This window comes from Hevea brasiliensis, chromosome 14 (assembly GCF_030052815.1).
Source record: "Hevea brasiliensis isolate MT/VB/25A 57/8 chromosome 14, ASM3005281v1, whole genome shotgun sequence".
Classification (NCBI taxonomy): Eukaryota; Viridiplantae; Streptophyta; class Magnoliopsida; order Malpighiales; family Euphorbiaceae; genus Hevea; species Hevea brasiliensis.
The window spans coordinates 19,932,015-20,004,103 of record NC_079506.1 but is presented as its reverse complement, the minus strand read 5'-3'; the positions used below and the strand labels follow the sequence as shown (position 1 = coordinate 20,004,103).

Here is a 72,089-nt window from a genome sequence, read left to right as displayed (position 1 = left end):
AGGAGCCTGGAGAGTGGAGACAAATTTAGGTTGTGTTTGTTGTTATGGGTTAACATGGTGCATTAAATTTGTAAGGCTCAATACCAATTTAGGTGTTTAATCAGCAGGTGTTATTATATTTTTGCATATTATAAAATATTATTTAAAGATTTTTTTTTTTATTTCACTTAATTGAGTTAGAATTGAAAAGCTTATTTCATTTTTAACTTATTAAATTAATGAGTTAGAGAGATTTTAATGCTTAATTGTCTATTAACTTGCTTTACTTAGTTTTTAAAAATGTTTATATACTCCATTTAAATATACTAGTTTTTTTATTGGGATGAAAAATAAGAATGGGCTATCATTAAATTTTAGTTGAATAATATTAGAATGAGGTCTTACTATAATGCCATTGAAGATAGCTCAACAATTATAGCCAACCTTACTATAATGCGACGAGTGAAAGTAGACACTCATCATCGCACTAGGATGGCAATGATACTCTGATAGGATGAGTCTGAATGTATCAAGATTGAAGAATAATATCCATTATGATTTGGGTTGTTTAAATTTTATATATTAAGTATTTATTATATGAATTTATTTTTATATAATTAATTAAATTTCAAATATATTTTTTATAATAATATTTATAAATTTTTATATATTATATTTTAAATAAAAAAATTTAAATATTTTATAAAATTATTAAATTTTTAAATATAAAATATTAATAAAAATATTTTTTATATAAATTATTAATTAAAAATATAAATTTAAATAGAGTCGAATATTTTTCTATAATGACAATAAATTTAAAATAAATTTAAATAATTAAAGTAAATTTTAATTAAATTTGAAACGAATTTAAATATTAAAAAAATTTTAAGTTGGCTTGATTTTGAATGGAGTATTTTCGTGGATACTCTCCGCACGGGCGGTGAATCCCAGGGAGGCAAACACTTCTAAAAATTGGCAGTGAGGCTTGAAGATAGCACAACCATTATAGCCAAGCATACGATAATGCTGCGAGGGAAAGTAGGCATGAGCAAGCCACGTAAAAGCATTCGTAGAAAGAACGAATTGCTACCAATTTGATAAATCGTTGATCATCGAATTTTATAAGAATTTATTTAATTAATTTTTTTTATTCATTTCATATTTAAAATAAAAAATTTAACTTTTTTAGTTTAAAAAATTATTTTAAATAAATTAAAAATTAAATATAATTATATGAATATTTAATCGAATTCTTTTCTTTTAAAATCCGTGTTGAGTAACCAAAGGTATAACGGAATTTTCGCTTATATTGCGAAGCCACTGAGTGACCACAAATTTCCATTTGTCACCTTTAATGTGTGCATTTGATAAAGATAACTTCTTTTTCACTTTTTGTGTAAAAAGAAATTTTTAAATCACTATGACATTCGCTTAATGCCGCCAAGTTGTCGTTTTTATACTTTTCCCCTCCTTTTATGTCTCACCCCAGCAAGTGAAGACGGCGGTTGCTGGAGGATGAAGATGATGTTGTTGACCCCACAAGCTCAAAGGAGCATAGATTTTGATGATACCAAAACTCAACTAGAATCAAACTAACATTGTTTTAAGTGTTGTGTATCTCAAAGAAAAAGACACAAGGATTTCATGATGGATTCGTGCTTCTGAAGAAAGGATGACATTCTAAGGATGACACAGGACGAATCAAAGGAGATAAAAGAAGAAAAGGTTACATTCTAAGGCTGCATTGAAAATCAGAATTGAAGGTACATATAGTATAGAAGTTAAGTTTTAACTTTTAGGATTGCTTGTGAAAAGAATTGAGGAGTAGAAGTCAATGATACTTATTTTCAATCCCTCAAAAGATTTTTCTTTTAAATATCTTTATTGGCCTAAAAAGTGTTTGACTATGATTCGGTGTGAAGTTTTATAGCTTTGAAAGTTATGCAGAAAAGTTTTCCTGGTATGCTAACTGGTTTGATACTTGTTTAGTATGCTAACTGGTATGCTAACTGGTTTGCTACTTGTTTAGTATGCTAACTGGTTTGCTATTTTCTCAAGTATGCTAACTGTCTCAACTCTGCACAACATTGCAGAAAACGACAAAATAACAGCTATTTTCTTGAAATTCGTATCTGTAACGTTCAAATGAGTTCTCCAACGGTAAAAAACGTTCCAAAGCTATAAATACACTCACCTTTGGCCATTTTGCACTTAATGAAAGTCTCTCCACTGTTCAAAATCATAAAAGCTTTCATTCAAAGTGCTCAAAGTGTTTTTATTGCTCATCATTGGCTTATCTACTCAACTCTTCTTTATAGATTATGTTGTATTGAGTGAGAGTGAGTTTTAAACACATTATTATCATTTATGAGAGGTCATTCAAGCACCTATTGAAGCTTGGTTGTGAAAAGTGTTTGGGATAACACTTGGTAGAAGTGTGAAGCTACTTGTAAAAGCTTTGGTGAGAAGATTTGTAAACGGCTTTTTGTCTCTTGCCTTTAAAAGAGAAGAATAGTGAAGTGAAGACTCAAAGTGGGATCTTTGAGAGAGTGGATGTAGGCTAGTTGAGCCGAACCACTATAAAAATTTCAGTGTTCATTTTTCCAACCCTTGCTCTTTACATTTATGCAATTTAACTTTATGATTAATATGCCTTTGCTGATATGAAAGTTGATATTGTTTGCTGATAACCTTGCTGCAAACTGAGAAAATTAGTTTACTGCTAAATCTGTTGATATCTGATATAATCTGCTTGTTATCTGATTTGCTATCAGTAAGGATATCTAGTATTCTGCTCTGATTGCTCTGTTAAAAATTTATCCAGATTACTGATATCTTTACTGAATGCTGATATAATTTGTTAGATCAGTATACTGATTGCATATAGCTTAACTTTGAATCAACTTGTCAATAGAGCTGTATTGTTCATATTTCACATTAGTCAATTGAGTTGAACCTAGCGGCAATTTTCAAAGGTTTTGAGCAAGAATCGAAAATTGTTTTTAAAGTCCAATTCACCCCCCTCTTGGACATATTTTGAGACATCAGATGTGGTAAGACAAAGGCTTGCCTTGAATGTGCAGAAATGCTATTCTTCAAAAAGAACTAAAAGCAGCTCTAGTGCTGGAGAGGTCCCAACCCAAGTGGAGAAAATGATTGAATTGAGTTTTGGGTATCTGTCTTCTATCTTTGGTCACTGGATCGATTACTTTGATTATCTTTCAAAATGGGCACTTGATGCAGCAAATTATGTGGTAACAAAAGGAGATCTTGTAAACGAGGAAATTGATAATCATCACTCTCATTCAGCAAATTTTGTGGTATCAAAAGGAGATATTGTAAACAAGGAAATTGATAATCATCATTCTCATGCAGCAAATTATGTGGCATCAAAAGGAGATCTTGTAAACAAGGAAATTGATCATCATCATTCTCTCAAACATTTTTAATGCTAAGAACACATCATTTGATTGAGTCATTTCATCGAACGCGTAGATAATATTGTCAATTAGTGCATTCATATGAATTAAGTCTTCAGCAATGGCAGTACTTCAATCTCAGTTGGACTAGCTTGAGATGCCTCAACAGGCTCAAATGAATGCACAGCATATGCAATTTCGATCTCACCAAAATAAGTTGATGCAACTAGATTTGCACTTTTTCAGATCGGGCCATAAATTCGAGAAGCTGGAATGTTGAGATCTCTTTCTCACCTTGGTTTATCAGATAACAATCTTACTGGTACTATCCCAACTTCTGTTGGAAACTTGACAAGCCTGTTTCATCTTTTCCTTGATGTCAACAAACTTTCTCTAACTCGACCTTCAGAGATGAACGATATTACAGTTTGAGAGATTTTATAGTATTAAGTGGCCATTTGCCCCAAGACATATGTGTTGGTTGATTACTATTTTATTTTGCATTTTTCAACCTTGATTTCTCAGGTACCTTGGTGAGATTTAGGCTTGAGAGAAACCAACTTGTATTATATGGATTTGAGTGACACAATTTCTATGGTGAGCTTTCATGGAAATGGGGCCTTTTCAATTGATCTTTCTTCCAATCATCAAGTTGGAAGAATTCCTAAGGAGTTGTTAAAGTTGATTTTATCTGATCTTGAATGTCTTAACTTGGCAGCAAAAAATTCAAGTGGAGCAATTCCTAAACAGCTTGGAGAATGCTCAAACATATTGATCCTGAATTTTAGCAGGAACAAATATACAGAGAGTATTCCTTCGGAGATGGGCAATCTACACTCTCTAGAAAGTCTTGATTTCAGTGAAAATCTGTTGATAGAGAAGATACCCCAAGAGTTCGGAGAGCTGCAAAGACCGGAGATTGAACCTCTAGCATATAATAAGCGGGGAGGTTCCATTCCTACTACTTCTGATAATTAATTTGTTAAGCTTGACAATGATGGATGTTTCTTACAATGAATTGGAGGGTCATGTCCTCAACATTAAAGCCTTTCATGAGGCTCCATTGAACTTCTGTGACAATTCTACTGGGCTGAACCCTGAAGGCTTGTGCTTCTTATGAGGAAAAATGCACGGAACCTTCCTTCTTTAGGAAAGTCAATTATGCGTGGCTGACCTCGTTTTATATAATATATAAAATTATTTTTATTTTTTTATTTGACCAAAATAACTGTCAAAGGTAGACAAATTGAAAGCTAGATTTATATTGAATCAATTGAGCTGAATTGCTTTAAATATGATTTTTTTAATTATATTTTTTAAATTAAGAAAGCCCATTTCTTTAGTTATAAAATTTAACTTGTATTTTTAGATATTTTAAAAGAAATAAAATAAAATATAATTATATAAGAATTTAATTAAATTTTTTTACAAATGATTTATTTTAAATAAAATAATTATATATATTTTATTATTTTAGCTCACTGTTCAAATGACAACCATGTACCAATATTGAACTAAATATATAGATGAAATAGAGGCAGATAAGAGATGAAGAAGATGCGAATCGAAGATGAAGAGGATGAAAATGATGAAAATTGCAGCCATTGAATATGAAATCCTAACCATTGAATATGAAAATCAATTAAGGGATAATAATATAAAAGCAAATAAATTTTCATAATGAAATTATAAAATTATTTTCATTAATTCACAATAACGCTGACAAACTTTATCTTTATATATGCATCCAACTAATTTACACGTCACATTGTATTTTATCCACTATTATGGTATGACTTACTTGAAATAATTGTTTATTCACTTTCTATTAATTGAATATATATACACCCTTAACCACATAAGAATTTTTCAAAAAATAATAATATTTTTAATAAGTAAGTTTCAACCACAATGACAAATTTCAGGCAACGTAACCTTGAGCATGTAGAGACACAATAAGGCTAAACAACTTCCGATGACACAAATGGCAGCCCTAAGACCTGATGAGGAATGCGGCATCACTGCATACACAGCTGCCATGAATGCCACCATCATTAATATCATGGCAACAATAGTGAAAACAAATGCCCAAAAGAACAGATAAAATAACTTTTTCTTGTTTCGTGTCAGTGTCAACAAGAAGTGGATAAGCACAACGGAAATGGAGAGGGCCAATGAAAGGGTGTCGGTTATAAGGAAAGCTTTGAAGGCTGATCTTCTAGTTAAAATTGTTGTTCCTTTGCCGGGGCCATCTTGATTGTAACCGCCGGGTAAGGTGAAACCTGCCGTAAAAGTTACTGTTGCTATGAGGGTGGCTACTATCTGATGGGATTTACTCACTTTCCTGAGTGCAGAGATTGACTTATCGGTGATTTTATTTCGTTCTCTTGCTTTCAGCTGGATTAAAGGCCGACCTTGTTCATATCTAGCCCGCCTTAGTTTTCTTGCTGTATATCCCTGCAACATGAAAGTTCATTCACTGTGCTGTTATAAAAAACAAATCAATGCCTTCCAATGAAAGTGAATAATTTTTCATTTAGGCTTAGTGTTGTCAATGAAGTTTTAAGTTCAAGCTGAAAAAATTTTTTTCAAAAAAAATTCAATATCTACAATTTGTGGGGGATGATATATTGGGCATAAAATCAAGTTGGCGCACCAATAGCTCATCGGTTTCATCCTTCGTTTCGAGCACCACGTCCAGAGCGGTTAAATTTTTATTGTTGACGGCCTTTTTATCAACTAGATGGTGTTCTGTAAGACTTTCAAAGCCAAAAGCAGCAACTAGATGGACTGGAGTGTTCCCTTCTTTATCTTTCTGATTAATTAGGTTGGCCAGGGAAGGTTCTTGGGTAATAATTTGCACTCCTTTAAAATTGCCGCTTTCCACAGCAAAATGGAGAACATTCTTGCCTTCATTGTCAGCCAGCTCGCTGCAATCTAGGCAATCTGACATAATTTTTTCCACCACCATTAAATGGCTTTTGCCGCAGATAATTGCAATATGAAGAGGTGTCTTTCCATCATTATCGCCAATATATGCGGCAGATTTATTATCACCTTCTAGTAATATTTGCACAATTGCAGGAAGATTGAAGTAGGAAGCATAATGCAGTGGAGTCCGTCCTTCATTGTCTTGTTCTTTGGTCAGACTGTTGTTTTTGTCCAGTATTTTTCTTGTCAAATCTGAAATAAAATTTAAAAAGGTATCAACTTGTGTTAAAATAAATAAATAAATAAAAAGCACAAAATTAAATATTATTAGCTGAGAGAAATATTTATTTGTGCCGTCTCAGAACGTGCAAATAATAAAAGAGTAGTTTATGGAAAAAGCCACTTATCAATATATGAGTTAAAATAATTCAAGTCTTGTTCGATAATATTAAGCGTTTCAGTAACAGTTTTAGTAATTCAATTCTGCAAGTTACTTGAACTACTAAAAAAATTAAACTCCACTAAATATTTTAAAATATTCTTGAAGTTGAATTCAAATAGCTTGATTTATTTACAACTATACTTCTAAAAAACCAAAACTCTTTGTGCTTGTGAGTTTGGTGAAATAAAAATTGGAGGACATAGAAAAAGGAGACGTTAGGGGCTAATTTGTTCACTGCAGGCTTAGTGTTGTTTAGTTTTCTTCAAAGGGAAACTTATTATTTAACCCTAATATTTTGTAATTAATAACACTTGAGTCTTTATATTTTAAAAATTAAACTATTTAGTTTCTTAATTTTGCTTCTATCGCACACTTAAGGTCCTTCCCTCTATTTTAACCATTAGTATTTAAGATAAATTATTATTTAATCTTTGGATATTATTATTATTTACAATTTCATTCATCAATTTCATCTCTTCATCTCTCTCGCCCTCTCTCTATCTACTCTATTTTTGTCTCTTTCCTTTTCTCTATCTTTCTCGATTTTTTTCTCTCTCTCTCTTATTTATAGCTCTATTTTCCCTCTCTTCCTTTTTTCTTCGTCTCTATCTTTATACTTGCTCAAAGGAGATAGACAAACAACAAAGGAGATTGAGAGAGAAACATGGAGAGAAAGGAGAAGAGCTAAGAGAAGGGAGAGATGAATAAAGAAGAGAGGAGGGGAAAGAGAGAAATAAGAGAGTGTCACGACCTAAAATTCTGAATCGTGACAGGCGCATAATTTAAGTATTCTTAAATCATGCAAGCCTTATCATAGTATATTGAATGAATATATTGTCACTTACTAATCCCAAAAATAGACAAAATCCAAATAAACAAAATGCTGAATAAACATCATAAATATCCCATAGGTAAACTGCGGAGTCTCTACAGATTTCAATAAAAACTCAAACTATTCAATAAACTAAACTAATTATTAGCCCGAGAAAATATGAATTCGGGAATACCATGAGAACAAATCAAAGTTATCCCTCTCCAGAAAATGGACTGAATATTTGGATCATTGCGAGTTCTACTAATCAAAAGCAGATAATGCATGAGAAAACGTGGTTTGAGCTAGATGCTCAGTGAATGATAATTATAGCACACAACGGAATAGGAACAGGCAAACGCTTGATTAATTTCACAAGAAATTTTCTATTCAATAAAATCATGCTCATGCTGTCAAAATTATTAATAAAATAACTTCATAAAACATATATATAAAAGAAATTCATTCAATAAAAATTTTATGGTACAGTGCACCAGGGTGATGATACGCCACATCACCAAAGGCCAGATGGTAAGCGCTCTACCATATATTAAATACCTTCCTCCTCCTTCACAGATATCAATGCATATGATACTAATGCAAACCATAAACTGCAATGATGCATGACTCGACAATGCAACCTAATACCGTGATAGTCCACACGGCGGAGCCAGATAACAGAAACAGATACTGGGCACAGGTACCAATTCAAAATAGAAAATCAATTTGTACAAATCAATCAAAATCACTAAAAATTCCAGATAGCAAATAATAACTGATAGTGTAATTTCAATAGTGTATTTCAATAGTTTCAGAGAGTCAATAAAATCAAATCAATCTCAAATCAATTCAGTAACACATCGGTAAATTTTATAATCAAATATCAATAAATATAAATACATTAAAGGCCTGTTCCCGGAATCTTAATAGGTCTAATGCAGAGATAGTTGACAAAATCAATTATTTAATCAAAATCGAAATAAAATTCAATAATAAAATAAAACTCTAGAAAATCACATATAAAATAATTGTTAAAATATTGATTTAAAATTTCATTTAATAACAAACTTAATGCTAAAAAATTTTAAAAGGGACTAAAACGGTGCCATGTACTATAATTACCACTCACCTGGAACCTTCAAGACAATAGTTATTTTAATGGAAGAGAGACAATTTCAACTGACTGATTGAATATTCAAATCTCCTACACACCCAAAATATTAAAGAAAAATATCAAATAATAATAAAATATAATAACTTATATATATATATATATATATATATATATATATAGGGATGAACAGTGAAGCACCACCGAAGACGAAGGGACGCTTCCAATATATTTATTGGCTGGGACGAATTTGGTGGTGGATGAACAGGGGACGAAGGTATATATATATATATATATATATATATATATATATATAATCTAAATTGAAGGTTATTATCTCACAGTAATCATGATCAACCCAATTCAATACCAATGATCAAAGAAAAAAAATAAATTTCTAGAGTAGTTGTAACAAATTGAGAAAATAAAATAAAATCAAATTCACCCATTATTGAATAAAGAATGAGAATTTTTTTTACCTTGAAAACAGAATCGAAGGTGATAAATAGAGAAGTAAAAATTTAGGGATTCTCTGCGTACATCAAATTATAAATAATAAATTTATATATATATATAATAATAATAATAATTTAAAAGATAATGAAAATACATGTTGAGAGTATTTGATAGAAAAAGGAGGTGACAAACAGGTTTTGAGAGCAAAGTTTAGCAGAAGAGATGATTAGGGTATATATATATATTTCAAGAGTTCTATTAGGTGTAGAATGGGATAAGAGTTATTATTGAACTGGGTTGTTCAGATTGCAGATATATATTTAATTTCAAAAATAATATATATATCTAAAAATAAATAAGCAAACCATCCAATAAAATATATATATTTTTTATAAATATATTAAATTATTGTAAGCTAATTAAAATAAAATAATAATAAATGATAAATGTATATGGGTTTCCACATACTTTCCCCCTTAAAAAAAATTCGGTCTCCGAATTTGAATAGACAAAATTCTAACCTGAAGAATCAAATAAGTGAGGATATTTGGCTCGCATTTCAGATTCTGCCTCCCATGTGGCCTCACTACTTGAGTGATTATGCCACAAGACTTTGATCAAAGCCACTTCCTTAGACCGGAGTTTCCTAATTTGTCGATCTAAAAATCTTTACTGGTTGCTCCTCATATGACATATCATCCCTAAATTGCATGGTTTGAGGTTGTAAAACATGAGATGGATCTGGTACTTACTTCCTAAGCATAGAAATATAGAAAACTGAATGTACATGTGCAAAACCAGGTGGAAGGGCTAAACGGTAAGCAACTGCTCCAATTCTCTCCAAAATTTCAAATGGACCAACAAAACGAGGGCTAAGCTTCCCTTTCTTCCCAAACCTCATGATTCCTTTCATAGGGGAAACTCTCAGAAATACATGATCACCAATCATAAATTCTACATCTTTACGCTTAGGGTCAGCATAACTTCTCTGTCTACTTTGAGTAGTCAAAAGTCGATCACGAATTAGTCGAACCTTCTCTGAAGTTAATTGTATCAACTCTGGTCTAGTAAGCCTTCTTTCTCCAACTTCATCCCAACAAACCGGTGACCTACACTTTCGACCATATAATGCCTCATATGGAGCCATCTCTATACTTGCCTGATAACTGTTATTATAAGCAAACTCCACTAAAGGCAAATGATGATCCCAACAGCCACCAAAATCCATAACGCATGCACGAAGCATGTCCTCTAATGTCTGTATGGTCCTTTCTGACTGTCCATCCGTCTGAGGGTGAAAAGCAGTACTAAAGTCTACTCGTGTTCCTAAAGCTTCTTGGAATTTCTTCCAAAATCGAGAAGTAAACTGAGTACCACGATCAGAGACAATGGAAACTGGAACTCCATGAAGACTAACAATCTTGTTTATATACAACTGTGCAAGTTTAGCAAAGTCATATGTAGTCTTCTCAGGAAGGAAATGAGCAGATTTTGTCAATTTGTCCACTATCACCCAGATTGCATTGTAACCACCTCGTGTACTAGGTAAACCCATAACAAGTCCATGGCAATATGCTCCCACTTCCACTCGGGAATAGGCAATGGCTGAAGTAACCCAGATGGTCTCTGATGTTCTGCCTTAACCTGCTGACAAGTCAAACATTTAGCAACAAAGTCTGCAACATCCCTCTTCATGCCACCCCACCAATAATGCTCCCTTAAATCACGGTACATCTTAGTTGAACCTGGGTGTACTGTGTAAGTAGAATGGTGTGCCTCCTCCATGATTTCTCTTCTCAACTCGTCAACATTAGGGACACAGAGTCTAGTGCCATAACGAAGAACTCCATCATCATTTAACATGAACCCTTGAGCTTGGCCTTGATGAATACTATCTATAATCACACACAGCTGAGAATCCCTCTTCTGAGCAGCCTTAATTCGATCAATCAAGATAGGCCTAACTCAAAAATGTGCTAAGAATGATCCAGCTATGATTTTAAACTCTACTCCCTGATCTAGCAACTCATGTAATTCACCAATCAAAGGCCTCATCTTGGTAGATATATGGGCTAAACTACTAGAAGACTTCCTGCTTAGAGCATCAACCACTACATTAGCTTTTCCAGGATGATACTGTATGGTGCAATCATAATCCTTTAGCAATTCTACCCATCTCCTTTGCCTAAGATTAAGATCACGTTGGTCAAATATGTATTTGAGACTTTTGTGGTCAGTGAAGATTTCACAAGTCTCACCATACAGATAGTGCCTCCAGATTTTCAAAGCAAAAATTACTGCAGCCATTTCCAAATCATGAGTTGGATAATTCTGCTTGTGCCTTTTCAACTGACGAGAAGCATATGCAATAACCCGTCCATGCTGCATCAAAACACATCCTAAACCAATCCTAGAAGCATCACAATATACTACATAACCCCCCTGATCCAGATGGAAGGGCTAACACTGGTACTGTAGTTAAACGAATCTTAAGCTCCTGAAAACTTTTCTCACAAGCCTCAGACCACTGAAATTTCACATTCTTCTGTGTCAACTTAGTTAAAGGTGCTGCAATATGAGACAAGTCTTGAACAAACCGTCTATAATACCCTGCTAAACCAAAGAAACTACGAATCTCTGATACAGTTGTGGGTCTAGGCCAATGAAGCACTACCTCAACTTTCTTCTTATCAACGCACACCCCATCCTTCGATACTGTATGGCCTAGGAAAGCCACACTATCTAACCAAAATTCACATTTTGAGAACTTGGCATATAGCTTGTGTTCTCGTAAGGTCTGAAGGACAATTCTCAAATGCTGCTCATGCTCCTCCTTACTCTTTGAGTACACTAGAATGTCATCGATGAAAACTATAACAAATTGATCTAAGAAAGGCTTAAAAACTCTATTCATGAGATCCATAAAAGCGGCCGGAGCATTGGTAAGACCAAAAGACATTACAAGAAATTCATAGTGTCCACACCTAGTCCTAAAGGCCGTCTTGAGTATGTCTTCTTTCTTGACCCTCAATTGATGATACCCAGATCGAAGATCAATCTTGGAAAAATACTTTGCACCTTGAAGTTGGTCAAACAGGTCATCTATGTGTGGAAGAGGATACTTATTACGCATAGTTACCTTATTCAATTGCCTATAATCAATGCACATTCTCAAAGACCCATCATTCTTTCGTACAAATAACACAGGAGCACCCCATGGAGAAACACTAGGGCGAATAAACCCCTTATCTAGTAGGTCCTGTAGTTGCTCCTTCAACTCCTTAAGTTCTGCGGGTGCCACACGATAAGGTGGCATAGATATGGGCTCAGTTTCAGGAACTAAGTCTATACCAAACTCTACCTCTCGCTCCAGGGGTAAACCTGATAATCTTCTGGAAACACATTAGGAAACTCCTTAACCACTGCAACATTCTCCAAACCTGCACCTTCTACCTGAACATCTCTAACATAAGCTAGATACCTTTTATACCTCTTTTGCAATAATCGTCTAGCACTCACTACGGAGATAAGATTACTAGAGGCTATACTGCGATCTCCCTGAAATTGAAATTCTGCCTCCCCAGGAATTTTAAAGAGTACAACTTTATTATGACAATCCAATGAAACGTGATAAGTGGCTAACCAATCCATGCCTAAAATCACATCAAACTCAAACATATCCAAAGAAACAAGATCTGCAGCTAATTCCCTATCTCCAATGTGAACTATACATCCCCTATACACCATATCAGTGTCTATTGGATCCCCCATAGGTGTTGATACAGATAAAGGATACTCTAACAAAGTAGGTGGTGTACTAAATCTCATGGAAAAGTATGGAGAAACAAAGGAGTGATTGTGCCCCAGTCTTAGCCATAGGTGTGTGTTTAGATGTCTGATTAATAGTTTGAGGTGGTACCTCCCTTGTTGGATCAAGGTTTGCACCATTAAGACCCTTGGCCCTAGCTCTCCTCTTACGTTTAACAGACTCAGGCACCTATTCATTTTAATAAACAAGTATTAAATTTGAAAATGTGAGCCAAATTAAGACAGGTGAGAAGGTACGAAGGACGCAGACATCTAAAGCAATGATAAACTGAAAAGACGTTAAGGATCCTATGCTCCGCAAGTTTACTAGACCTCAACCGAGCTCTGATACCAACTTTGTCACGACCCAAAATTCTGAATCGTGACCGGCGCATAATTTAAGTATTCTTAAATCATGCAAGCCTTATCAGAGTATCTTGAATGAATATATTGTCACTTACTAATCCCAAAAATAGACAAAATCCAAATAAATAAAATGCTGAATAAACATCATAAATATCCCATAGGTAAACTGTGGAGTCTCTATAGATTTCAATAAAAACTCAAACTGTTCAATAAACTAAACTAATTATTAGGCCGAGAAAACATGAATTCGGGAATACCATGAGAACAAATCAAAGTTGTCCCTCTCCAGAAAATGGACTGAATATTTGGATCAGTTGCAGAGTTCTACTGATCTGAAATAGATAACAGACAGAGAAAACGTGGTTTGAGCTAGATGCTCAGTGAATGATAATTATAGCACACAACGGAATAGGAACAGGCAGACGCTTGATTAATTTCACAAGAAATTTTCTATTCAATAAAATCATGCTCATGCTGTCAAAATTATTAATAAAATAACTTCATAAAACATATATATAAAAGAAATTCATTCAATAAAAATTTTATGGTACACTGCACCAGGGTGATGATACCCCACATCACCAAAGGCCAGATGGTAAGCGCGCTACCAGATATTAAATACCTTCCTCCTCCTTCACAGATATCAATGCATATGATACTAATGCAAACCATAAACTACAATGATGCATGACTCGACAATGCAACCTAATACCGTGATAGTCCACACGGCGGGGCCAGATAACAGAAACAGATACTGGGCACAGGTACAAATTCAAAATAGAAAATCAATTTGTACAAATCAATCAAAATCACTAAAAATTCCAGATAGCAAATAATAACTGATAGTGCAATTCCAATAGTGTATTTCAATAGTTTCAGAGAGTCAATAAAATCAAATCAATCTCAAATCAATTCAGTAACACATCGGTAAATTTTATAATCAAATATCAATCAATATAAATACATTAAAGGCCTGTTCCCGGAATCTTAATAGGTCTAATGCAGAGATAGTTGACAAAATCAATTATTTAATCAAAATCGAAATAAAATTCAATAATAAAATAAAACTCTAGAAAATCACATATAAAATAATTGTTAAAATATTGATTTAAAATTTCATTTAATAACAAACTAAATGCTAAGAAATTTTAAAAGGGACTAAAAAGGTGCCATGTACTATAATTACCATTCACCTGGAACCTTCAAGACAATAGTTATTTCAATGGAAGAGAGATAATTTCAACTGACTGATTGAATATTCAAATCTCCTACACACCCCAAAATATTAAAGAAAAATATCAAATAATAATAAAATATAATAACTTATATATATATATATATATATATATATATATATACAGGGATGAACAGCGAAGCACCACCGAAGACGAAGGGACGCTTCCAATATATTTATTGGGTGGGACGAATTCGGTGGTGGATGAACAGGGGACGAAGGTTTATATATATATATATATATATATATATATATATATAAAATCTAAATTGAAGGTTATTATCTCACAGTAATCATGATCAACCCAATTCAATACCAATGATCAAAGAAAAATAAATTTCTAGAGTAGTTGTAACAAATCGAGAAAATAAAATAAAATCAAATTCACCCATTATTGAATAAAGAATGAGAATTTTTTTTACTTTGAAAACAGAATCGAAGGTGATAAATAGAGAAGTAAAAATTTAGGGATTCTCTGCGTACATCAGATTATAAATAATAAATTTATATATATATATATATATATATATATAATTTAAAAGATAATGAAAATACCTGTTGAGAGTATTTGATAGAAAAAGGAGGTGACAAACAGGTTTTGAGAGCAAAGTTTAGCAGAAGAGATTATTAGAGTATATATATATATATATTTCAAGAGTTCTATTAGGTGTAGAATGGGAAAAGAGTTATTATTGAACTGGATTGTTCAGATTGCAGATATATATTTAATTTCAAAAATAATATATATATCTTAAAATAAATAAGCAAACTATCCAATAAAAAATATATATTTTTTATAAATATATTAAATTATTGTAAGCTAATTAAAATAAAATAATAATAAATGATAAATGTATATGGGTTTCCACAGAGAGAGACAAAAATGGAAGAGAGACGGAGAGAGGAATATAAATGGGAGAGATAGAAATGAGAGAGGAAGAGAGAGACAAAAAAGAAGGAGAGAGGCGGAGACATAAATGTGTGCGTGAGAGAGAGAGATGGAACTGAGGGATGAAATTGTAAATAATTATAAAATTAAGAGATAAAATTGTAAGTAATTGCAATACCAAAGCATTAAATAGTAATTTATCTTAGTATTATGCAAAAATAGACAGAGGGAGCTAAATGTATTACAGAAGCAAAATTAAGAGACTACATAATTTAATTTTCAAAACACATAAAATAAAAAATGTTATTCATTATGAAATCTAGGACAACTTAGAAAATTTCTCTTCTTTAATTAAAGAGTAGATAAAAATCTTTTTGATTAAATAATATTAAATATTCGTTTATATATAAAAATTATATATAATATTTTAAATTTGAATATAAATAAAATAATTTTATTATATTCATGCATATATAAATTCTAATCATGGAATTTAATTGATGAAATTTGTATAATTAATAATGGGATTAATCGACTTAAATTAAAATAAACAAGAGGGAAGAAGAAAAGATTTTTGGGTATTTCTCAACTGAGTGGAAATGAAGCGCACCTTCATCTCGACTTATCACAGCTTCGTGCAAAGCTGTTTTACCATTGGGACCGCTGTATGCCGGTGAGGGACATATCTCCAATATCTTAGAGGCAATGTTATTGTTCTCTCTCACCGCTGCAAGGTAAAGCGGGCTTTCTCCGGCGGCATTTGCTATGTTCGCAAATTCAGGATTTTCTCTAATCAATATTTCCACCACTTGAGGATGATTATTTCTCACTGCCTCATGTAAGGCTGTGTCTTCATCTGTGCTTGTCTTCTTCAGCATCTTATCACTTGTTGACGCCTCTGCGCCTCTCTCTAGGTCTTCGTTTTGAGCCTTCTTGATGCTTTGAATAAGAAATTCGACTATATTTTTGCGCCCAAACCTTGCTGCAATGTGCAACGGAGTTTCGCCTTTGATGTTGGGCTCAGCTAGCAGCGATGGACATTTGCTCTCAACTAGTTCCACAAATTCAATGGATTCTTCCGGTTCCTTTTTTACTGCAGTGATGTAAACATGTAGGACTGTATTTTTGTTTGGGGTACGCAAAAGATCTAGAGGCTTTGTATAATCTTTGAATTTGTCGATTTGGCGTTTAGCTGCTGCATTGTACCATTCAGCATCCATGGAAGTGATGATGTCTTTTTGTTTGGGCTGATCATTGGTCTCAGATACTAATTGGGTTTCGAGCAAAGCTTGGGAATGCCATACGTGTAGCTAGCTAGAGGTCGCTAGCAAAGTTGAGCAGTGAAAAATAGTGAGCAAGAAAAAGCTTTAGCAGTGAGATTTTAGGTTTTTCTCCACTTTTAACACACACTTGCCAGACACCTCATTTATAAGGGTCCTGGAGAGTGAAGACAAATTTGTGTTTGGTTTGATGGGTTGATTTCATGCATTAAATTTATAACGCTCGATACAGATTTAGATATTTGGAAAAATTTTGATTACAACTAATTTATTATGAATTTTTGCTAAAAAAAAAATATTATGAATTTAACTCCCAACTAAAAACGGATAGGCCAGATATTAGTCACAATAAATCCACCCCTTGGGGCTAGTGCAATGTTCCATCACCTCATAAGCCCCGCTTGAGTGACTAGTTATTTTATAAATATAAATAGGCTAAAGACTTGTATAGATCCTTCTAAATAATTATATAAGTTTTTAAAATATTTTGAGATTCAAATAAGTCTCTCACTTAGTTAAAATCGTCCATTTAACTCTAAATTTAGTTAAAAATTAGCTAATATTGAACCAAAAGTAACTCAGGTGAGCACGTGACTCATAACGTCTGTTCTTTTCCATTTGTTCACCGTTTTCTTCGATACCCTTTGCAATCTCAGTACTAGGCAGGAGATTACTCTACCACTTATATTCAAAGATATCAATGGTTGATTCTTATACCTACCCTTGCGTCGACTCATTAGGGTTCGATCCAGTTTCTAAGCAGTAAAAGGTTTTAAACTCATGGCAAAATTACCAAATGGGTAAGAGGACTGAATATCGAGTTTGCCCATTAGGTACTCGACCATGGCAGCTTCTCCGTGACAGCCCTCCTTACTATACTCAATGGGAAAGCATTTGCGTTAATGAGGTCATATATTTCTTGAGCTGGGCGAATCTATTTAGCATTGAGGGACCAATATTTGCAGCAATTGCTTTTGTTGTAGTGACTGAAACCTCTTTCCCAATAAACTTGCATGGTATTGCATATAGTTAGCCTTTTGTTGCAGTGAAAAGCATACTACGAGGTATCATGGCGACTGAGTTGTAAATGAATGATGGACAAATTATACATTTACACAAGTTGATCATATATGGTTGCATGCTTGATGGCTCATCTTCAAGGCTGGAAATTCGTTTTCCTAAAGGTCTTGTTGTGCTTTGCAATTAAACTCCGTTTATCTCGGCTAAGTTTAGAGTTAAATGAATGATTTTGAATGGTTGAGGAGCTTAATTGGACCCAAAATATTTTAAAAGTTTATGTGACTATTAGATATAAATTGCAGGGCTAAAATTAAATTTGATATATATATATATAATAAAAATTCGATTTTAAATAATATTTAATGTTGTCATGTTTTATTAAAGTTATTGTCAGAATGACATATAAATATTTTAAAATATTGTTTAAATATTTTTTTATTTACTTTAATTAAATTAGAATTGAAGAATTATATTTCTTATCAATTTCAATATATATTAGTGTGTATTTCAAACCTGATATGAAACTGTTTTAGAGGGAAATAAAATAAAAAATATATATAAATAAGGAGAGAAAATAAAAGTTAAGAAAAAAAAATTATTTTCCTCCTTTTATTTGGATATTAGAAAAAAAGAAAATTATTTTATAAATAGTAAAAACTTCATTTTATTCTTTTATTTTTAAGTATATTTTACTTTCAAACAAGGCCTGCTGGTAGTGATAATAACAAGTAGGGTATTCGTGAAAATCACCTTATTTGAACCTGAACTCGATTAATATTTTCAAAATTCGAACATGTTTTAAACCTGATTAAAATTTATTCTCAATTACTCAAATTTATCCCAAACTCAATTATTATTATTATTATTATTATTATTATTATTAAGAAAATACTCGAATCCATTTAATTTTATATATTTTAATTAAAAATCTATATAAATTTTATTTTATTAATAATTTATATTTTAAAAATTTAATAATTTTATAAAATATTTCAATTTTATTTTATATAAAATAAAATGTAAAAAATCTATAAATATTATTGTAACACCCTAGGCAAATCCCACATCGGCAAAACACGGGAGAGATGCTGGGTTTATAAGTTGGTGGCTCGTAACCCCTAGTGATGCATTTTAAAACCGTGAGGGCCGAGGCCCAGAGCGGACAATATCACTAGTGGGCCGGGCCATTACATTTGTGGTATCAGAGCCGCTCTGCGTGCAACCTTGAGCGATGTTGGGGCAAATCTCAGCGAGGACGCTGAGTCCCGGGGTGGATTGTGAATTGTAACACCCTAGGCAAATCCCACATCGGCAAAACACGGGAGAGATGCTGGGTTTATAAGTTGGTGGTTCGTAACCCCTAGTGACGCGTTTTAAAACCGTGAGGGCCGAGGCCCACTAGTGATATTGTCTGCTTTGGGCCTCGGCCCTCACGGTTTTAAAACGCGTCACTAGGGGTTACGAACCACCAACTTATAAACCCAGCATCTCTCTCGTGTTTTGCCGATGTGGGATTTGCCTAGGGTGTTACAATCCACAATCCACCCCCCTTATGGGACTCAGCGTCCTCGCTGAGGTTTGTCCCACCATCGCTCAAGGTTGCACGCAAAGCGGCTCTGATACCACAAATGTAATGGCCCGGCCCACTAGTGATATTGTCCACTCTGGGCCGAAGCTACCAACTTATAAACCCAGCATCTCTCCCGTGTTTTACCGATGTGGGATTTGCCTAGGGTGTTACAATTATTATAATAAATATATATTCTATATTTAATTAAATATTTATATAAATAAATTTAAATAACAGATAATGTAAAATCTAAATTCGACTGACACCTATCACAAATATTAAATTTCAAACTTAAATTCATATAAAATATAATTATATATTATTTAAATTAAATTTATTAAATTCAACAAAATTAAATATTCATACAAATTTAATTCGTTGTCATCTGCGGGTGGTTAGACTTCAGAGTGTGTGTCACGACCCAACCTATGGGCCGAACCGATACTAGGACCTGAGCCGACATAAAGTCTCTGAGGCCCGTAGTAAGCCTTACTGTTCTCAAACCCATGACCAGGCCCACAATTTAGGCCCAATATGCATATAAAATAATTTAAATTAAACTGTTATAATTTTATTTCGAGTCAACTTAACCCAGTAATTATCAGAAACTAAAATTAGGAGAGCCCAGCTCAACCCTGTTATATCATTTACAAACTATTTAAAACTCATAAAAAAATTTTATTTGTTAATACGAAAACTTAAATTCATGCAGTCCCTGACAGGATTAATGCTACTACTAGAACATGCAGAGTTCTAAATTACAAATTTAAATAATAATAATACAGTTAAGTAATTTTTTTCATAACCTGCGAGGAAAGGAACAGGTTATTCTGAAAAATGTCTCCTCCTGTAGCCTGAAAAAATATGGTGAATAGCAGTGAGCGTTCAATTCAGAGAGTAAAATACCAATTTTAAGTATAATTTCTATAGCTATCTAAAACTAATGCATCCTAAAGAGTGGAATGCAACACTATCAAAATTTTCATACACATCACATCATAGCAGCAAAAAGGCAATTTGGAGCACTCACACACCCAATAATGCCAAGCAATACATATATGGGAGCTGATCCCCTATACAGCCCTCTTAATCCAACCTCTACCAGCGAGTGTCTCTCAAGCCGGACTTTCGCTTAATAAACTAAATGCGGGGTCTCAGCGAGTGTCTCTCAAGCCGTGTCTACTCCGACTTATCCATAAAGGACCGAGTCCAAGCGAGTGTCTCTCAAATCATGTCTACCCGTCCTGTCTATAGCTAATACTATACCACACGCACGCCAACGCACGCACATTGCTCCAAATTACCACAAACAACATCCATGGCAATTCATTAATTAAGAATGCAATATAAAATGTGCCTAGTGTTTAACTAAATAGATACATACTTATAAGTGATGCATGGGCATACCTGAACATATAATAATATTGAAATTATAATTAAAATTAATATTTTATTCATAGTACATCGAGGACTATTGTTGCTGCTGGATGGAGGAAAATAGTTGACCTCGATCACCTAAATAATTATATTATAAATTTATTAGTACTAAGCCAAAATAAAACTCTAAAAAGACAACTGACAACTTAATTCATGCCGAAAATCATGTAGAGTTTCCCCTATACTTAGGACCTATCCAATCTGCACAAAGATTCAAATAACACTTCTAAATTCTCAATTTTCACAATCACATCTCATCAGTATCATATGGCCCCTCCTGGGCCCTCTAAATCAGACAATAGTCATAAACTTAAAAAATTATGTTTTAGTCCCTATAATTGACATTTCATAAAAATTCACTCCAACAAGCTCTAAAAATTCTAAAATTCTGCCCCGCAGTCCTCAGCAATATTATAGAGCTAACGCAAAAGGAATTACAATTTTCTAATCAGCCATGAATATTTTGTGAATTTTATTCTAACACAGTACAAGGCAAAATTTAAGCAATGTAGAGTTCGGGTTTACCTATGCCAAATCTGACAACTGAAACGTGTCCAGAACGTCTGAAAATGCTAGGATTGACTATAATATCGATCACATTCTGATATGGGCTACGGCAAATGATTCGGCCGAATGCAAATGCGATCGCGGTGAGCTATCCTCGATCTGATTGCACCTAAATTAAGTCCAAATTATGTTAATAATTATCATAAAATTATTTTTAAATTTTGGGAATCGAAAAAATGTGAAAATCTCACCAAGCGATCTGGAACATCCGATTATCGCCTTTTTCAAACGATGTCTGATCAGAGCGGGACCAGTCCTATCTCGAAGATCTCGTCATCCCGAGTCCATCGGTGGTCTCAGATTTCCGATCCGACGGTCGAATCGAATGAAAACTTACCGGAAAGCCCACTACCCAAAACTTTCTCTCTCTTCTTTCTCTCTCCTTGGAACTACGGCTGCCGGCGATAGTTTGAAGCACCACCGGTCGAGAAAAGTGCACCAAGTCATAAGGAGGTGAATGCCGGTGGGACTATAGCCATCTGGTGTCGGAAACGCTGGGAATTGAGGCCTAAAGCTCCGACGGTGTGCGACTTCTCTCTCTCATCGTTCCTCGCGTTTTTACGGCCGGAGCTTTCCATCGGGGCATCGCCGGAGGTCACTGGTGTCGGGGGTGGTGGTTGGAAACGCTGGCTGGCGATGGGTAGCGGGGGTGGTGGCCGGAAGCAAAGGAGAAGGGAGGGAGAACGATGGAATCGGGGAAAGAGAAAGAAAGGTGGGGAGGGGGGGCTTGTGCACTGCGTTTTGGGTTTCTGTTTTTTTTTTTTTTTAACTTCTAATTATACTATTAGTCCCTCAACTTCTTAGAGGTTTACAATTAGGTCCAAAATTATTTAATTATTTTATTCTCATTTAATAAATTAACTTTAATTAAATTATTTATTATTAATTTATTTATTATTATTATCTTCCTTTATTTTAAAATCAATTCAAATAAATCCTATAATATTAATAACATAATATTTCCTTTTTATTTTATTTATAATTTAAAATTTTTGGGTTGTTACATTCTTCCCCCCTTAAGAAAAATTCGTCCTTGAATTTTCGAATAAACAAGAGATAAGGAAAAGAAGATTATTAGAACAAGTGTAATCATTACTCCTCCAGCTATGCAGAGATTGGTAAAACATTTATTCTTCAAGCTCTTCATATATTATAGATGACATTCTACTGCTCTCTGATTCTACTATAGTGTCCTAACTGTCATCATCTCTTCCTAGAGATGCTCTTATCTCTTGGCTATTCATTGACCATTTTTCTGATATCTCAAGTATTCACTATACCTCTCTGTACTCGACTTGATGTCTCATAACTTCAATCAACCTTAGTGCTTACCCCTCAACTTTCTGCCTTCCAAGGACAGGACTTATGTTCTTTATCCTATAATGTTCTATAAGATGTTTTCTGTAGCACCTATCATACGCATCTTATTCTAAATCTTTACTTGTCCTTTGACCTCAATGGTTGGCATCCGTACATCTTCTCATTTTCATGATACTTTAAATTTCCAATCTATTTGTGTCATTACTAAGGTACTTAGACCAACCTCTGTCCATCTTATGTAACTAGTTAGGTAGAGTTCCCTCCAAGGGCTAAGTGTACCATTTATCAACATTGAAAAGCAAACTGGGTCTCTTCTCTTATATGACAAAAGTGTTTATATTCCCTGACTACCCAGTCCATGTGACTTTATCGATTCTCACTCCTCTCTCTGGAATGAGAATATCCTGACTTCTTCATAAAGCTTCTTATTATGTGGCCTACTTCTGATACATTGGCACTTAGATCGAGGCTCCACTACTCTTTAATCTATCATCTCATAATAACTTGTTTTAAACATATCTTAGTGCGTTCCTAGCATACCTATTCCTTCTTATCCTCATCATTATAACTAGCTTTACTGAGCTTTCTTCCTGCCCTTTGGATCTTATCCACTTCCTTTTCCTATTTCTGCTATTGTTGATATCTTTTCAACTTGCTGTACTTATTCCTTAATCTTAGTCCTATTTCACCCTTACACCTTTTCCTTCAAGGATGTCCATCCCATCATCAACTTTAACTTTCATTTTATTTCTTAGTCTTATCTTGATTACTAGTTCCATTATTTCAGGAATTCTACCCTTACGATTTACTCCTACAAGCACATTCTTTACCTTATGTAACACTTGTAATTAACCATAGAAAATTCTTTTTGTATCCCCTTTTCCAACTTAACTATCAGAACATTATCATTTCCTACCAACCTTAATAGGAAATTGCTCATCCTGGATGGATAGGAGCCCCAGAAACTATCAGTTCCATCTAAACTAACACAGCTGTGGGAAATGTGTGCCATGCCTTAATTCCAAACAAGATCCTTCATGTGTTCATTCTTCTTAATATAATCACATATACTGCCCATAGCACTTCCTCCCGCTTATAATTCAAAAGGGTTGTAAGCCCTAGTAACTAGCTTAATTTAACTCCTGTCACCTCTTTGATTATTCTTTCGTATTTAATATTAGGTACACCATTATTGTCATTTTCGCCTCAAAAGATTGGATGTGTGCTAACACCCATCAAATTTTCAATTAATTGGGTCACTTTGACATTACCTCTCTTCTTAACTTAATCTCCTAGAATTGAAACATGAGCTAATTTGGAAAGAAGGAGAAATGTTCTCCCACCATTTATGGTATACCATTGTTTGATGAACAAGATTTAGCTCATACCCCTTAGTCTCCCTTTTTAGTTTCATTATTTCTTTGTAATTATTGTGCGTTATTACAAGATATTAGTTGTATCTATCATTTGTTATACTGTTGTCCTGCCTGACATATCATCTTAGAATTTACTATTTCCTTTTTACTCTCCATTTATCTTCCATACTTATAATTATTGGTCCAATGCTCCTTATACTTAGTTATATTCTAGAAGATAAAAGCACTCACAGATTCTTTCATATTTACTCCAATCTTACCAATAATCACTCCTCTAATCCATGTACTTCTCAATATCTTATAATTACACCTATACCTATCTTGTCCTCTTCTGACCGTTATTAGCGTTCTGCTACATATTATCATACTATTATTTATTTATTTATTTATTATTATTCTTTTTTTTTTACATAACTATTCTATCGATCACACTGAAAATATATGTCTAACTCCAATTTTTGACTCTAGGTCTCACCACTCTAAATTTTAATATCAAGCCTCTGTGACATTATCCCTCATCTTGCATATTTATATCCCTTATGTTGACTTTTATCCAACTTACTCCTACTGATCTTCCTTCTTTATCTGACAATACAATTCAAGTTACCACAGCACGCTCAACAGTTACTACCTACTTTGGTCGTACACCTCACCTAATTTCCATTATACTGTCAACAACCAAAAGGGTTCTTATGTCATTGCCCCATTATCCTACCGTAGGGGTAGAAAACAGATAAGGTCTAATCCAGATCCGGTAACTCTAAGCTCTAGGCTCAGGCTCCTAACACTACGTCAATTATGACCTACTCTAAGTCCTGTACTTCTAGGTTCCATAACTTAACAATGTTCTTCCTAATGCCATCCTTTTCTACGCTCTCTATCCTTTTTTTTTTTTTATCTCATTTATGTTACACTCTACTCCTCCGTAAGATGTAACATGATCCCGTAGTACACCTAATGAATTACCGTACTTTGCCTACCGATAACCCATTAAATATTTTAAAACAATTTTTGTGAAATTAAATAGTGGTGGGAGCGTTGAATATTTCTTAAAAAGCCTTTAAGTGAAATTTTGGTCATGGATAAAATCATCGATTAAAATCTGGTGTTACAAAAATTTTTTCAAAATTTCGGCAGAGTGTCGGCTGTATTTTGAGAAAATAGTTCTTCAAACCTGAAAAGGAAAACACTCCCAATATGTTTTCTCAAATTCAACTCCAATAAACTTCATTTCATCTCACAATTCAATCTCAATAATCAAATCAATTCATTTTCAAACCAACCTCATCATAAAAGAAACATTTCATTGATTATAAGACTCAAAAATTAATATTACAAAACTATGCAGGTAAATGAAATCTCAAATTTACATTACAATGATTTGCATTTAATTACATACCAAAATATTTTATAAGAGTTTTTATACAACTGCTCAAATAATTTACATACATATTGTTACATGCATACATCAAAACCTATGTACATGGGTATACCTATGATATACTTGGAGCTGATCTGAATGTGTCTTCAAGGAAGCTTACTCACCTGCTCTATGCTCTTTTCACCTGCGACAGCATACAAAGCTGTCGCTGAGTGGTGAACTCAGTGGTGCACAACTATAATTTAAAATATAATACCATACATATGTTGACAAAATTATAACAAATAATTTGGAAATCTTGAACTTCATAAAAATTCCAAAGGTCAAAATAATCGTTGCCAATAATATAATCATTTATTAAAATAACCTTGATCAAGAATTTCAATTTGTCAAATCACAACTGAACAATTAAAGTAATTTCAGCAATTTATGGAAATAAATATTAATTTCAATAAAATCAAGTATGCATAAATCCCATTTGAAATCAAAATTCTTTACTATTCAAAAATCATTCTTTATCTCACTAACTATGCAAGACTAATCCGAAAGGGCCATCTCTGGGTGATTCTAACTCCATATGGTCGGGGAGGTCGAATCGGATTCTAACTCCCTATGGTCGGGGAGGTCGAATCATCGTGCAGAGTACACATCACAATAATGAAATTTTCGAAAGGGCCATAACAAAAAACTTAGATCTAACCTCTAATAAGAGGAGAATCTTAGCCTGTGCACGTACCATGGTAATCAAAACAAAGCTAACTCCATTGTCTCTTCAACAAATGAGAGAGATGGGTAATAACTTAGTCAAGCATCTATAGTAAAATATAAAACAATATCATGAATCTCTTTGTCCTTTTTGTGAGCATAAATCATAACACAATTTAATTCAATGTCAATTCCAATATCCAATAATTTTATGCTCATCACAATTCAAAACATATTTTATCATAATTTTTCCAAAACTAATTTATTCAATCCACAACAATGCTCAATAATTATTGAAATACCATTTCATAAAACTAAATTCATACATACTATAACAATTTCAACAATCATTGAAGTAAATCCAATACTTGATAAACATAATATATAAAGAAAATAACGTCATTTAATTATATGAAATATTCAGAACAAAATCAATTAAAAACTAGTTGTGCACAAACCTCTTATTTACTTCAATTCTTGTTTTGCCTTCGAATATCCCTTTCCAGTCTCTTTTTCAACTGAAACACACAATTTATAGTGTTTCAGTACCATATCTCATAATTAATCCAACAATTTATTTCATGCCTACTTAATTGTAGCTTTAAATTTGCTTAACATGGTGTCCTTTGAATTTTGCATTTTGGGTCACTATTCATTGCACTATTCGAGTCAAAATATTAACTTTTTCCTACTAAATAGGTTTATTAGTTCAAATTGCACTCATATACCACATTTTGGGTGTCAATTTTGTTGGCATTGATTGCCAATTCAATTTCTAATTTCCCTAGGTGTAAATCCAAAGTTTTAGTTCTGGATCACTGTTTTCTACTGTGCATGGGTCTAGTTATTGTGGGAATTTGGCTAAATATCATTTGTCAAAGTTATTCCTTATTATCTTAGCTTTAATTCTCTTTTTGAATCACTCCATTTGGAGTTGTATAACTCAAGTTATGGTCAATTAACCATAACTGGTCCATTTGCTTCTAAGCTGTCCAGAATTTGCAATTCCTGGTCAATAAACTTTGACCAGTCATTTGATCATTTTATGGTCATTTTTAGACTTAGGTTCCTTCATAGGATATGTTCCTCTTTGTCTTAGGGACTCCCAGATACAATTTCATAATTTTTCAAGCTTGGTGTATTGAGTTATGGTCAATGTATTGACCTGGACTCTTAATCCTATAAAGGCAATAGTCAAACTTCAGGGCAGTATGTTTGACCCTCTTTTTAGGGTCTTTACATTTAGAATTTGGCAAAAGTGTTTGAATAAATGTTGTAGCCCTAAATATCATGTTTCCATATCATATTGGCACATCTCAAATGGAATTTCCTAGTGGGAGTTATGGCCAAATGAACACATGGGTATCAAATGGCATTCTGGGTTCAACTTAACATTTCCAGATTTCAATTCCTAACTTTGGCTAATATTTTCCCTAGGATGCAATGGTTTCTAGAGCTTGGTCAAAACATAAAAATTGTTGTGCTATGTCTTATAAAACTTTTGGCACTAGTTTCACTCTATTTGCAACTTTGGAGACCAATTTATGGCATTTTTACCAAAACTGGTCAAGCATACCAATGGAACAGTGTTTTGGTCAATTTCTGGGTTGGCAGTTTTGGTGACCCAACTTGTGCTAATAGTTTGACTTGGTTAAAGGAAAAACTGAATCAAGTGGTCTTCATGCAAAGTGTTCCCCTGTGTCCAAGCTTTTCAATGTTTCCAAATTCAGGTCATTCTGACCTTCCTAGGGCAAGTTATCGCCATATGAACACATACTGTTCATATGGTCAATTCTGAGCCTAATCCAGCAAGCTACCCATATTCAAGCTAAAATTTGACCAACTTATAAAAGAAATTTGGGCAGGGTTTCTTCTTGAAAAATGAAGGTTTGGATGTTTTAAAACACCTCCAATTAGTCTCATGCCAATTGGGGCAACACAAAGGGAGATATGAATCATCAAAATTTCATCATAATTAAACAGCCCCAAATTAACATTAAAGCCCTAATAATTTTTCAATTTGAATTATACATATAATTCAACATATATACATGTCTATATTCACTCTCAAGCATCATTAAGCAAGTTTAATCATTCAAAACCATCTAAACCTAGCTCTCCTCAAGGCTACCAGAAATTAGAAGGAGTGTAGACTTATCATTTCTCTTAAATTTCAAGAGAATTCAACTCACCTCATGAAGCTCATCAACTTTAAAGAAGGAAGGGTGGGGGTTCTTTGCACTTACCTCATATGTGTGACCCTTGTTGCCCTTGAAAACTCCATTATTTCCTCTCCTAATGGCTGCCCAAGGATTGTTCTTGATGTGAGGATAAACTTTCATGAAGGGACTTATGGGATTTATGGCATGAAAGAGGAGAGATTAAGCTTTGCATGAAAGTTGGCTATGGAAGTTTGGATAGAGATTTGAATTCGGCAATGGGTTTGAAAGGTTGAAGAAGGTGACTTGGTTAGTGGAAATTCTGTCCACTTTGATCCCTTTTATACCTCCACTTAATCCCACTTAGTGCTCCACTAATGTTGATTAAAAATTTAATTAATTCAAGATTTCTTTTAATTGCACTTTTGCCCTCAACTTCCCTTAAATTACATTTTATCTTTAATCTCATTTTTCATTCAATTTTCAAAATGTAATACCACTTATTTATCATGGAAATTTAGGTCAAAAGTCAACTCTAGGTGTCAATTGACCAAAATGCCCCTCTTCGGGTTGTATTTCTGATTTTTCGATAACATCGATTTTTGTTGGTTTCTTGATTTTTCGTTTTTATTTGTACTAATTTATTAATTTTTCTTTGATATTTCTAATGTCAATTACACCTCTATAGGTCTTTGATTATGTCCTGAAAATTATTTCTGAGGGTTCCCCGCGGTCCTGGGGTCGGCAATTGCCTTCGCCGTAACTTCCCAGTGCTGTAACCCATCGCTACGGTGCCGGCTCGTTTAACCTAATTTTATTACCTCTCTTCTATTTTTCCTTAATATTTCTTGTATTTTCTTATTATTTATTTCATCATTTTATGCCTTCTCACTATCACTGAAGTGTAGTCCCAGACATCCTGACTTGTCCGAGCAAACATTAGGTCACCGGAGCAGCAGAATGTACGAACTACGTAAAGTGAGGGCGTTACAGTTTACCCTTCCTAGAACCACATTCACCTCCTCGGTATTTTGGCTCTATTCTTCCTAATCTTATCCTAATCTGTTTTTCTATTTATTCTTTAGCCAACTCTTTTTATCTTACCCAAATCCGAACTTTCACTCTTCCATCCTTTAGCTCTATTTTCTTTTTGAACCTGATTGTCATATCAGAAACTTATACCTTTCCACTATCCCTACCACGTCATCTATACCTCAATGTTACTCAGAATTGATCCTCTAACTACCCTAGCTAGACTTCTACTGGCATTCAGGCTATCTTTCCTACTGCATTTGAACCGCACTCCATCTATATATATATATATATATATATATATATATATTATGATTTATCGATGCTAACTTTTGTCCTTTTTCTTTTACTTTATTTGCAGCATACTTTAGTCTTAAGCATTAAGAAGCTAAGGATGAACTTAGGGAATAGCAGTCATACTTCTCTTGTGTGATCTCTATTCTTACCCTTTTGGACTACATACTACCCCCTACTACCTTAGGAGGGGATCTGTAGCAACTCTAATTTTTCATATCCATTTAATTAGCTGAAACTTAAAATACTAGGTATCCAAACCCGTCATTCAATTTAAAGGCTTACATACATCTTGATCTTACATCTTATAATTCCTACATGGAACTGGTACCCTCTCCAGAATACTTGAGCTAACAACTCTCTATCTCACGCAACTGTCTCATCTGGGACACTATTCCATAAGTCATCATTATCAGTAATAACCTTCGATCTCTTCTGAAAAGATAGGACTATACCCTAACTTATTGTAATAAAGGTACTACATTTACCACCTTGCCAAAAACATGTCAAATTAATGACTCTCTTGTCATATCATAGCTCTGTAAATCATCAATTCATAGTTTCGACCTTCTCTAAGTAGTAGGGTTATACTTTACACCTTGTTGATATACACAAGGTATACTATTCTCACTAAGCTCTAAGTAAAACATCTGTTGTACTGCAAAAACCATCCAAAATTCCATACCGAAGACCAGATGATCTCACTCTATAGATGTCACCTTTACTCTGCAACTAATCCGCAACCTCTGGTCTGATGGCAACTCTTGATGTAACTCGAGCTCATGCTAGGGTAACCGAGTTACTGACTCTAGTTACCACCCAACTGTAACCTTTCGATATTCTATCTCTATATCCCTAACCAGGAGTTCCCAACTCCTCTGCAGATATAGAACTCTGTTCTGGCATAATTGTACCAAAACAGAGGCCATCCGCAAACACCCTCATTATGGAGCACCACGGGGATCTACACAATAATCTCATGTCGGTACTGTAATATGCAGATTACAGAGCAGACATCGAGAACATTGTATAGTTACTACAATACGTCCTGATAGACTAGGTCTCTTAATATCTTATCTCTCTTGAATATACTATTATCATAAACTTACTCTGACTGGGTCATCCACTGACGACTGCCAGCAGTGGTATCCTCACCCATATCTAGTGCAATTATACTATCAAAACTCACCTTTATGTACTTGTGCCTAGCACCAGATTGGCACAACACTTAGACCCATGCTAATAGAAATATAGTGTTTCTTGGAGAATGTATTTCCATGGCAAACCTCAACATGTCTGCTAACTCTATTTCACACTTTTATGTACTTCACAAAACTGAGGTGCTAAATTAAAGCACTCTTATATTAACCGAGGAATAACGCAGAATCTAGAAACAAAAAATTACAGAAAAAAGATGAAACAGAATCGTATACTCTGCATGTGACAACTCTAGGTGCACACTTTCCCATGAATCTAAAGCCTAAGCTCTGATACCACTCTTGTCACGACCCAACCTATGGGCCGAACCGGCACTAAGACCTGGGCCGGCATAAAGCTCCCGAGGCCCATAGTAAGCCTTACTGTTCTTAAACCCGTAACCAAGCCCACAATTTAGGCCCAATATGCATATAAAATAATTTAAATTAAACTGTTATAATTTTATTTCTGGCCAACTTAACCCAGTAATTATCAGAAACTAAAATTAGGGGAGCGCAGCTCAACCCTGTTACATTATTTATAAACTATTTAAAACTCATAGAAAATTTTCATTTGTTAATACAAAAACTTAAATTCATGCAGTCCCTGACAGGATTAATGCTACTACTAGTACATGCGGAGTTCTAAATTACAAATTTAGATAATAATAATACAGTTAAGTAATTTTTTTTTATAACCTGCAAGGAAAGGAACAGGTTATTCTGAAAAAGGTCTCCTCCTGTAGCCTGGAAAAATATGGTGAACAGGAGTGAGCGTTCGACTCAGAGAGTAAAATACCAATTTTAAGTATAATTTCTATAGCTATCTAAAGCTAATGCATCCTAAAGAGTGGAATGCAACACTATCAAAATTTTCATACACATCACATCATAACAGCAAAAAGGCAATTTGGAGCACTCACACACCCAACAATGTCAAGCAATACATATATGGGAGCTGATCCCCTATACAGCCCTCTTAATCCAACCTCTGCCAGCGAGTGTCTCTCAAGCCGGACTTTCGCTTAATAAACCAAATGCGGGGTCCCAGCGAGTGTCTCTCAAGCCGTGTCTACCCGTCCTGTCCATATCCAATACCATACCACACGCACGCTAACGCACACACGCACACTGCTCCAAATTACTACAAACAACATCCATGGTAATTCATCAATTAAGAATGCAATATAAAACGTGCCTAGTGTTTAACTACATAGATACATACTTATAAGTGATGCATGGGCATACCTGAAAATATAATAATATTGAAATTATAATTAAAATTAATATTTTACTCACAGTACACCAAGGACTATTGTGGCTGCTGGATGGAGGAAAATAGTTGACTTCGATCACCTAAATAATTCTATTATAAATTTATTAGTACTAAGTCAAAATAAAACTCTAAATAAATAACAGACAACCTAATTTATGCCGGAAATCCGGCAGAGTTTTCCTTATACCTAGGACCTGCCCATTCTGCACAAAGATTCAAATAACACTTCTAAATTCTCAATTTCCACAATCACATCTCATGAACATCATATGGCCCCTCCTGGGCCCTCCAAATCAGACAATAGTCATAAACTTGAAAAATTACGTTTAATTGACATTTCATATAAATTCACTCTGACAAGCTCTAAAAATTCTAAAAAAATTTTTCGCGATCCTTAGCAATATTATAGAGCTAACACAAAAGGAATTACAATTTTCTAATCACCCATAAATATTTTATGAATTTTATTCTAACCCAGTACAAGGCAAAAATTGAGCAATGTAGAGTTCGGGTTTACCTATGCCAAATCTGACACTTGAAACGTGTCCAGAACGTCTGAATGCTAGGATTGACTATAATATCGATCACATTCTGAGATGGGCAGTCGGGCAGCCGGATCTGGCTGAAATGCGATCCCGACGCCGGTGAGTTATCCTCGATCCGATTACACCTAAATTAAGTCCAAATTGTGTTAATAATTATCATAAAATTATTTTTAAATTTTGAGAATCGAAAAAGTGCGAAAATCTCACCAAGCGATCTGGACCGTCCGATTATCGCCTTTTTCGAACGATGTCCGATTGCCTTTTTCAAATTAATATATATATATATATATATATATATAATTTATTAATATATAAATTATAATTTTATTAGCAATATATTAGTTATAGTTATTATTTTTATGAATAATAATAATAATAATAATAATAGTAATCAACTTGTAAATATTCTTTAATAATCATATTTATTATTTTTTATAAATAAAAAAGATTATAAATATATTTTATTTTTAATTAATTAATTAATTAATAATATAAAATATATATTTTATTTTTTTCAATTAATTCGGTTATAATTGATAACTAATCGAATAATTTTAGTTCGGTTGGTTTTGATTTTTTTTTATTTCGATTGGGTTAATAATTTTAGAGTCAGTTAATAATTTAGTTAGTTAAAAATTCATTTCGGTTAACCAAATGCTCACCCCTAATATATATGGGCTTAGTTCAATTCAAAATGTTGTATTTTCTAAAATGTATATTTTTCAAAAAGTAAATTTGTAAGGAATTTTTTTTATAAAATATAATATAAACATATTTAATATAAATTAATTTTTTAAAAAATAAATTTACTTTTAAACTATAAAAAAATAATATATATAATATTATTTAAAGTGTAACAATTAACAAATTGATAAATTACTCATACACCATGTAGATACACAATAGGGTGATTAACATTGATTTTTCTATTAATTTCAATTAAAAGCAAGAAAATCAATTATTGTCCAATTCACCTACTTAGACACATTATTGGGACAAAAAAATATATATAGAAATCTTATTACTATTTAAACTTTCATATTCAAATCATTAATATTTGTGGTCCCTTATATGAAACTTTATAGTTTCTGCCTACTCTATTTCTGTCCACTACTTTCTTAGCTTCTCTATTAAAACAAATTCGTAATTAAATCCTTGTAATTTAGAAACGTACAACGTCAACTTTAATCCATTGCAAAATATTTATAATGTTCAACCTTTTTCTTTTAAAAAGTAAGGAAATTTGCAATGATTTGTCCTTTATTAATGTTTTGGATATTCAAGACATGCTAATCTTGAAAATTAATTTAATATTATAAAGAACACCGCTAAATAGCTCAATTTGAGCTAGCTCAAATGGTACTAATGTACATAGTTTTACTATTATACCCTTAAAAAAAAAGAGAGGAAACAGCTTAAAAATGACTTCAAAGTTTGGAGTTGGTGAGGTAGCTCATTTCATGGCTCATGCAAAGGAAAGCGTGCATGCAACAAGCTATTATTGCTTGCAGCTGTGCACACCATTTAAGAACTGATGATTTGAGAAGTGTGTTTATTGTATTAATGCATGCACATATGAGCTACTACATGCAGCAGTGATGAGCTAGCATAATGAATTAGATTGCAGAGAAGAATTAGATATAAATGTAAAAATAAATATTACTGGACATGATATATAATTTTAACAAATAAAATTTATATTTTTGAAAAAAATAATATATGTACACATTAGAGCTTGTATAATATATATATTTCATGCAATAAAATGTTAAATGAGGGTAAGTAGCCCGACTTGCATAGAGTACGCATTTCAGCGTTGTTCAGGGTTCAAGCCGGTATGTCAAATGTCATTTTTTTCTATTTATAAGCGCACTTAACACAATACATTCTTCATATATGTATATATATATTTTCGTTGATTTAAAAAGTGGATAGGGCTAATAGTTTGATTGGCACATGCTCCCAAGCATAAGATAGAGGTTTTAGGGTTCGATCTCTCCATTTGTCCCTTTTTTTTTTCTTTTGTGATTCTTTATAATTATTTTCATTTAAAAATATAATATTAAATTGTGATGATTGTAAGTATTTTTAAATCCTAATTAATATTTTTCCTTAAAATTATAATATAACAAATTTTTAGATTTAAAATTATAAGATATATATATAAATCATTTATTATATACACCTAGTTTTACAGTATTAACACCACTTCACTACTATTAGAATAATTACCTATACAACGACCAATCGTTAAATCAACATCACTGCTACAATCACCACGTGTACAATATTACCCCGATTATCATCATTAAATCATTGTTTTTAATTTAAATATAGAGGGAGCTAGTTAAAGATATTTAGAGAAGGATAGAAATAAAAAGAGTTATAGACAGAGATATTAAGATTATCATATATATAAAGATAAATAGAGGGAGAGAGAGATATATAGAAATGTATAAATTAATGTGTTGATTTTGAAATAACTCTTGTATGTGTGTGTGTGTGTGTGTGTGTGTATATATATATATACAAAAATTTATCGAATGAGAGTTAATAGTCCAATTGGCACATGCTCCCAAGCATAAGGTAGAGGATTTATGCATTTCTATATATCTTTCTCCACATCTTTATCTCTCTCTCCCTCTATTTATCTTTATATATATATAATAATCTTAATATTTTTATCTATAATTCATTTTATTTCTATCATTCTCTAAATATCTTTGACTATCTCCCTTTATATTGAAATTAAAAACAATGATTTAATGATAATAATGGTGGTAATATTGTACACGCGGTGGTGCTTATTTAACTATGGATCGTTGTATAGGAGATTATTCTAATTGTAGTGAAGTGGTATTAATACTATAAAATTAGATGTATATAAGTAAATGATTTATATATATATATATATCTTATAATTTTAAATCTAAACATTTGTTATATTATAATTTTAAGGAAAAGTGTTAATTAGGGTTTAAAAATACTTCCAATTATTATAGTTTAATATTATACTTTTTAATGAAAAGAATTATAAAGAATCATAAAGAAAAAAAAAAGGCAAAGGAAATATTCGAACCCTGAACCCTCTACCTTATGCTTTGGAGCATGTGCAATTGGGCTATTAGCCCTCATCCACTTTTCAAATCAACGATTATATATATATACATATATAAAGAACGTATTGTGTTAGGTGTGCTTATAAATGAAAAAAAAAATAACATCTAAGATAGAGAGGGCTCGAACTTTGAACAACGCTGAGATGCGTGCTTCTATGCCAGTCAGGCTACTTGCTCTCATCTAATATTTTATTGCATGAAATATATATATTATACAAGCTCTAATGTGTGTGTTTGTGTATATATATATATATATTCGAAAATATAAATTTTATTTGTTAAAAGTGTATATCATGTCAAGTAATATGTATTTTTACATTTATATCTATCTATATCCATATAATTTGTAAGTAAATGATTTAAATAACGATAATAGTGGTGATTGTAAACCATGGTGATTTGCGTGTTTATGGAGTATATATGATTTAAAATATATATATATAGTGAAATTTATATCATATTTTAATATTTTATATACTGGAAAAATATAAATATAACTAGTTTGACCGTCACCCTACCTACACTAATCCACCACCGCCATCATTATCACTCTAACACCACTATCAAATTTCAAACCAATTTTAATATGATACTTACTTTAATATCAATATTTATTGTTATAATATTTAATTTCATTTTTGAAATGCTATTTACTTCATTTCAATTAATATATATCAAATTTATATCATATTTCAAGTTAAAAAAAAAATAAATATAACTTATAGTATAACTTATCATTAAAAATCAATATATCTTATCTTATAACAAATATATTATATGTAATAACTTATAATATACAATATCTCTAAATTTGTATGTTTCTCATAGCATTAATTTTTAGAGTTTCAACAGCTACTAACATCTTAATTTGACATTGGAAAATATTGTTTGGTAAGTAGATATTGAATGAAGAGATTTTATAGTCAAGTGGCTTATAAATGAGCTAAATGGCTCACAAGTCACTATAATTGGCTCACAAGTCACTATAAATGGCTCATATATTAAAAGGGTAAAATGATAATGAATTTCAATTTAATTACCAATATGTCAATTTGAGCTAGCTCAATTTGAACTAGCTCAATTTGAGCTGTGTAGCATTTTTGCATTATAAAATGATATTTTAAGATTTGGCCTTCGGCTGCTGCATTGTACCATTCAGCATCCATGGAAGTGATGATGCCTTTTTGTTTGGGCTGGTCATTGGTCTCAGATACTAATTGGGTTTCGAGCAAAGCTTGGGAATCCGCCATAAGTGTAGCTAGCTAGAGGTCGCTAGCAAAGTTGAGCAGTGAAAAATAGTGAGCAAGAAAAAGCTTTAGCAGTGAGATTTTAGGTTTTTCTCTTCACTTTTAACACACACTTGCCAGACACTTCATTTATAAGGGTCCTGGAGAGTGAAGACAAATTTGTGTTTGGTTTGATGGGTTGATTTCATGCATTAAATTTATAACGCTCAATACAGATTTAGATATTTGGAAAAATTTTGATTACAACTAATTTATTATGAATTTAACTCCCAACTAAAAACGGATAGGCCAGATATTAGTCACAATAAATCCACCCTTTTGGACTAGTGCAATGTTCCATCACCTCATAAGCCCCGCTTGAGTGACTAGTTATTTTATAAATATAAATAGACTAAAGACTTATATAGATCCTTCTAAATAATTATATAAGTTTTTAAAATATTTTAAGATTCAAATAAGTCTCTCACTTAGTTAAGATCGTCCATTTAACTCTAAATTTAGTTAAAATTAGCTAATATTGAACCAAAAGTAACTCAGGTGAGCACGTGACTCATAACGTCTGTTCTTTTCCATTTGTTCACCGTTTTCTTCGATACCCTTTGCAATCTCAGTACTAGGCAGGAGATTACTCTACCACTTATATTCAAAGATATCAATGGCTGCTTCTTATACCTACCCTTGCGTCAACTCATTAGGGTTCGATCCAGTTTCTAAGCAGTAAAAGGTTTTAAACTCATGGCAAAATTACCAAATGGGTAAGAGGACTGAATATCGAGTTTGCCCATTAGGTACTCGACCATGGCAGCTTCTCCGTGACAGCCCTCCTTACTATATTCAATGGGAAAGCATTTGCGTTAATGAGGTCATATATTTCTGGAGCTGGGCGAATCTATTTAGCATTGAGGGACCAATATTTGCAGCAATTGCTTTTGTTGTAGTGACTGAAACCTCTTTCCCAATAAACTTGCATGGTATTGCATATAGTTAGCCTTTTGTTGCAGTGAAAAGCATACTACGAGGTATCATGGCGACTGAGTTGTAAATGAATGATGGACAAATTATACATGTACACAAGTTGATCATATATGGTTGCATGCTTGATGGCTCATCTTCAAGGCTGGAAATTCGTTTTCCTAAAGGTCTTGTTGTGCCTTGCAATTAAACTCCGTTTATCTCGGCTAAGTTTAGAGTTAAATGAATAATTTTGAATGGTTGAGGAGCTTAATTAAATATCAGTGAAGATATTTTTAAATTTTAAAATTTTATATAATAATTTTTTTTTAATTTTTAATAATTAATTTATAAATAATATGTTAATCTAAATAATTATTATTATTTTTTAAAAATAAAATTTCTTTTAATTAATTACTATATATTTATTATTTTATTATCTTGTGTGTTTAAGATTTTTTTATAATTAATTTATAAATAAAAATATAGTTAATTTTATCACCATTATGTTAAAAAGATATAATTATTTATATTAATATCACTTTAAATTGTGTAAATTAATTATTAAAATTAAAAAAATATATATTATTATATAAAATTTTAAAATTTATCCTGTTCAAAACGCATCTACCCGCTGGCACAAAAGAGTGGTTTAGAAAGGAACATGTGTCGGGTCTTGTTTCTCGGGTCGGGTGTGTCAGATCTCGTGTTCGAGGTGGTAGACAACAACGACATGAAACGACATCCACGTTTGCATTTCTAGTCACGCAGTCGAAACGGCATCGTGCCGGCTCGGGAAGCCGTGATTCACGTGTGCTACAAATTCCCACAATGTTGCAATGCCATTCAGCGCTTCTCTGATGGGCCTGGTCCATCTGAGTCCGGTTTGTTAAGAACCAGGGCCTGGTCGGCTCATTGGGTTTTGTTTTCTGGGCTTGCTCTTCTGAGCCTGGTCCATTTTCTTTTTTTTTTTTTAAACTTTAAAAATTGTTCACGTCTTTCAAAATTGTGAAACTTGCATAATTAAAATAGGATTTTTTTTAGTTAATGTATATAATATATAAAAGTGAAAGGAGGGACATTGGGATTTTCAAAAAGTTCTTAATTTTTTTATGATATTTATAATATTAAAATTTTTTATAATTTATAATTATTAATAGAAGTTTGTTTTTTTACTATAATTTTATTTGATAAGTAATTCAAAATGAAATAAAAATTTTATTTATAAATATAATTTTATAATTTTATTTTATTACATTTAAATTCGCCTGTTTTAACTAATGCAAATAATTTTTATTACTTTTATTTTTATACTTAAATTAGAGAGTTTTAGCTTATGTATGAAAATAAATAATTTCATTATGATTGGAGCACCTAATACCATTTCAATATAATTAATAGACACTAATCGTGTTTGAAGATAAATCAACGACAATAATTTAGTAAAAAATAAATTAATTAAATCTTTTTAAAAATATATATAATTATAATTCTAAATGTGAACAACTACTTAATAACTAAATAATATTTTGTTTAAAAAAAACTAAAATAACATTTATATATCAAGAAGTAATAAATATCATGTATGAATATAATTTTATTTTTATTTTTATTTTTCAACTAATAATAGGTTTTTAATCAATTATTGATCTTTCTGACAATAGTATTTGATCAAATAAAAATTATGAGAAGTAATTATTAAAGTTTTAAGAAAACAGATGTCAGCATAATAGTTTTAAGAAAACAGATGTCAGCATAATCCATAAATTTTATTACAATTTTTTTTCGTTATTGGTTATTTAAATTATTAATATTAATTTATCTGATAATTACTTCAAGATAAAATTATTATTATATAAAATTGAAAGATGCTTTCGATTGTTTTAAAAAAAAGGTTGAAGTGCGCTTTAATTTCACATTAATATAATATAAAATTTTATATAAATAAAAAAAATTTAATAAAAAGTTGTATAATGAAGTATAAAATTCAATTATAATATATACTCCATTTGTGGTATAACTCTTTTGATTAAATAAATTAATTGAATATTCTTTAACTATCTATTTTTATAAAGTTCAATTCGCACATGTAATTGAATAATGTTTAAAAGTTAAAAAAAATTAATTAATATCATTTGTCAATTATGTGATTATTGTCTAAATTTAGATATACAAAAGGTTTAATTGAATGACGTAAATATTGAGAGAAATTCTCATTTAAATAAAAAAAAAAGATTTTTCTTGTATGTACAAACCTATATACATACCAAAAAAATAAATAATATTTTGTAAAATTTATATTTTATATTTGAAAATTTTAAAAGATAAAAAATGATTATTGCTTAAATTTGGTGTTATGGTAATGAAGAGTTAAATTTAATTGGTTATTGAAAATGAATATATTTTAATCAAAATAAGTATATTCTTAAAATTAAAAAAAAAAAAAGCCTAAACTAATAAGTTGAGGAGTGCATTTTACTCTTCTAATTAAAGTTGATTTGTTATTTTTATGTTAAATATTAACTTTTGAAAGCTATTGACATTGATAATTTAATAATTATGTTAGCTTTTTTTTTTTTTTTTTCAATTTTAAAAGAAAATGTATAGAGATAAAATGGTTAGAGTTTTATTATAAATAGTATATCATATGTATAAGAGATTGTGAAACCTGCCGCAAAAAGTTACTGTTGCTATGAGGGTGGCTACTATCTGATGGGATTCACTCGCTTTCTCGGGGGAAGACGTTAACTCACTGTCGAATGTTGACGTCCTATCAAGTATTGCCTGCCTGATTGAATGCCGAACTCGTTCATATCCAGCCCTCTATAGGCTTCTTTCTGTACATCCCTGCAACATGAGAGTTCATTCACGTGCTTTTATAAAACAAACCCATGCCTACCAATCGATGTGAATAATAATTTTTTCATTTTGGCTGAGTATTGTCCATGAAGTTTTAAGTTCAAGCTAAATAAAACAAATGCATACAATTTGTGGGGAATGATATACAGGCATAAAATTAAGTTGGTGTAGCATGAATGGCTGAAGGCTTTCATGCTTGGTTGGTAACACCACATCCAGAGCAGTTAAATTGCCCTTATTGACGGCCTTTTTATCAACTAGGCGGTGATTAACTATACCAAGAGGAAAAAAGCCAATAGCAGCGAGTAGATGGACCGGAGTGTTCCCTTCTTTATATTTCTGATTAATTAGGTTGGCCAGGGAAGCATGTTCAGGAATAGTTCTCATTACTTTATAAGTGTTGGTTTCCACAGCAAAATGAAGAACATTCCGGCCTCCATTGTCAGCCAGGTCGCAGCAATCTGGGCAGTCTGACATAATTTTTTCCACTACCTTTAAATGACTTCTGCTGTTGCGAATCGCAAGATGAAGAGGTGTTCTTCCATCATTCTTGCCAATATAGGCGTCAGATTTATCAAGTTCTAGTAACACTTCCACAACTGGAAGAAGATTCAATTAGGAAGCATAATGCAGCGGAGTCCATCCTTTTTCATCTTATTCTTTGGTTAGGCTGTTGTTTTGTTCCAGTAATTTTCTTGTCAAATCTGTGACAAATTTGGAATAGACATCAAATTTTTAAGGGGAAAGAAGAAAAGTAAAAATATTACTAGCCGAGAGAAAATTAAATCGGCATTACTTGAACAGTACGTGCAAAATATAAAAAGATTTATAATTAAAAAAAAAATTGAAAAGCTGGCAAAGTCAAAATGATAAAAAAAAAATTATAAAATACTCCTGTACACATAAAATAGTGCTCTCTCACAAAATAAAATTTCTTACTTATATCAAGATATATAAATATTAAATTAATATATAGAAAATCACCTACATATATTTTTATGTAGGACTCATTATAATTTTAACTAAATAACAGTTGATGGTTGGCTGAGTGTATATAATCAACTGTTAAATTGTTAACTTATTGTTGATTGAACCAGTTATCGTCCACGTAGTCTTTCAGTTGGTCAAACTTCAAGCTGAATTTAATATCTATGCTGAAAATGAAAATTAAAACTAATATCGAAAACAATTCCATCAAAAACCTAATTAAAAAAATTCCAATAAGTATCACAACCGAAGAAAATTCGTTGATAAATTTTAAACATAAGAACATTAATGGCCATCTTTCTCTCAATAAAATAAAAAATTCCATCATAATTATATAATTTATCTCAATAATACATAAATTCTTAATTTTTCAAATATTGATGTGTATATCATAAATTTAAAATATCAAATATATCATAAATTCAAAATATAAAATATATAACGGGACTTACTTATTAAATGCATGATTTAATTTCATATGTTTGTGTCGGGTCCATCCGATAGGCAAGAATTTCCCATAATCCTTAATCACACAAAGTAAACTTGAGTAGGTAGAAATACAATAAGGCAAAACAACTTCCAATGACGTAAATGGTAGCCGCAAGACCTGATGAGGAATGTGGCATCACTGCATACACACCAGTCACGAACGCCACCACCATTAGTTCCATAGCAACAACAGTGAAAATAAATGCCCAAGTGAATAGAAAAAAGATCTTTCTTTTGCTTGGTTGCAATGCCAATAAGAAATGGATAAGCACAACAGAAATGGAGAGGGTCAACGCAAGGGTATCGGTTACAAGGAAAGTTTTGAAGGCTGATCTTCTAGTTAAAATTGCTGTTCCTTCGTCAGGGCCATCGTTATTACTGTAACCGCCAGGTACGGTGAAACATGCCGCAAAAGTTACTGTTGCTATGAGAGTGGCTACTATCTGATGGGATTTACTTGTTTCCTCGAATATACGGATTAACTCATTGTCAACTATTGACACGCTATCAGGTGATTTCAGCTGGATTACAGGCCGACCTCTTTTATATCCAGCGTTCTTTAAGAATCTTGCTGTCAATCCCTGCAACAAGAACTGTGCCGTTACAAAAACAAATCAATGCCTTCCAATTATATGGGCATAAAATCAAGTTGGTATACCGGTAATGGCAATTTGCTTTTATGCTTCGTTTCTAGCACCACGTCCAGAGCGGTTAAATTCTTATTATTGACGGCCTTTTTATCTACTAGGTGGTGTTCTGTAAGACAACAATCTTCAAAGCCAAGAGCAGCGACTAGATGGACTGGAGTGTTCCCTTTTTTATCTTTCTGATTGATTAGGTTGGCCAGGGAAGGTTTTTCAGTAATAAGTCGCATTCCTTCAAAACTGCCGCTTTCCACAGCAAAATGGAGAACATTCCGGCCTCTATTGTCAATCAGGTCGCAACAATCTGGGCAGTCTGACATAATTTTTTCCACCACCTTTAAATGGCTATTGCCATTGAGAATTGCAATATGAAGAGGTGTCTTTCCATAATTTTCGCCAATATAGGCAGCAGATTTGTTATCATCTTCAAGTAACATTTCCACAATTGGAAGAAGATTGAAGTAGGAAGCATAATGCAGCGGAGTCCATCCTTCTTTGTCTTGTTCTCTGGTCAGACTGCTGTTTTTATCCAGTATTTTTCTTGTCAAATCTGCTATGATAAGATTGAGCTTGATAGACCTAAATTAAAATAAGAAAGAGGGAAAAAAATATATTTGGGTATTTCTCTAACTGGTAGCGGAAATGAACTCACTGTACCTGCATCTCCACTTATCACAGCTTCGTGCAAAGCTGTTCTACCGTTGGGACCGGTGTATGCAGGTGAGAGACATATCTCCAATATCTTAGAAGCAATGCTAGTGTTCTCTCTCACCGCTGCAAGGTAAAGCGGGCTTTCTCCTGCGGCATTAGCTGTGTTCGCAAATTCAGGATTTTCTCTAATCAATATTTCCACCACTTGAGGATGATTATTTCTCACAGCCTCATGTAAGGCCGTGTCTTCGTCTGTGCTTGTCTTCTTCAGCATCTTATCACTTGTTGATGCCTCTGCGCCTCTCTCAAGGTCTTCGAATTGAGCCTTTTTGATGCTATGAATAAGAAATTCGACTATATTTTTGTGCCCGAATCTTGCTGCAATGTGCAGTGGGGTTTCACCTTTGATGTTGGGCTCAGCTAGCAGCGATGGACACTTTCTGCTAACTAATTTCACAAATTCAGTGGATTCTTCCGTTTCATTTTGTACTGCTGTGATGTAAACATGCAGGACTGTATTTTGATTTGGGGTACGCAAAAGATCTAGAGGGTCTGTGTAATGTCTGAACGGGTTGATTTGGCCTTCTGCTGCAGCATTGTACCATTTAGCATCCATAAAAGTGATTATGTCTTTTCGTTCGAGCTGATCATTGATCTCAGATGCTAATTGGGTTTCGGGCAACGCATGGGAATCCGCCATATACGTATCTAGGTAGAGGTTGCTAGCAAAGTTGAGCAATGCAAAGCACTGAACAGGGAAAAACTTTTGCAGGCAGATTTTTCTCTTCACTTGTAGCACACACTTGCCAGACACTTCCTTTTTTAAGGAGCCTGAAGAGTGGAGACAAATTTAGGTTTGTTAATGGGTTAATTTAATGCATTCGTTTTTTGTCTTAATTGATAATAGGCTGAATTTAGATAAAAATTTTCTATTCATTAATAGGTAAACAGGGGAGGGGTCGCATGGCATCTTTGACCATAAGCTAGATGAATATGTTAGGCTCCTATGGTGGCTTATTCAAATTCAACTTGATTAATGGAGTAGCTTTAAGATATTGTTATATTAGTTATCTAACAATTTATTAATAGTTTGGATTCACATCTGATGAGTGGATCGACTGCCAATTAACTAGATTGACATAGGATAAACAGCTTGAGTTATGTTGGGGACAGTTTCAGATCTGGCCCAAATTTCAACCAACCCACAACAATCAAACATGCCCTTGTGCCTTGCACATGTCACAAGGTATTTGTTTCATCGTGCTCGAGTTCCACAAATATTTTAATTAATTGATATTTGCGTGATTAAGGTAAGTGCTTCTTATGTGAAACCAAATAAAATTTTTACAATAATCTCACCTTGTAGTTGCAAATTTGAACAATCTTGCAAAACAACAATGAAAATCAAAATAACTGAACCAAATTTAAAATTTATAGCTAAAGGTGACATTTTTCTTTTAGGTTATTGTAATATAACGTAATTAATTATGTAATAAGATGAATAATGTAATATAATTATTATTATATCTCTATGTTTAATTGTAACATAAAAATGTAAATAACATAATGTAATGATATAATTTTTATTTTAATAGTTAATTCATTTTTAGAGTTAATAATATGTGGTAATAGTTTTAGTCATTTGTAATTGAGTAGTGGTAGTGGTGGTGGTGGCAAGGTGGTGATGATAGTAGTGCTGGTGGTGGATGTAAGGTGGTGATGATAAGATGGTCGTAGTGGTGCTCATAGTGGAGATATTGGCAAGATGGTGACGATGGCTAGGTAGTCATGGTGGTGGTGACAACCAACCGGTGATGGTGGCACTAATGGTGGGGTGGTGGTGATGGCAAGGTAGGGATGGCGTTAGCAGTGGTGGCAGCAAGGTGGGGATGATGTTAGTGGTGGTGGCTAGGTGGTGGTCGTGATGGTAGTGGTGGTGGTTAGGGCTGAGCAAAATTCGGTTCAAATTGAAAAATCGAACCGAACTGAGTCAATTCGGTTCAATCGGTTCGATTTTAAAATTTAATCGGTTCTGTTTTACATTATAAAAATTTCAGTTAGTTCGGTTCGGTTTTAAAGAGAAAAAAAAATCGGTTAAACCGAACCAAACCGAATAGTAATTTATATAGTCAAATCAAACTAAATCGAACCGAATCGATTTTTAAATTAATTTATTTTTATGAAAAATTTATGAATTATATTTAATTTTATATATATTAATTGTTTAATTTCATTGATTAATGGTTATTAGGTTCAAACCAAAGTTAAAATTAGATCAAATAACTTGAAAATCAAGTCTAAATTAAAAAATAATCAAAAATCAAACCGATCAATTTAAACCGAACCGAACCGAAATAGAGCGGTTCGATTCGATTCGATTTTTCATCCATTTCAGTTCGGTTCTGTTTCTAAAATTTACGGTTCGATTTTTATAATTTATTTCGGTTCTGTTCGGTTCGGTTTGAACCAAATGCTCACTCCTAGTTGTGGTAATGATGGTAGCAATGGCCAAGTGATGATAGTGGTGGTCGAATGGTGGTGATGGTAGTGATAATCGAATAATAGTGCTAGTCAGACAATAGTGATAGTATTGGTGATGACCGAGTGATGGTGGTGATGAAAGTAGTAGTTGAATGTTGATGGTTGTAATCGAGTGATGGTGGTGGCAGGTATGCTACGGTGATAATAGTAGTGAATAGTAGTGATTGAGCGTCATAGTGACAATAAATAAAATAAATTAAAATAAGTAATCATATTTAAATTTATTTTGTATATGTAATGATGATTATATTAATTAAAATGTATTTGATTATATTATCAACTCGTTTTCATTACATCAAAAATTTTTTTATTATAAAAAAATAATTAAAAAATTTTTTTAACACCAAATGTATCTGCTTGAGCAACGATAAGGCCATAAATAAACTAATGTAATATAGAGTTGGTATAACGTCTCTGTTTTTGGCTTTAAGTTGAAAATATATATATAACGAAGGCGATTTCGTCATGTTTTGCTTGAAATAAAGCGTCATTTTGCGTCCAGCAGTAAACCTTTGATCAATCATGATATTTTTATTTTCTTTTCATATATTTTTTTTTCAATTTTAAAAATTTTCAAATATTTTATGGGTCTTAAAAATTAATTTTATACTATTTTTTTTATTAATATCTAATTATCAAATATTATTAAATGTTACATTAACAATTACTTTTTATCTTATTAATAATTATTCCATTAAAATTTAAGATATGCCCCAATATTGCACTGACAATAAATATACTTGAAGTAACTAGAAATAGCAGCAAAAAATAATTAATTATGATCAAAATTAAGAAATAAAAAAAGTTAATCCTTTAAAAGAAAAATGAGCAAGTGGCATGTAATCTATGCTAAATTTCTCAATAAGAACAAGTAATGCTGGTTGAATACGTTAGCTTCCTAATGCTGGCTTATTCAAATCCAGCCATTGACATGACATGGTCATAATTAATTAATGAAGTAGCTTTAAAAATATTCTTATATTAGTTTTCTAACTATTTATTAATAATTTGGATACACATCTCTTGAGTCGACTACTAACTATACATTGACTTTGGGTAAACGGCTTGGAGTTATGCTTGCTGGGGGTAGTTTCAGACCTGCCAAAAATTTCAATTAATTGATATTCGTGTGTTTAATATATATATATATATATATATATACCAAGCAAAAATTTTATAATAATCCAAAATAGGGATAATAATGAGTAAAATACTCGTAAAAATTAGCTTATCTAAATTTGAACCTAGTTAATATTCATATTTTTTAAATTTTTTTAAAATCCGATTATAATTTATTTTTAATTATTTATATTTGCTAAAAATTGAAGTATTATCTTGAATAATATCTAAACCGTTTTAATTTTATATAGTTTAATTAATAATTTTCATAAAAAAAATTTAATTAATAATTTATATTTTAAAAATTAGCAACTCTATAAAATATTTAAATTTTATTTATTTAAAATATAATATATAATACATCACCTAATTCAAACTCATCACAATATTATTTATTAAATTTGTTTCAAATCCTATTATATATTATTCAAACATATATTTGTTAGATCCATACCCACTAATATTGGAACAGTTGTCAACCCTAACCTAGATCCACAAAAACATAAACCGAAGAGCAAGAAACCTGAAGCTAGCACTAGATTGCAGAGACAGAAAGGAAAGCAATTATTACTAGAAAAGAGAAAGGGAATTCAAGCCATTTCCAGCTAAAGGGAGTGAAGCCAGGCGAAAATCTAACTCAGCAAGGTAGATTTCAAAATCTATCAGACGAAACAGTTATATAGATGATTGGAGAGAGACAGAGTTTTGCAAACTATCAGGAAGGTAGAATTCAAATAACTAATAGAAACACTAAAATTAATTAACACCAATCACGTAATAGGCAAAGTCAAAACAACCGGAACCAAATCAAACAGGGAAGGCGGAAGGCAACGATGACAACGAAGCGTTAGAGAAATTTGACTGAGAGCGCGAGAAACAAAGTAAATAATACCTTTTTTTTTCAATTGAAATTAAGAATTTCTAAAGAGGGTATTTGAATTACTAATGAATTAGTCACGGAATTGAATCAGTTACTAATTTTGCCAATAATTCATTATTAATGAGTTAAAAGAAAAATCATTGCTAATTAATTCATTGATAATTTGAATTATTAGAGACAAAATAAAATTCATCGCTAGAGGTGTTATTTTTGTTTTAGTAGTGCTTTAGACCGATTCAAACTCTCATTACTCTGAATTTATAGTTAGATTTGATAAAAAGATAACTCAGGTCGACTCACCTAGTGAATTCATATGTTCGTATAGCTGGATATATGCCGTGTGTTGAATGGAGGAAGAATGAAATAGTTAATTATTCATTTGCAAGATCAATATGCATCCTTAAAATGTTAGCCTAGTTAGGGGTCATCTCTCCTCTAAACGCTGAATTTTATTTAAATATGGAGACTTTAAATTAATGACTATTTTAATTGGTGTATTGTCCTTAAATATTTATTGTTGTAATAAATTTGTACGGGGTAAGCAATGAATTAGTGATTGGTAATATAATTAATGATGAATTTCTAGAAAAATAATCAAAATTAGTAATGAAGTTCTAGAAAAATAACAGTGTTAAGAATTCTGGACAGGACTAGCAGATTGAAAACTAAACCGATTTTGCTTTTGAATTTGTTTTTCTGTAAAATTGAATTTACTCAATTTGCACGTGTCAAAAATACGTATGGCCTTTTTTCACATGTGAACTGAATTGTAGGTATGTCAGAAAAGCGTATGATCCCATTGTGAAATAAATGTGCACTGATCTCAGAATAATTGACGGAAAAGAAAGAACCTAATCTTCTCTTGGGTTCTCTAACTCTACTAGGTTGTACTTCATTAAGATATCTACTCATTCAGTTTTTGTGAGAATGGAAAAGAATTTGACCGCTTGAGAAAACTTGATAGGAGGCTTATGCATTGAAAAGTGAAAGTGTGCTTACAAGGTAAATTGGTCATTGCGAAAAATGTAAAGGTTGCCTTGGAAAAATAAATTGAGCACTTGACTGAAAATTAAATCTGTCCATTAGAAAAGTAAATTGATCTTTTTGCAGGCAAAGTAAATCTGTGTATTCAATTGCTTTCCGTGAAAAGTAAATGATTGCTTGGCAGAAAATTAAATCAGTGCTTGAAAAGTAAGTTGAACATTGAAAATGAAATGGAAGGAAATATAGATAAGAAAACTGTAATTTGCATTGAAAATGGAAAAGATCGCTTACAACAATTAAAATATGTCTGGAAAAAAAGTAAATTGATCACTTGAATTGAAAATAAAAGACTTTAATTGAAAATAAAAAATTAATTACTTGACTAAAAAAAATAAAAACCGCTTGAAAATATAAAGATTGACAAACTAGAGAAAATTCAAGCTAAGACATTGTATCTGTCAGGTATTGATTGATTAGCTGTGTTTTTGCTTCTGTCTAGCATGTTAATTTATAGAGAAGCTTTGCTTAGTGGCTAAGTTGAGTGCTTACCACTTTCTCTACCACTTCCATTTTTATCTCTCCACTAGTCCACTACTTGAAACTTCCAATAACTACTACCAATTCCCATAACTATCTACTACACCACTTTCTTCACTTGCCTATTACTCTACTTTCATGCTTATTTTCAGTAGATATTTTAGATATTGAATAAATAATACCTATTTATACGGATAATTATTTAACTAAACTAGCTCCGCAAAATTAATACTCACTGACTGTCGGTCTTCTGTCAACTTGAGTTATGGGACCAACAATATTAAAATTAAATTGTGATATAAATAGAACCACACAAAAAAAAAAAACAGAATTACCCGGATGCGACCGCTTGACCTGGTCTTAACTCTTTTTTCTGAGGAATCTCCTTTTCTCTCCGTGACAAGTTCGAAATTTGCTTTTCTTTCCTGTGAGTTCTTTCTTGCTTTTCTCTTTGATAGTTAGATGTTGGTTTTGTTGCTTGTTAGTTTAGACTTGTTCGTTTTGTTACTGCGATTTATAAAACTTGACACAGAAGACATAAATCCTTTGCTGCGACTCCATATTTGTTTTACTGTGATCACAAGAATTAAATAAATACTTTGCTACATCTTGATGTCTCTTTTATTGTGATCACAAGATATTAATTAACAGTGTTGATTTATCCTGTTAAATTGGAAACTACTGGTATGGAATTTAATTGCCATTTAATCCTCAGAAAAATTAATAAATAAAAGATTGATTTTTCTTTTGTCTGTAATTATTCCAATTAAGTTGAATTTTGAAAAATTCGATAATGTTAATAGAACATGTGAATATCGCGTACTCCACACTTTGACTCCATGGTCTTTTTACGAGCCCTAGCAAATAAACCTCAAAATTTAATATCACATTAAAGGAAAGATCTTTAACTCGTGGAGTACTTTTCTCCAAACTGAATTATAATTTAGTTACAAACATGTTAGCACCTTAGTGCTACACATTACATGCATATTTTAAACTTTTTTTACCCGACTCAACCCTAATTAAGCAAAAAAAATCTTAATACTAATTAAGGATTAAAATGTTAGACTAATGCTAAATTACACACAAAGGTTTTCATTTTCTACTAGAGGACTCCGGAGAGTGGAATTCAAACTTGGGTCTGAGTAATATATCTTAGGCATTAAATCAAATAAGGCTAAGTGTATATGTAAAACTTTTCATGATAAATTCTTGAAGGAAAAATAGAACTATTCGTGAAAATAATTCAGACAAAACCTCAATAAATTAAAAAAAAAGAAAACTTGCTAAAAACTTAATAACATTAATTTCCATCAAAATTTTACAATTTATTCCAATTATACACCATTCTTTAATCGTACAACAGTTCAAATATTAATATCAATTAAATTCATTCACACAACGCAGCCTTGAGCACCCAGCAACACAATAAAGCCAAACAACTTCCGATGACACAAATAGCAGCCCCAAGACCTGATGAGGAATGTGGCAACACTGCATACTCACCTGTCATAAATGCCACCACCATTAAAGCCAGAGCAACAACAGTGAAAAAGATATGTCCAAAGGAATAGAAAACAAAACTTTCTTTTGGTTGTCTGCATTGCCCAAATCAAGTGGATAAGCACAACAGAAATGGATAGGGCCAACGCAATGGTATCGGTTACAAGGAACGTTTTGAAGGCTGATTTTCTAGTTAAAATTGCTGTTCCTTCGTCAGGGCCATCTTGACCACTGTAACCACCAGGTAAGGTGAAACCTGCCGCAAAAAGTTACTGTTGGTATGAGGGTGGCTACTATCTGATGAGATTCACTCGCTTTCCGGAGGGAAGACATTAATTCTCTGTTGATCGTCGACATGTTATGAGGGAAGACATTAAAATTGCTCTTTTGTTCTAGTAGTTTTCTCGTCAAATCTGCAATAAAATTGACATATGGATATCAAGATCAAGGGTGAAACACATAAAAATAAATATTAGCAGCTGAGAAAAATATGTCCATTGGTATTTGAATCTAATTGAAGAATTATATCAAATCAATTAGAATTATCAAATCAAATTTATTGTAAGTCAGTGGGACATAATAGGCTAAATATTTGTAATAATTTACGATTATAGTTATATGTTCTTATTTTGAATTACAAATCTCAATTTTTGAGAATGAATACAATTATAATTGAAGTCTAAAATTAATTTAAAAAATTTTCAATTTTCTAAAATTAAAGCTCAGGAATTATATAATAATTCATCCTTAATTTTTTATATTCAATTTCCACCATTAATTATAATTAAACCCAATGTAAAATATTTAAACTTTATTGTCTATGATTAAAATGTGTCGATATAATCATGAAAAGCATAAAAGTTTGGACTTTATTATCCAATTGGCCCACAAAATAAATTAATTAGCTTAGACTATGTATAAGGTGGTAGCTTGAATCATCTTTCTTTTATTTTCCAATTCCCCCGGTTGGTTGCAGGGGTAAGCATAGGTCGACTTAGTTTAAAAAATTGAAAATTTGAATAAATCGAAATTTTAACACATCAAACTGAATCGAATTAAGAAGAAAATAAATCAAATTTAAGGAATCAAAATTTTTATCTTATCAAATCAAATTAAATTGAATTAAAAAAAATTAAATCAAATCAAATTAATTCGATTTAATTTAATTTGATTTATCAATTTATTATCTTGAACTTTTATTAAATTTATTTTGGACTATTTTAGATTCAATTTCATTTATATTTCCTATTTGTAACACTAATTTGAGATCCAATAATAATTAGTTAAAAAATAAACTATTTGATTAATTCATTTTGGTTTTACCTATTTTTTTTTAGAAAATTAAATCAAATTGAATAGATTAATTTTTTTTTTAAAATAAAAAATTTAACCAAACCAAATTACTAAAAAAAATTGAATTTCTGAACTAAATCGGTTTCCTTAGTTTTTGAGTTTAAACTGAATTTTGATCACCGTTATATGATTTGCTTGGATTGTTTGAATGAGGACATTATGGGTGGGCCTAGCCACCTATCCAATCCGAGCCGATTTTGACTATCCTGGCCACCGGTCTGCCTAGTTCTGGGCCAAAATTGATGGTTTAAGACCTAGCTAGGGTAGGAACTTAAATCGAATTGATTGGCCATGGTTCCAGCCAATTTTGGTTCGATTGAATTCTAATTTTGATTTTTGATAGTTTAAATTATGGTTCAAAATGGTTAGGAGCCCTCTAAAATTACCAGTATTTTTTTAAAAGAATATCTTTTTCTGATAGATGAGACACGAGAATGAGTCAATAGAAAACTAGAATTTTGGAGAAGTACTCTAGAGTCAAAGGGTTTTAAGTTAAGACTGGTGATAGGGAAGGAGTTAGTTTGAATGGAGTGATACTGCCCCAAAGTAATCATTTTAAATATCTAGGCTCAGTCCTTCAAGTAGATGGGGGATGTGAGGAGGATGTTAGTCATAGGATTAAAGCCGGATAGTTGAAGTGGAGACGTGCCACGGGAGTTTTATGTGATCGTAAGATTCCCAATAAATTAAAAGGAAAATTTTACCGTACAGCCATACGACCAGCTATGTTATATGGTAGTGAGTGTTGGGCACTGAAAGAATCGTATGCATCTAAGATAAGAGTTGCAGAGATGAGAATGTTAAGGTGGATGAGTGGCCATACTAGACTAGATAAAGTCCGTAATGAGAGTATTAGAGAAAAGGTAGGAGTGGTGCCAATTGAAGATAAGTTGAGAGAAGGGAGATTGAGGTGGTTTGGTCATGTGAAGCGTAGACATACGGAGACTCCAGTTAGACAAGTAAAGCACATTAGGTTAGAGGATAGAAAGAAAAAAAGGAGTAGACCTAAATTGACTTGGAGAAGAGTAGTACAACATGACCTAGAAGCATTACACATTTCTGAGGATTTAACCCAAAATCGTTCAGAGTGGAGTAACCCAAAATCGTTCAGAGTGGAGAAAGAATCCATATAGCCGACCCCAAATTTTTGAGATAAAGGCTTAGTTGAGTTGAGTTGAGTTTATCTTGCTTAAATCCAGCTGGATCTACGGTTTGAACTACTAATTTCATTCTGATTCAAGGCTTGGAGAGAGAGACTAAAACTGCAGTTCAAAAAAAGAGAGGCTAAAACTGACTCTTCCAATTGCCGATTTCAAGCCGGTTCAGGCCCTTAAGTTATTAATCCCGGCCAATTTTGGTCTAATTCAAAACCTAAATGGGCCCTGGCCTAAATCTAATTAGTGGCGTTTCCTAATTTCTTAAATCAAGTTTCGAGAAAAAAGAAGAAGAAGAAGATAGCTGAACTGAAGTGTACCTGTATCTTCACTTATCACAGCTTCGTGCAAAGCTGTTCTATCATTGGGACCGGCGTATGCCGCCGATGAGGGACATATCTCCAAAATCCTAAAAGCAATGATATTGTTCTCTCTCACCGCTGCAACGTAAAGCGGGCTTTCTCTGGCGGCATTAGCTATGTTCGCAAATTCAGGATTTTCTCTTATCAATGTTTCCACCACTCGAGGATGATTATTTCTTACAGCCTCATGCAAGTCTGTGCCTCCATTTGGGCTTGTCTTCTTCAGCATCTTATCACTTGTTGACTCCTCTGCGCCTCTCTCAAGATCGTCGTATTGAGCCTTCTTGATGTTCCGAATAAGAAATTCGACTATATTGTTGTACCCGAAACTTGCTACAATATTCAGCGGAGTTTCGCCTCTGATATTGGGCTCATCTAGCAGCGGCGGACACTTGCTGATAACTAGTTTCACAAATTCAATGGATTCTTCTGTTTCCTTTTTTACTGCCGTGATGTAAACATGTAGGACTGTATTTTTTTTTTTTGGGGTACGCAGAAGATCTAGAGGCTCTGTGTAATCTTTGAATTTGTCGATTTGGTCTTCAGCTGCAGCATTGTACCATTCAGCATCCATGAAAGTAATGATGACTTTTTGTTTGGGCTGATCATTGATCTCAGCTGCTAATTGGGTTTCGGGCAAAGCTTGGGAATCCGCTATATATGGAGTAGCTAGCTAGAGATCGCTAGCAAAGTTGAGCAATGAGAAATGGTGAACAAGAAAAAGCTTTCGCAGAGAGATTTTAGGTTTTTCTCTTTACGTGTAACACTCAAACTTGCCAGACACCTCCATTTATAAGGAGCCTGGAGAGTGGAGACAAATTTAGGTTGTGTTTGTAGTTATGGGTTAACATGGTGCATTAAATTTGTAAGGCTCAATACCAATTTAGGTGTTTAATCAGCAGGTGTTATTATATTTTTGCATATTATAAAATATTATTTAAAGATTTTTTTTTTTTAATTTCACTTTAATTGAGTTAGAATTGAAAAGCTTATTTCCTTTTTAACTTATTAAATTAATGAGTTAGAGAGATTTTAATGCTTAATTGTCTATTAACTTGCTTTACTTATTTTTTAAAAATGTTTATATACTCCATTTAAATATGCTAGTTTTTTTATTGGGATGAAAAATAAGAATGGGCTATCATTAAATTTAAGTTGGCTTGATTTTGAATGGAGTATTTTCGTGGATACTCTCCGCACGGGCGGACCTAGCATGGGCGGTGAATCCCAGAGAGGCAAACACTTCAAAAAATTGCCAGTGAGGCTTGAAGATAGCACAACCATTATAGCCAAGCATACGATAATGCTGCGAGGGAAAGTAGGCATGAGCAAGCCACGTAAAAGCATTCGTAGAAAGAACGAATTGCTACCAATTTGATAAATCGTTGATCATCGAATTTTATAAGAATTTATTTAATTAATTTTTTCATTAATTTCATATTTAAAATAAAAAATTTAACTTTTTTAATTTAAAAAATTATTTTAAATAAATTAAAAATTAAATATAATTATATGAATATTTAATCGAATTCTTTTCTTTTAAAATCCGTGTTGAGTAACCAAAGGTATAACGGAATTTTCGCTTATATTGCGAAGCCACTGAGTGACCACAAATTTCCATTTGTCACCTTTAATGTGTGCATTTGATAAAGATTACTTCTTTTTCACTTTTTGTGTAAAAAGAAATTTTTAAATCATTATGACATTCGCTTAATGCAGCCAAGTTGTCGTTTTTATACTTTTCCCCTCCTTTTATGTCTCACCCCAGCAAGTGAAGACGACAGTTGCTGGAGGATGAAGATGATGTGGTAAGACAGAGGCTTGCCTTGAATGTGCAGAAATGCTATTCTTCAAAAAGAACTAAAAGCAGCTCTAGTGCTGGAGAGGTCCCAACCCAAGTGGAGAAATTGATTGAATTGAGTTTTGGGTATCTGTCTTCTATCTTTGGTCACTGGATCGATTACTTAGATTATCTTTCAAAATGGGTACTTGATGCAGCAAATTATGTGGTAACAAAAGGAGATCTTGTAAACGAGGAAATTGATAATCATCACTCTCATTCAGCAAATTTTGTGGTATCAAAAGGAGATCTTGTAAACAAGGAAATTGATAATCATCATTCTCATGCAGCAAATTATGTGGTATCAAAAGGAGATCTTGTAAACAAGGAAATTGATCATCATCATTCTCTCAAACATTTCTAATGCTAAGAACACATCATTTGATTGAGTCATTTCATCGAACGCGTAGATAATATTGTCAAATAGTGCATTCATATGAATTAAGTCTTCAGCAATGGCAGTACTTCAATCTCGGTTGGACTAGCTTGAGATGCCTCAACAGGCTCAAATGAATGCACAGCATACGCAATTTCGATCTCACCAAATAAGTTGATGCAACTAGATTTGCACTTTTGCAGATCGGGCCATAAATTCGAGAAGTTGGAATGTTTAGATCTCTTTCTCACCTTGGTTTATCAGATAACAATCTTAATGGTACTATCCCAACTTCTGTTGGAAACTTGACAAGCCTGTTTCATCTTTTCCTTGATGTCAACAAACTTTCTCTAACTCGACCTTCAGAGATGAACGATATTACAGTTTGAGAGATTTTATAGTATTAAGTGGCCATTTGCCCCAAGACATATGTGTTGGTTGATTACTATTTTATTTTGCATTTTTCAACCTTGATTTCTCAGGTACCTCGGTGAGATTTAGGCTTGAGAGAAACCAACTTGTATTATATGGATTTGAGTGACATAATTTCTATGGTGAGCTTTCATGGAAATGGGGCCTTTTCAATTGATCTTTCTTCCAATCATCAAGTTGGAAGAATTCCTAAAGAGTTGTTAAAGTTGATGTTTATCTGATCTTGAATGTCTTAACTTGGCAGCAAAAAATTCAAGTGGAGCAATTCCTAAACAGCTTGGAGAATGCTCAAACATATTGATCCTGAATTTTAGCAGGAGCAAATATACAGAGAGTATTCCTTTGGAGATGGGCAATCTACACTCTTTAGAAAGTCTTGATTTCAGTGAAAATCTGTTGATAGAGAAGATACCCCAAGAGTTCGGAGAGCTGCAAAGACCGGAGATGTTGAACCTCTAGCATATAATAAGCGGTGAGGTTCCATTCCTACTACTTCTGATAATTAATTTGTTAAGCTTGACAATGGTGGATGTTTCTCACAATGAATTGGAGGGTCATGTCCTCAACATTAAAGCCTTTCATGAGGCTCCATTGAACTTCTGTGACAATTCTACTGGGCTGAACCCTGAAGGCTTGTGCTTCTTATGAGGAAAAATGCACGGAACCTTCCTTCTTTAGGAAAGTCAATTATGGGTGGCTGACCTCGTTTTATATAATATATAAAATTATATTTATTTTTTTATTTGACCAAAATAATTGTCAAAGGTAGACAAATTGCAAGCTAGATTTATATTGAATCAATTGAGCTGAATTGCTTTAAATATGATTTTTTTAATTATATTTTTTAAATTAAGAAAGCCCATTTCTTTAGTTATAAAATTTAACTTGTATTTTTAGATATTTTAAAAGAAATAAAATAAAATATAATTATATAAGAATTTAATTAAATTTTTTTACAAATGATTTATTTTAAATAAAATAATTATATATTTTTTATTATTTTAGCTCACTATTCAAATGACAACCATTTACCAATATTGAACTTAATATATAGATGAAATAGAGGCAGATAAGAGATGAATCGAAGATGAAGAGGATGAAAATTGCAGCCATTGAATATGAAAATCAATTAAGGGATAATAATATAAAAGCAAATAAATTTTCATAATGAAATTATAAAATTATTTTCATTAATTCACAATAACGCTGACAAACTTTATCTTTATATATGCATCCAACTAATTTACACATGTGACATTGTATAAATCATGGTGAATTTATCTACTATTATAGTATGACTTACTTGAAATAATTGTTTATTCACTTTCTATTAATAGAATATATATACACCCTTAACCACATAAGAATTTTTCAAAAAATAATAATATTTTTAAAAAGTAAGTTTGAACCACAATGTCAAATTTCAGGCAACGTAACCTTGAGCATGCAGAAACACAATAAGGCTAAACAACTTCCGATGACACAAATGGCAGCCCTAAGACCAGATGAGGAATGCGGCATCACTGCATACACAGCTGCCATGAATGCCACCATCATTAATATCATGGCAACAATAGTGAAAACAAATGCCCAAAAGAACAGATAAAAGAACTTTCTCTTGTTTCGTGACAGTGTCAACAAGAAGTGGATAAGCACAACGGAAATGGAGAGGGCCAATGCAAGGGTGTCGGTTATAAGGAAAGCTTTGAATGCTGATCTTCTAGTTAAAATTGTGGTTCCTTTGCCGGGGCCATCTTGATTGTAACCGCCGGGTAAGGTGAAACCTGCCGTAAAAGTTACTGTTGCTATGAGGGTGGCTACTATCTGATGGGATTTACTCACTTTCTTGAGTTCAGAGATTGACTCATCGGTGATTTTATGTTGTTCTCTTGCTCTCAGCTGGATTAAAGGCCGACCTTGTTCATATCCAGCCCGCCTTAGTTTTCTTGCTGTATATCCCTGCAACATGAAAGTTCATTCACTGTGCTGTTATAAAAAACAAATTAATGCCTTCCAATGAAAGTGAATAATTTTTCATTTTGGCTTAGTGTTGTCAATGAAGTTTTAAGTTCAAACTGAAAAAATTTTTTTCAAAAAAAATTCAATATCTACAATTTGTGGGGGATGATATATTGGGCATAAAATCAAGTTGGCGCACCAATAGCTCATAGGTTTCATCCTTCGTTTCTAGCACCACGTCCAGAGCGGTTAAATTTTCATTGTTGACGGCCTTTTTATCAACTAGATGGTGTTCTGTAAGACTTTCAAAGCCAAAAGCAGCAGCTAGATGGACTGGAGTGTTCCCTTCTTTATCTTTCTGATTAATTAGGTTGGCCAGGGAAGGTTCTTCGGTAATAATTTGCACTCCTTTAAAATTGCCGCTTTCCACAGCAAAATGGAGAACATTCTTGCCTTCATTGTCAGCCAGCTCGCTGCAATCTGGGCAATCTGACATAATTTTTTCCACCACCATTAAATGGCTTTTGCCGCAGATAATTGCAATATGAAGAGGTGTCTTTCCATCATTATCGCCAATATATGCGGCAGATTTATTATCACCTTCTAGTAACATTTGCACAATTGCAGGAAGATTGAAGTAGGAAGCATAATGCAGTGGAGTCCGTCCTTCATTGTCTTGTTCTTTGGTCAGACTGTTGCTTTTGTCCAGTATTTTTCTTGTCAAATCTGTGATAAAATTTAAAAAGGTATCAACTTGTGTTAAAATAAATAAATAAATAAATAAAACGCACAAAATTAAATATTATTAGCTGAGAGAAATATTTATTTGTGCCGTCTGCAAATAATAAAAGAGTAATTTATGGAAAAAGCCACTTATCAATATATGAGTTAAAATAATTTAAGTCTTGTTCGACAAAATTAAGCGTTTCAGTAACTGTTTTAGTAATTCAATTCTGCAAATTACTTGAACTACTAAAAAAATTAAACTCCACTAAATATTTTAAAATATTCTTGAAGTTAAATTCAAATAGCTTGATTTATTTACAACTATATACTTCTAAAAAACCAAAACTCTTTGTGCTTGTGAGTTTGGTGAAATAAAAATTGGAGGACATAGAAAGAGGAGACGTTAGGGGCTAATTTGTTCACTGCAGGCTTAGTGTTGTTTAGTTTTCTTCAAAGGGAAACCTATTATTTAACCCTAATATTTTGTAATTAATAACACTTGAGTCTTTATATTTTAAAAATTAAACTATTTAGTTTTTTAAGTCCTTCCCTCTATTTTAACCATTAGTATTTAAGATAAATTATTATTTAATCTTTGGATATTATTATTATTTACAATTTCATTCATCAATTTCATCTCTTCATCTCTTTCGCCCTCTCTCTATCTACTCTATTTTTGTCTCTTTCCTTTTCTCTATCTTTCTTGATTTTTTTTTCTCTCTCTCTTATTTATAGCTCTATTCTCCCTCTCTTCCTTTTTTCTTCGTCTCTATCTTTATACTTGCTCAAAGGAGATAGACAAACAACAAAGGAGATTGAGAGAGAAACATGGAGAGAAAGCAGAAGAGCTAAGAGAAGGGCGAGATGAATAAAGAAGAGAGGAGGGGAAAGAGAGAAATAAGAGAGACAAAAATGGAAGAGAGACGGAGAGAGTAATATAAATGAGAGAGAGATAGAAATGAGAGAGGAAGAGAGAGACAAAAATGAAGGAGAGAGGCAGAGACATAAATGTGTGCGTGAGAAAGAGAGAGATGGAACTGAGGGATGAAATTGTAAATAATTGTAAAATTAAGAGATAAAATTGTAAATAATTGCAATACCAAAGGATTAAATAATAATTTATCTTAATATTATGCAAAAATAGATAGAGGGAGCTAAATGTATTACAGAAGCAAAATTAAGAGACTACATAATTTAATTTTCAAAACACATAAAATCAAAAATGTTATTCATTATGAAATCTAGGACAACGTAGAAAATTTCTCTTCTTTAATTAAAGAGTAGATAAAAATCTTTTTGATTAAATAATATTAAATATTCGTTTATATATAAAATTATATATAATATTTTAAATTTGAATATAAATAAAATAATTTTATTATATTCATGCATATATAAATTCTAATCATTGAATTTAATTGATGAAATTTGTATAATTAATAATGGGATTAATCGACTTAAATTAAAATAAACAAGAGGGAAGAAGAAAAGATTTTTGGGTATTTCTCAACTGAGCGGAAATGAAGCGCACCTTCATCTCGACTTATCACAGCTTCGTGCAAAGCTGTTTTACCATTGGGACCGCTGTATGCCGGTGAGGGACATATCTCCAATATCTTACAGGCAATGTTATTGTTCTCTCTCACCGCTGCAAGGTAAAGCGGGCTTTCTTTGGCGGCATTTACTATGTTCGCAAATTCAGGATTTTCTCTAATCAATATTTCCACCACTTGAGGATGATTATTTCTCACTGCCTCATGTAAGGCTGTGTCTTCATCTGTGCTTGTCTTCTTCAGCATCTTATCACTTGTTGACGCCTCTGCACCTCTCTCAAGGTCTTCGTTTTGAGCCTTCTTGATGCTTTGAATAAGGAATTCGACTATATTTTTGCGCCCAAACCTTGCTGCAATGTGCAGCGGAGTTTCGCCTTTGATGTTGGGCTCAGCTAGCAGCGATGGACATTTGCTCTCAACTAGTTCCACAAATTCAATGGATTCTTCCGGTTCCTTTTTTACTGCAGTGATGTAAACATGTAGGACTGTATTTTTGTTTGGGGTACGCAAAAGATCTAGAGGCTTTGTATAATCTTTGAATTTGTCGATTTGGCCTTTAGCTGCTGCATTGTACCATTCAGCATCCATGGAACTAAAGTTGAGCAGTGAAAAATAGTGAGCAAGAAAAAGCTTTAGCAGTGAGATTTTAGGTTTTTCTCTTCACTTTTAACACACACTTGCCAGACACCTCATTTATAAGGGTCCTGGAGAGTGAAGACAAATTTGTGTTTGGTTTGATGGGTTGATTTCATGCATTAAATTTATAACGCTCAATACAGATTTTGATATTTGGAAAAATTTTGATTACAACTAATTTATTATGAATTTTTGCTAAAAAAAATTATTATGAATTTAACTCCCAACTAAAAACGGATAGGCCAGATATTAGTCACAATAAATCCACCCCTTGGGGCTAGTGCAATGTTCCATCACCTCATAAGCCCCGCTTGAGTGACCAGTTATTTTATAAATATAAATAGGCTAAAGACTTACATAGATCCTTCTAAATAATTATATAAGTTTTTAAAATATTTTGAGATTCAAATAAGCCTCTCACTTAGTTAAGATCGTCCATTTAACTCTAAATTTAGTTAAAATTAGCTAATATTGAACCAAAAGTAACTCAGGTGAGCACGTGACTCATAACGTCTGTTCTTTTCCATTTGTTCACCGTTTTCTTCGATACCCTTTGCAATCTCAGTACTAGGCAGGAGATTACTCTACCACTTATATTCAAAGATATCAATGGCTGCTTCTAATACCTACCCTTGCGTCAACTCATTAGGGTTCGATCCAGTTTCTAAGCAGTAAAAGGTTTTAAACTCATGGCATAATTACCAAATGGGTAAGAGGACTGAATATCGAGTTTGCCCATTAGGTACTCGACCATGGCAGCTTCTCCGTGACAGCCCTCCTTACTATACTCAATGGGAAAGCATTTGCGTTAATGAGGTCATATATTTCTGGAGCTGGACGAATCTATTTAGCATTGAGGGACCAATATTTGCAGCAATTGCTTTTGTTGTAGTGACTGAAACCTCTTTCCCAATAAACTTGCATGGTATTGCATATAGTTAGCCTTTTGTTGCAGTGAAAAGCATACTCCGAGGTATCATGGCGACTGAGTTGTAAATGAATGATGGACAAATTATACATGTACACAAGTTGATCATATATGGTTGCATGCTTGATGGCTCATCTTCAAGGCTGGAAATTCGTTTTCCTAAAGGTCTTGTTGTGCTTTGCAATTAAACTCCGTTTATCTCTGCTAAGTTCAGAGTCAAATGAATGATTTTGAATAGTTGAGGACCTTAATTGGACTCAAAATATTTTAAAAGTTTATGTCACTATTTGATATAAATTGCAGGGTTAAAATTAAATTTGATATATATATATATATATATATATATATATATATATATATATATATATATATATAATAAAAAATCGATTTTAAATAATGTTTAATGTTGTCATGTTTTATTAAAGTTATTGTCAGAATGACATATACATATTTTAAAATATTGTTTAAAGATTTTTGTTAATTCAAGATTTCTTTTAATTGCACTTTTGCTCTCAATTTCCCTTAAATTACATTTTATCTTTAATCTCATTTTTTATTCAATTTTCAAAATGTAATACCACTTATTTTTCATGGACATTTAGGTCAAAAGTCAACTCTAGGTGTCAATTGACCAAAATGCCCCTCTTCGGGTTGTATTTCTTATTTTTTAGTAATATCGATTTTTGTTGGTTTCTTGATTTCTCATTTTTATTTGTACTAATTTATTCAATTTTTCTTTAATATTTTTAATGTCAATTATACCTCTATAGGCCTTTAATTATGTCCCGAAAACTATTTCTGAGGGTTCCTCGTGGTCCTGGGATCGGCAATTGCCTTCGCCGTAACTTCCCGGTGCGGTCACCCATTGCTACAGTGCCGGCTTATTTAACCTAGTTTCATTTCCTTTCTTTTATTTTTCTTATATTTTTTTATTATTTATTTCATCATTTTATGCCTTCTCACTATCACTGAAGTGTAGTCCCAGACATCTTGACTTGTCCGAGTAGACATTAGGTCACCGGAGCAGCAGAATGTACGGGCTACGTAAAGTGAGGGCATTACAGTTTACCCTTCCTAGACCACATTCACCTCCTCAGTATTTTGGCTTTATTCTTCCTAATCTTATCCTAATCTGTTTTTCCAGTTTATTCTTTAGCCAACTCTTTTTATCTTACCCAAATCCGAACTTTCACTCTTCCATCTTTTAGCTCTATTTTCTTTTTGAACCTGATTGTCATATCAAAAACTTATACCTTTCCACTATCCCTACCACGTCATCTATACCTCAATGTTACTCAGAATTGATCCTCTAACTATCCTAGCTAGATTTCTACTGGCATTCAAGCTATCTCTCCTACTGCATTTGAACCGCACTCAATCTATATATATATATATATTCTATGATTTATCGATGCTAACTTTTGTCCTTTTTCTTTTACTTTATTTGCAGTATACTTTAGTCTTAAGCATTAAAAAGCCAAGGATGAACTTAGGGAATAGCAGTCATACTTCTCCTGTGTGATCTCTATTCTTACCCTTTTGGACTACATACTACCCCCTACTACCTTAGGGAGGGGATCTGTATCAACTCTAATTTTTCATATCCATTTAATTAGCTGAAACTTAAAATACTAGGTATCCAAACCCGTCATTCAATTTAAAGGCTTACATACATCTTGATCTTACATCTTATAATTCCTACATGGAACTTGTACCCTCTCCAGAACACCTGAGCTAACAACTCTCTATCTCACACAACAGTCTCATCTGGGACACTATTCCATAAGTCATCATTATCAGTAATAACCTTCAATCCCTTCTGAAAAGATAGGACTATATCCTAACTTATTGCAATAAAGGTACTACATTTACCACCTTGTCAAAACCATGTCAAATTAATGACTCTCTTGTCATATCATAGCTCTGTAAATCATCAATTCATAGTTTCGACCTTCTCTAGGTAGTAGGATTGTACTTTACACCTTGTTGATAAACACAAGGTATACTATTCTCACTAAGCTCTAAGCAAAACATCCATTGTACTGCAAAAACCATCCAAAATTCCATACCAAAGACCAGATGATCTCACTCTATAGATATCACCTTTACTTTGCAACTAATCCGCAACCTCTGGTCTGATGGCAACTCTTGATATAACTCGAGCTCATGCTAGGGTAACCGAGTTACCGACTCTAGTTACCACCCAACTGTGACCTTTCGATATTCTAGCTCTAGATCCCTAACCAGGAGTTCCAAACTCCTCTGCAAATATAGAACTCTGTTCTGGCATAATTGTACCAAAACAGAGGCCCTCCGCAAACACCCTCATTATGGAGCACCACGGGGATGCACACAGCTCTACACAATAATCTCGTGTCGGTACTGTAATCTGCAAATTACAGAGAAGACATTGAGAACATTGTACAGTTACTACGATACGTCCTGATAGACTAGGTCTCTTAATCTCTTATCTCTCTTGAATATACTATTATCAGAAACTTACTCTGACTGGGTCATCCACTGACGACTGCCAGCAGTGGTATCCTCACCCATATCTAGTGCAATTATACTATCAAAACTCACATTTATACTCGTGCCTAGCACCAGATAGGCATAATACTTAGACCCATACTGATAGAAATATAGTGTTTCTTGGAGAATGCATTTCCATGGCAGATCTCAACATGTCTGCTAACTCTATTTCACACTTCTATGTACTTCACAAAACTGAGGTGCTAAACTGAAGCACTCTTATATTAACCGAGGAATAACGCAGAATCTAGAAATGAAGAATTACAGAAAAAAGATGAAACATAATCTTATACTCCGCATGTGACAACTTTAGGTGCACACTTTCCCATGAATCTAAAGCTTAAGCTCTGATACCACTCTTGTCATGACCCAACCTATGGGCCAAACCGGCATTAGGATCTGGCCGGTATAAAGCCCCCGAGGCCCATAGTAAGCCTTACTGTTCTCAAACCCATGACCAAGCCCACAATTTAGGCCCAATATGCATATAAAATAATTTAAATTAAACTGTTATAATTTTATTTCGGGCCAACTTAACCCAGTAATTATTAGAAACTAAAATTATGGGAGCCCAGCTCAACCCTGTTACATTATTTACAAACTATTTAAAACTCATAAAAAATTTTTATTTGTTAATACAAAAACTTAAATTCATGCAATCCCTGATAGGATTAATGCTACTACTAGTACATGCGGAGTTCTAAATTACAAATTTAGATAATAATAATACAGTTAAGTAATTTTTTTCATAACCTGCGAGGAAAAGAACAGGTTATTCTGAAAAAGGTCTCCTCCTGTAGCTTGGAAAAATATGGTGAACAGGAGTGAGCATTCGACTCAGAGAGTAAAATACCAATTTTAAGTATAATTTTTATAGCTATCTAAAGCTAATGCATCCTAAAGAGCGAAATGTAACACTATCAAAATTTTCATACACATCATATCATAATAGCAAAAAGGCAATTTGGAGCACTCACACATCCAACAATGTCAAGCAATACATATATGGGAGCTGATCCCATATACAGCCCTCTTAATCCAACCTCTGCCAGCGAGTGTCTCTCAAGCCGAGTTTACCCCAAATTATCCATAAAGGACTGGGTCCCAACGAGTGTCTCTCAAACCGTGTCTACCCGTCCTGTCCATATCCAATACCATACCACACGCACGCACACTGCTCCAAATTACCACAAACAACATCTATGGCAATTCATTAATTAAGAATGCAATATAAAACGTGTCTAGTATTTAACTATATAGATACATACTTATAAGTGATGCATGGGCATACCTGAACATATAATAATATTGAAATTATAATTAAAATTAATATTTTACTCACAGTACACCGAGGACTATTGTGGCTGCTGGATGGAGGAAAATAGTTAACCTCGATCACCTAAATAATTCTATTATAAATTTATTAGTACTAAGTCAAAATAAAACTCTAAAGAGATAATAGACAACCTAATTCATGCCAGAAATCTGGCAGAGTTTCCCCTATACCTAGGACCTATCCAATCAGCACAAAGATTCAAATAACACTTCTAAATTGTCAATTTCCACAATCACATCTCATCAGCATCATATGGCCCCTCCTGGGCCCTCCAAATCAGACAATAGTCATAAACTTAAAAAATTATGTTTTAGTCCCTATAATTGACATTTCATATAAATTCACTCCGACAAGCTCTAAAAATTCTAAAATTTTTCTCCGCGGTCCTTAGCAATATTATAGAGCTAATACAAAAGGAATTACAATTTTCTAATCACCCATGAATATTTTATGAATTTTATTCTAACCCAGTACAAGGTAAAAATTGAGCAATGTAGAGTTTGGGTTTACCTATGCCAAATCTGACAGCTGAAACGTGTCCAGAACTTCTGAAAATGCTAGGATTGACTATAATATTGATCACATTTTGAGATGGGCGGCCGGGCAGTCAGATCTGGCTGAAATGTAGTCCCGACGTTAGTGAGCTATTCTCGATCCGATTGCACCTAAATTAAGTACAAATTATGTTAATAATTATCATAAAATTATTTTTAAATTTTGGGAATAAAAAAAGTGTGAAAATCTCACCAAGCGATCTGAACCGTCTGATTATCGCATTTTTCAAACGATGTCTGATTGCCTTTTTCAAATTAATATATATATATATATATTTTTTATTAATATATGAATTATAATTTTATTAGCAATATATTAGTTATAGTTATTATTTTTATGAATTATAATAATAATAATAATGATAATAATAATAATAGTAATAGTAATCAACTTGTAAATATTCTTTAATAATCATATTTATTATTTTTTATAAATAAAAAAGATTATAAATATATTTTATTTTTAATTAATTAATTAATTAATAATATAAAATATATTTTTTATTTTTTTTCAATTAATTCGGTTATAATTGATAACTAATCGAATAATTTTAGTTCGGTTGGTTTTGATTTTTTTTATTTCGATTGGGTTAATAATTTTAGAGTCAGTTAATAATTTGGTTAGTTAAAAATTCATTTCGGTTAACCAAATGCTCACCCCTATATATATGGGCTTAGTTCAATTCAAAATGTTGTATTTTCTAAAATGTATATTTTTCAAAATGTACATTTGTAAGGAATTTTTTTTATAAAATATAAAATAAATATATTTAATATATAAATTAATTTTTAAAAAAATAAATTTACTTTTAAACTATAAAAAAATAATATATATAATATTATTTAAAGTGTAACAATTAACAAATTGATAAATTACTCATACACCATGTAGATACACAATAGGGTGATTAACATTGATTTTTCTATTAATCTCAATTAAAAGCAAGAAAATCAATTATTGTCCAATTCACCTACTTAGACACATTATTGGGACAAAAAAAAATATAGAAATCTTATTACTATTTAAACTTTCATATTCAAATCATTAATATTTGTGCTCCCTTATATGAAACTTTATAGTTTCTGCCTACTCTATTTCTGTCCACTACTTTCTTGGCTTCTCTATTAAAACAAATTCGTAATTAAATCCTTGTAATTTAGAAACGTACAACGTCAACTTTAATCCATTGCAAAATATTTATAATGTTCAACCTTTTTCTTTTAAAAAGTAAGGAAATTTGGCAATGATTTGTCCTTTATTAATGTTTTGGATATTCAAGACATGCTAAACTTGAAAATTAATTTAATATTATAAAATGATATTTTAAGATTTGGCCTTTAGCTGCTGCATTGTACCATTCAGCATCCATGGAAGTGATGATGTCTTTTTGTTTGGGCTGGTCATTGGTCTCAGATACTAATTGGGCTTCGAGCAAAGCTTGGGAATCCGCCATACGTGTAGCTAGCTAGAGGTCGCTAGCAAAGTTGAGCAGTGAAAAATAGTGAGCAAGAAAAAGCTTTAGCAGTGAGATTTTAGGTTTTTCTCTTCACTTTTAACACACACTTGCCAGACACTTCATTTATAAGGGTCCTGGAGAGTGAAGACAAATTTGTGTTTGGTTTGATGGGTTGATTTCATGCATTAAATTTATAACGCTCAATACAGATTTTGATATTTGGAAAAATTTTGATTACAACTAATTTATTATGAATTTTTGCTAAAAAAAAATTATTATGAATTTAACTCCCAACTAAAAACGGATAGGCCAGATATTAGTCACAATAAATCCACCCCTTTGGACTAGTGCAATGTTCCATCACCTCATAAGCCCCGCTTGAGTGACTAGTTATTTTATAAATATAAATAGGCTAAAGACTTATATAGATCCTTCTAAATAATTATATAAGTTTTTAAAATATTTTAAGATTCAAATAAGTCTCTCAGTTAATTAAGATCGTCCATTTAACTCTAAATTTAGTTAAAATTAGCTAATATTGAACCAAAAGTAACTCAGGTGAGCACGTGACTCATAACGTCTGTTCTTTTCCATTTGCTCACCGTTTTCTTCGATACCCTTTGCAATCTCAGTACTAAGCAGGAGATTACTCTACCACTTATATTCAAAGATATCAATGGCTGCTTCTTATACCTACCCTTGCGTCAACTCATTAGGGTTCGATCCAGTTTCTAAGCAGTAAAAGGTTTTAAACTCATGGCATAATTACCAAATGGGTAAGAGGACTGAATATCGAGTTTGCCCATTAGGTACTCGACCATGGCAGCTTCTCCGTGACAGCCCTCCTTACTATACTCAATGGGAAAGCATTTGCGTTAATGAGGTCATATATTTCTGGAGCTGGGCGAATCTATATAGCATTGAGGGACCAATATTTGCAGCAATTGCTTTTGTTGTAGTGACTGAAACCTCTTTCCCAATAAACTTGCATGGTATTGCATATAGTTAGCCTTTTGTTGCAGTGAAAAGCATACTACGAGGTATCATGGCGACTGAGTTGTAAATGAATGATGGACAAATTATACATGTACACAAGTTGATCATATATGGTTGCATGCTTGATGGCTCATCTTCAAGGCTGGAAATTCGTTTTCCTAAAGGTCTTGTTGTGCTTTGCAATTAAACTCCGTTTATCTCGGCTAAGTTTAGAGTTAAATGAATGATTTTGAATAGTTGAGGAGCTTAATTGGACCCAAAATATTTTAAAAGTTTATGTGACTATTTGATATAAATTGCAGGGCTAAAATTAAATTATATATATATATATATATAATAAAAATTCGATTTTAAATAATGTTTAATGTTGTCATGTTTTATTAAAGTTATTGTCAGAATGACATATACATATTTTAAAATATTGTTTAAATATTTTTTTATTTATTTTAATTAAATTAGAATTGAAGAATTATATTTCTTATCAATTTCAATATATATTAGTGTGTATTTCAAACCTGATATGAAACTGTTTTAGAGGGAAATAAAATAAAAAAATATATATATAAGGAGAGAAAATAAAAATTAAGAAAAAAAAATTATTTTCCTCCTTTTATTTGGATATTAAAAAAAAGAAAATTATTTTATAAATAGTAAAAACTTCATTTTATTCTTTTATTTTAAGTATATTTTACTTTCAAACAAGGCGTGCTGGTAGGGATAATAACGAGTAGGGTATCGGTAAAAATCACCTTATTTGAACCCGAACTCGATTAATATTTTCAAAATTCGAACCTGTTTTAAACCCGATTAAAATTTATTCTCAATTACTCAAATTTATCCCAAACTCAATTATTATTATTATTATTATTATTATTATTATTATTAAGAAAATACTCGAATCCATTTAATTTTATATATTTTAATTAAAAATCTATATAAAATTTATTTTATTAATAATTTATATTTTAAAAATTTAATAATTTTATAAAATATTTCAATTTTATTTTATATAAAATAAAATGTAAAAAATCTATAAATATTATTATAATAAATATATATTCTATATTTAATTAAATATTTATATAAATAAATTTAAATAACGGATAATGTAAAATCTAAATTTGACTTATTCCTATCACAAATATTAAATTTCATACTTAAATTCATATAAAATATAATTATATATTATTTAAATTAAATTTATTAAATCCAACAAAATTAAATATTCATACAAATTTAATTCGTTGTCATCTGCGGGTGGTTAGACTTCAGGGTGTGTGTCACGACCCAGCCTATGGGCCGACCCGGTACTAGGACCTGAGCCAACATAAAGTCTCTGAGGCTCGTAGTAAGCCTTACTGTTCTCAAACCCATGACCAGGCCCACAATTTAGGCCCAATATGCATACAAAATAATTTAAATTAAACTGTTATAATTTTATTTCGAGTCAACTTAACTCAGTAATTATCAGAAACTAAAATTAGGAGAGCCCAGCTCAACCCTGTTACATAATTTACAAACTATTTAAAACTCATAAAAAAATTTTATTTGTTAATATGAAAACTTAAATTCATGCAGTCCCTGACATGATTAATGCTACTACTAGAACATGCGGAGTTCTAAATTATAAATTTAAATAATAATAATACAGTTAAGTAATTTTTCTCATAACCTGCGAGGAAAGGAACAGGTTATTCTGAAAAACGTCTCCTCCTGTAGCCTAAAAAAATATGGTGAACAGGAGTGAGCGTTCGATTCAGAGAGTAAAATACCAATTTTAAGTATAATTTCTATAGCTATCTAAAACTAATGCATCCTAAAGAGTGGAATACAACACTATCAAAATTTTCATACACATCACATCATAACAGCAAAAAGGCAATTTGGAGCACTCACACACCCAATGATGCCAAACAATACATATATGGGAGTTGATCCCTTATACAGCCCTCTTAATCCAACCTCTGTCAGTAAGTGTCTCTCAAGCCGGACTTCCGCTTAATAAACTAAATGTGGGGTCTCAGCGAGTGTCTCTCAAGCCGTGTCTACTCCGACTTATCCATAAAGGACCAGGTCCAAGCGAATGTCTCTCAAGTCGTGTCTACCCGTCCTGTCTATATCTAATACTATACCACACGCACGCCAACGCACGCACACTGCTCCAAATTACCACAAATAACATCCATGGCAATTCATCAATTAAGAATGCAATATAAAACGTGCCTAGTGTTTAACTATATAGATACATACTTATAAGTAATGCATGGGCGTACCTGAACATATAATAACATTGAAATTATAATTAAAATTAATATTTTACTTACAGTATACTGAGGACTATTGTGGCTGCTGGATATAGAAAAATAGTTGACCTCGATCACCTAAATAATTATATTATAAATTTATTAGTACTAAGCCAAAATAAAACTCTAAAGAGACAACAGACAACTTAATTCATGCCGAAAATCTGGTAGAGTTTTCCCTATACTTATGACTTATCCAATCTGCACAAAAATTCAAATAATACTTCTAAATTCTCAATTTTCACAATCACATCTCATCAGCATCATATGGCCCCTCCTGGGCCCTCTAAATCAGACAATAGTCATAAACTTAAAAATTATATTTTAGTCCCTATAATTGACATTTCATAAAAATTCACTCCAACAAGCTCTAAAAATTCTAAAATTTTGCCCCGCAGTCCTCAGCAATATTATAGAGCTAACGCAAAAGAAATTACAATTTTCTAATCAGCCATGAATATTTTATGAATTTTAT

At 32.4% G+C, this 72,089-nt stretch overlaps 4 protein-coding genes across 4 annotated transcripts; all 4 read right to left on the bottom strand.

Moving 5' to 3' along the window:
- Window positions 1–5,303: 5,303 nt before the first annotated feature.
- Window positions 5,304–16,832, bottom strand: LOC110645284 (protein ACCELERATED CELL DEATH 6-like). Its single transcript, XM_058134402.1, has 3 exons — window positions 16,059–16,832; window positions 6,058–6,584; window positions 5,304–5,858 (listed from the first exon to the last, which is right to left on the bottom strand). Exons 1-3 carry the CDS (start codon window positions 16,666–16,668, stop codon window positions 5,304–5,306), a joined length of 1,692 nt encoding a protein of 563 aa, XP_057990385.1. The 5' UTR covers window positions 16,669–16,832.
- A 26,304-nt stretch (window positions 16,833–43,136) lies between these two features.
- LOC131172867 (ankyrin repeat-containing protein At5g02620-like) lies at window positions 43,137–44,253 on the bottom strand. Its single transcript, XM_058134401.1, has 3 exons — window positions 43,560–44,253; window positions 43,238–43,452; window positions 43,137–43,181 (listed from the first exon to the last, which is right to left on the bottom strand). The coding sequence occupies exons 1-3, from the start codon at window positions 44,251–44,253 to the stop codon at window positions 43,137–43,139; spliced, it is 954 nt and encodes a 317-aa protein (XP_057990384.1).
- Window positions 44,254–51,004: 6,751 nt separating this feature from the next.
- Window positions 51,005–54,560, bottom strand: LOC131172866 (uncharacterized). The gene is made up of 3 exons (XM_058134400.1): window positions 53,945–54,560; window positions 51,374–51,530; window positions 51,005–51,212 (listed from the first exon to the last, which is right to left on the bottom strand). The coding sequence occupies exons 1-3, from the start codon at window positions 54,558–54,560 to the stop codon at window positions 51,005–51,007; spliced, it is 981 nt and encodes a 326-aa protein (XP_057990383.1).
- A 3,290-nt stretch (window positions 54,561–57,850) lies between these two features.
- LOC131173341 (ankyrin repeat-containing protein At5g02620-like) lies at window positions 57,851–61,523 on the bottom strand. Its single transcript, XM_058135619.1, has 3 exons — window positions 60,851–61,523; window positions 58,793–59,319; window positions 57,851–58,593 (listed from the first exon to the last, which is right to left on the bottom strand). The coding sequence occupies exons 1-3, from the start codon at window positions 61,458–61,460 to the stop codon at window positions 58,051–58,053; spliced, it is 1,680 nt and encodes a 559-aa protein (XP_057991602.1). The 5' UTR covers window positions 61,461–61,523; the 3' UTR covers window positions 57,851–58,050.
- Between the last annotated feature and the right edge of the window lie 10,566 nt (window positions 61,524–72,089).

Coding starts and splice junctions, on each gene's coding strand:
- LOC110645284 (XM_058134402.1), bottom strand. CDS start 16,668: ATGGATGCTGAATGGTACAATGCAGCAGCTAAACGCCAAATCGACAAA. Junction 6,585..16,058: donor TGTGATAAGTCGAGATGAAG/GTGCGCTTCATT, acceptor ATTTTATTTCAG/ATTTGACAAGAAAAATACTG. Junction 5,859..6,057: donor ATGAAACCGATGAGCTATTG/GTGCGCCAACTT, acceptor TTCATGTTGCAG/GGATATACAGCAAGAAAACT.
- LOC131172867 (XM_058134401.1), bottom strand. CDS start 44,253: ATGGCGGATTCCCATGCGTTGCCCGAAACCCAATTAGCATCTGAGATC. Junction 43,453..43,559: donor TGTGATAAGTGGAGATGCAG/GTACAGTGAGTT, acceptor TTATCATAGCAG/ATTTGACAAGAAAAATACTG. Junction 43,182..43,237: donor ATGGCAATAGCCATTTAAAG/GTGGTGGAAAAA, acceptor GATTGACAATAG/AGGCCGGAATGTTCTCCATT.
- LOC131172866 (XM_058134400.1), bottom strand. CDS start 54,560: ATGGATGCTGAATGGTACAATGCTGCAGCTGAAGACCAAATCGACAAA. Junction 51,531..53,944: donor TGTGATAAGTGAAGATACAG/GTACACTTCAGT, acceptor ATTTTATTGCAG/ATTTGACGAGAAAACTACTA. Junction 51,213..51,373: donor ACAGTAACTTTTTGCGGCAG/GTTTCACCTTAC, acceptor TGGGCAATGCAG/ACAACCAAAAGAAAGTTTTG.
- LOC131173341 (XM_058135619.1), bottom strand. CDS start 61,460: ATGGATGCTGAATGGTACAATGCAGCAGCTAAAGGCCAAATCGACAAA. Junction 59,320..60,850: donor TGTGATAAGTCGAGATGAAG/GTGCGCTTCATT, acceptor ATTTTATCACAG/ATTTGACAAGAAAAATACTG. Junction 58,594..58,792: donor ATGAAACCTATGAGCTATTG/GTGCGCCAACTT, acceptor TTCATGTTGCAG/GGATATACAGCAAGAAAACT.